Source organism: Chenopodium quinoa, unplaced genomic scaffold (assembly GCF_001683475.1).
Source record: "Chenopodium quinoa cultivar QQ74 unplaced genomic scaffold, ASM168347v1, whole genome shotgun sequence".
NCBI classification, from domain to species: domain Eukaryota; kingdom Viridiplantae; phylum Streptophyta; class Magnoliopsida; order Caryophyllales; family Amaranthaceae; genus Chenopodium; species Chenopodium quinoa.
The window spans coordinates 1,536,823-1,608,911 of record NW_018742730.1 but is presented as its reverse complement, the minus strand read 5'-3'; the positions used below and the strand labels follow the sequence as shown (position 1 = coordinate 1,608,911).

At 34.2% G+C, this 72,089-nt stretch overlaps 5 protein-coding genes across 7 annotated transcripts; 4 read left to right on the top strand and 1 right to left on the bottom strand.

Moving 5' to 3' along the window:
- The first annotated feature begins 3,707 nt into the window (after positions 1 to 3,707).
- Positions 3,708 to 11,265, top strand: LOC110723406 (plant cysteine oxidase 2-like). 2 transcript variants are annotated; one of them, XM_021902762.1, is made up of 5 exons: positions 3,708 to 4,370; positions 6,736 to 6,860; positions 6,952 to 7,102; positions 7,520 to 7,735; positions 10,569 to 11,265. In XM_021902762.1, the coding sequence occupies exons 1-5, from the start codon at positions 4,157 to 4,159 to the stop codon at positions 10,691 to 10,693; spliced, it is 831 nt and encodes a 276-aa protein (XP_021758454.1). In that variant the 5' UTR covers positions 3,708 to 4,156; the 3' UTR covers positions 10,694 to 11,265. The 2 variants fall into 2 exon arrangements, with proteins under 2 accessions (XP_021758454.1, XP_021758455.1); XM_021902763.1 differs by having other exon boundaries at positions 3,710 to 4,370; positions 10,572 to 11,265.
- Positions 11,266 to 22,400: 11,135 nt separating this feature from the next.
- Positions 22,401 to 26,320, top strand: LOC110723405 (probable WRKY transcription factor 72). Of its 2 annotated transcripts, XM_021902761.1 has the most exons (6): positions 22,401 to 22,675; positions 22,799 to 22,873; positions 23,978 to 24,511; positions 24,604 to 24,717; positions 25,163 to 25,678; positions 25,788 to 25,890. In XM_021902761.1, the coding sequence occupies exons 1-6, from the start codon at positions 22,571 to 22,573 to the stop codon at positions 25,809 to 25,811; spliced, it is 1,368 nt and encodes a 455-aa protein (XP_021758453.1). In that variant the 5' UTR covers positions 22,401 to 22,570; the 3' UTR covers positions 25,812 to 25,890. The 2 variants fall into 2 exon arrangements, with proteins under 2 accessions (XP_021758453.1, XP_021758451.1); XM_021902759.1 differs by having other exon boundaries at positions 25,163 to 26,320.
- Positions 26,321 to 27,721: 1,401 nt separating this feature from the next.
- LOC110723457 lies at positions 27,722 to 28,537 on the top strand. Its single transcript, XM_021902815.1, has one exon. It carries the CDS (start codon positions 27,722 to 27,724, stop codon positions 28,535 to 28,537), a length of 816 nt encoding a protein of 271 aa, XP_021758507.1.
- A 13,769-nt stretch (positions 28,538 to 42,306) lies between these two features.
- LOC110723456 lies at positions 42,307 to 43,257 on the top strand. Its single transcript, XM_021902814.1, has one exon. It carries the CDS (start codon positions 42,307 to 42,309, stop codon positions 43,255 to 43,257), a length of 951 nt encoding a protein of 316 aa, XP_021758506.1.
- A 300-nt stretch (positions 43,258 to 43,557) lies between these two features.
- On the bottom strand, positions 43,558 to 58,008 carry LOC110723404 (translation factor GUF1 homolog, mitochondrial-like). The gene is made up of 11 exons (XM_021902758.1): positions 57,368 to 58,008; positions 55,192 to 55,942; positions 52,384 to 52,540; positions 52,214 to 52,268; positions 51,539 to 51,606; positions 51,339 to 51,443; positions 51,146 to 51,217; positions 48,076 to 48,189; positions 45,075 to 45,215; positions 44,911 to 44,970; positions 43,558 to 44,069 (listed from the first exon to the last, which is right to left on the bottom strand). Exons 1-11 carry the CDS (start codon positions 57,692 to 57,694, stop codon positions 43,904 to 43,906), a joined length of 2,016 nt encoding a protein of 671 aa, XP_021758450.1. The 5' UTR covers positions 57,695 to 58,008; the 3' UTR covers positions 43,558 to 43,903.
- Positions 58,009 to 72,089: the final 14,081 nt, after the last annotated feature.

The window sequence follows — 72,089 nt, the reverse complement described above, 5'->3', positions numbered from 1 at the left end:
CTTTCTCTAGTAAGGCCCTGTTCACCTTAATTTTGCTGAATTGAAATTATTTTTACTGAACTGAACTTAATTTAACTGAACTGAAATTATTTTTACTGAACAGGAATTATTTTTACTGATTTTCTATTATAATTCTTCTTTAAGAAAACTAAATTTTACTGAACTGAACTTATTTTTACTGAACTGAAATTATTTTTACTAAACTGAAATTAATTTTACTGAACTGGACTTATTTTTATTGAACTGAAATTATTTTTACTTTAAGGTGAAGAGATCAGGGCCTAAATCTGAAATTTTGAGCTAAAAAAAATGCATTCGTTTATATCAATTTCATCATCATTTTAGTTTTTGTTTTTTGACTTTTTCACGATTGCTTCATTTATTTCTTTGCATTCATAATAATTTTTGTGAGATAATTGCTTAACTATAATATTATAAAATATAAGTGGGTACTTGGGGAATTCAAAAATTTTAGGTAAACATAATAGAGTTAATAATAATATAATTTATTAAAATTATAAGAAAAATATTATTGGGTTTGAGTGAGGATCATGATTGGAGATTGATATAATATTAAAATGTACTTCAATTCCTTCGTATTTTTAATTTCTTAACTTTGACTTTTTACACCATTTACATATTCCACTTTAATTAACATTAATAACTTTTTTATACTTCTCCCATTCCATAATAGTTGGCATACACTTTGACCATTTTCATTATTTATTTACTTAATTTGGCTATAGTTTTTTACTACTCCATCTGTCCCTTAATTAGATGTCTATTTTCCTTGTTTAGGATTTTAAAATTAGATGCCTATATTCTTTTTTAGTAAGTGATTTGTTTACCAAATTATCCTTATTCTCCAAATTTATTTTCCAAAATGTCCCCACAATATTCCCCAAATAAGTATGATGTGGCACTATTTTTTTTACTGCTTTTGGCATTTAATGGTTGCACAAATATATTTTATTCTCTCTCCTCCTCATTCCCCATTTGAACAATTGCAATCCATATGCAGCATATTAAATGAATTTGATTGGTCCATTTATTTTTCATAAACAAATATCATTGGTCTTTTTTTTCGTAAAGGATTGTTGACATGTGCAAGCATTTAATTTCATTCTGTTTTATTTTATTCAAATTAACAATAATAAATGGCTTTTTATTCCCTTTGTACTTCTCAATCATGGGTTTTAAGAGTATCCACAATGGTTATGCATAAGTACCTGCTAGCAATTATAGCTACATGCTAGCCATTGTGGAGCTACAACCTCTTGTAGCTAACCCAAATTACATAGCTCTAAAGAGCTATGTAGTTCACTCCACCCAATGTTATAATATTTATTTGTTTAATATATTTTATGTATTTCTTTCTTTGTTTATTTATTTATTATTTATTTATGTTTCCTCCGTTCTGTAATACTTGGGATGTTGGGGTGGACATGTAGTTTAAGAAAACTACAAGTGGGTCCATTCAAAATATTTGTTTATTGTATAAACTATTCTCTTTTGTATTTTTATAGTGTAAGAAAACAACAAAGTAGGGTGAGAGTGGGGTAGGTGATGAGAGAGAAAATGTGGGTTTTTTTTTTAATTAGGGGTCTTATTCTATTTGTAGTAATGTTTCAAGAATTGTACGACGGAGGTAAATGGAAACTGTGTCAAGTATTATGGGATGGAGGGAGTATAAAAGAATGTGGCTTACTATTGTAAAGGTTGTAGCTTAAATCATGTAGCTTGGAGATTTATGATGTGACAACCCAAAACTACATGTACATGTAGCTAGCCATTGTGGATGCTCTTAGGATATTTCAAGTTCCTTAATTCCCGTGTAATTAAAGGATGGAGGGAATAACATGCATGTTATAAATAAATGTTATCATGAAAAATGTTGTTGGATAAGTATTACTATTGATTTTATAATATCGACGTTTTTATAAATTTTAATTATCATATACTTGTAATTACATATATTTGAATGGAATTACTTATATTTAGGGATGTCAAACTTGATACCTTTATTAATGGAATAGTAGAAGTAGTAAGAAAAATATGGTCATATGGGTATTTGTTAGAACTATCTTAATGTAACTTTTAAATATGAACTTTTTAGGTCTATTATGTTCATCTTATTTTTACTTATTTTAGGTCTAATAAGTTCAAATAAATTCAGTTAAGTTTAGGAAAAATAAGTTCAGATAAGTTTAATTTAAAATAAATTCTGATAGATAAGGGTTGCCCAAGTTCAAATAACAACTAAAATAAGTTTTAATAAGATAAGATTAGTTTAATAAAGTTAAGGTAAGTTTAGGTAAGTTCAAATAAGTTAAGTTAAGTTAAGTTCATATAAGTGAAAATCAGGTGAATCGAACGCACCCTTATACTCCCCGTCCCTTTATATTTGTTTTGTTTTTCTTTTTAGCCAGTCTCTTTAAGTTTTCTGCATGTTAGTTTTCTAGGGATCACACTTTTACCCTCACAACTAGTACATTAGTCTCACCACTTTTCTCTTTCATAAACTTTTTCAGCTAAAATTTAAAGTAAGTTCACTTATAAGGGCAAAAAAATAAGGGATGGAGGGATTTTTTTTATAAGAAAGATGGAGGGAGTATTTCAAATTTATGAATAAGGATGATTTTGTGGTTGAAGTTTGAAAGTGGCAAACATAACTTTTTTTTTTTAAATGAATGGTTAAGATTTAATAATTTTTGAATTATATTTTAGTGTTAGTATTAATTGAAATCAATTTAATTATTTCTTGACAAATAATTTAATTTATTTTATTTTTCTGATCTATAATTTTATTAATAATAAAAAAATGAATTTCATAAATTAATTTGGAAATTAATCAAATATAATAGTTAACTTTGAAAATTTTGAAATGAACTTCCTAAAATAAGGAAAATGAATTATAAGTAATTTTAGCATTTAAAAATTATTTAATTCATTAAATCACAACGTCCAATTTTAAAAATTAAAGATATTATTTTTCAATATTCTGCATTGGTATAAGTACCAAAATTCTACATTGACATCTATGGTCAATCAAATAAAAACATTTAAATAAAAAAGAAATTTTATTAGTTCGAGAAAACTTTTATCTCATGCAACACTTATAAAAAATAATTATATCATTAATTAGTACTCCGTTTTTTTATTTCAGGTACGTATGTCAATATAAAATTTTGACCAACAATATCTTTTATTATTAATAAATAAAACTTATAACAATTGAACGTTATTAACTATTCATTGAGATGATGCCAACAAGTATTAATTAAAAATTAAACTATAGCTTTCTTATGTATAAATCACTAATACCTACGAGTCAAAGTGGTTTATATGAATAATGCAAAATATTAATACTTTTCATTTTTTTTAAAAAAAAATATTGAGTACTCCGTATTAAATAATTTGACATGATTTTTTCAAAAATATGGTAAAGAGAAGAATTTTAATCTACCCTAATTTAGAAGTAAAAAAAACCTTAAAATGCATTAATGTCAGAGATAATAGTGTCCAAGTGAATAGTATAGATAGATGAGAAAACAACCAACACAAGGGGTAGAACATTAAGAAAATTCAAACCCCATGATGTAACTCCTCTTTATGAAGGTAATATTTTGGAATTTAAAGTAGTATTTCTAAATTATTTTTACTTCCTTAATAGTGTAAGAAAATCCAAAATCAATACTAATAAAGAGGTCAAGATTATTTCCAATTTAATAAAAAAATCTGGTATTAAAACAGTCCACTGGAAAAATTGAATAGCCCATGGTTTTCTCTCTCCTAAAAAAACCAACTGTTATTGTTATCCATCCTAAAAAATCACCCCTTTTTATACTCTTTCTTCTTCCTCAATTTCTCCTTCTTACGGTGTCAACAACTTTGTTCTTAAATTTCACATCAAAAATTTTCTTTTTTTTTACTTTTTTTTTTGTACTTGATCTTCCTCATTTTTTGGCAACTTACAAACTAGTACAAAAATAAATAAATAAATAAAACAACCATTTTTAATTTTTTTTCTTGGGATTTTCATAACACCATTTTTTTTTAAAAAAATGAGTTAATTTATTGGTAGCCCAGATTAAAATTTTGGGTTTTAAAGAAAATTTTAAATCACCCATTTGGTGGATTTATTGAAATTATTTTCATGGGAATTGAGCCTGATTATAGTGACAAAATAGCAACAGATATCGAAAAAACGACCACTAGTAAGAGCAAGTCATCCCGGAAGAACCAACGGCGGAATCGTAAAATGGCGGCGGTTCAGACGTTGTTTAACGTCTGTAAGGAGGTGTTTGCCGATGGTGGTGTCGGGTTTATCCCCCGTCCCGATGACGTCGAACGGTTGTGCTCTATTTTGAGTATGTTTTGTTGAATTGTTCTTTTTTTTTTTTGGCAAATAGAGTATGAATTTATTATATTTTGGGAATTGAGATCTATTTTTAATGTAGAGTTATCTATTTCTAATAGTTCTTATTGTTTCAACTTGTTGTGTAAAATTGTCGCAGTCAAATCAAAACAGTTAAACAGAAAGAACTTTTAAAAATAGTTTAGTTTTACCTATATAAATGCAGTAGTGTTTTTTTTTAAATTGAACAACTTAATTCAGCAATGTTGGTGTGTTGGCAACGTCATTTTATTTAGCTATGTTGGTGTGTTGGTCATCTTAATTCAGCAATGTTAGTGTGTTGGTATATTTATATATATGAGGTTGATTGTTGGAGAAATGCAAGTAAATGTTTTTTTGCTTAGGTTTTAAATAGATTAAAAAAAGAATTTTATCATTTCGATGAATTTTAATAGAAGATCCTGTTATACTGAGTTTGACTTTGATTCCTTATTGTATGCCATTTTTGGAAATTTGGATTTTTATAAGCCTTTTGGGTAAAAAAAGAAAAGCCATGAGAAGGTACTTTCTTTTGTGTCTAAACAGCAGTGCTTCCATAACATCTGAACGATTCATTTGATGTTGTCCCCAGTCATATTGCATGATACTATTTATTTAAGATTTATTACCGATGATAGATGTTAACTAATTTAGCTGGTCATTTCCGTCTTACCCATTTTACATCATTGACTTTTGTGACTCTTTTTACCCCCGACAAATGATTTTAGCATTTTGAGAAAGATGATTGGTCTTACAATAATCAATTTATAGTAGTTACTCATTGTGTGACTCTTCATAATACCCCATATTTGTGTTATTTCTATCATCTTCTCATCACTTAGTACTAGTAGTGGCACAGTAGGAATGCTACTATAGTAACTACAGTAACTTCTAAGTAAAGAATGGAGTATATTTTTAAATTCAATATGGGAGGTTTCAAATTTTTTATTGGTACTCGTGCTGTCTTATTTGAATTGTTTCATAGTTAATAATTTACTAAGGTGTATGAAAATTCTATAAACTATATGTAACTTGTTGACCGATGCCTTTTTAATAAAATACTTTTATGGGATTATTATATAGTTGAGCGCAAAATAATAATGCAACTAGCTATAGTTGTGATGCTTAAAAAAGTCATGTGTGAATTGCATAAATAAAATAAGTGAACATTTCTAATGCAACTTGGTATATGTCAAATTTTCATGTATAGTTTGCTTATGTATTTATGTATTTATTAATTCTTCTTTTCTACCATGTTTCTTTCTGCTGTTAAAAGATCATATTCTTTTTATGCTCACAAACAGTGTTAGGATATACATTAATTGAAAGCAATCCCTATTTTTTTCACTTTGTTGATAGTTTCCATTTATATTAGTGTTATTAATTAGAATATGGTATGTTTGCTACAGGGGAACAGGTTAATGTAATTCACTTCTACTTTCCAAGTTACTCCATACAAAACTTGTCTAAAAACGCACTAGTGTACCATGATTCAGATGCACACGTTCTGAACTATGCTTTCTTACACCCACCCACTTTTTCTCATTTAATTGTCTTCCGTATCCACCTTTTTTCTTACACGCACCACCACAAAAATATTCTTTTTCCAATTGTGTTAATTTGCGTGCAAATAGTTAGTGTCGGAAACTTTAAAGAGCCAAGGTAGTACATATTATTAAATGCTCGGTTAAATTACATATTGATACGTGAAAATTACTATATTTACATTGCATTTTTCTTCTATTCTAGATCCTTCTGAATCTATCTTAGCATATTGCTTCCTGTTCTAAAAATTTTACACGTGCTGTGTAGAGGTGTCAATTCGAGTGTATAGGTTGAGTTTGGTAAAGTTGGGCTGGGCTAGGTTTATTTTGAATTTGAGTCATGCTCAATTTTTGAGCCAAACCGAAATCCGAATTTGTTTATTTTTTTCCTTCTGAGTCGGGTCAGATCGGTGTTGGCCACCTTACTGCTGTTTTGAACATCCTAATGAATCTTATCTTCGTAAAGTTGGGGTTGGATTTTTTCTGAATAGCTTAAGCCTCATGGAAAACATAGTTGTTCTTTTGCGTGGCCTTATTGTGTGTTTAAATATGGATGCATGTATGTTTTCTTGCTGATGGTGGTTGTATTGTAGAATAATCTTATTCTTCACTACTTAAGTTTTTATTCCATGACCTTTCTTGAGTTTGTTCTTGAAGCAAGAACATCTTTCTACTTTTAAAAAAAAAAAAAAAATTTTAGTGCAATAAGTCAAGGGTTTTTCAGTCATATATTAGTATTAAACTCTATAGTAGAATTCCTTGAGAATCTCACTATTAAATGATTTGTGTCTACAGATATCTTGACACAAAATGATGTTGGATTAAGCCCAGAATTGCCATACTTTAGATCCATTAGGATTGGGAATAGTCGAGCTCCTATCATAACTTACCTGCACCTATATGAATGTGACAAGTTTTCGGTATGGTTCGTTGTACTCATTGTATCGATCTATCTTTAGATTCTTTAATAAAGTGGTGCAATTAGTTTGATTAATTGTTTTAATATTGTAGATTGGAATATTTTGCTTGCCGCCGTCAGGTGTATTGCCCCTTCATAACCATCCAGGAATGACTGTTTTCAGCAAACTTCTCTTTGGGACCATGCATATCAAATCATATGATTGGGTAAAAGGCGATCCTTACACCACCACTGTTTCAGACGGTAAGATTTTCTTTAAAGTAGTGCTTTATATACACTAGCACTACTCTTGTCACTTGCATTTTGCCTTTAGGAAATATCAGCTTTTCAGCCCGCCTTCAAAAAAGTTCAAAGTCATAGTTCAAAGAACGGTGTACAACTGTTAGAACACACACACCAAGTTCAATTGTAGTTCATGTACATCAGATATAGTATATATGCTCTCTTTATTCTAGTTCCTCATTTGTCATAAACTCATAATCATGATTTTAGAGATTTAATTGTTTTTAAAATGTTTATTTCTCTTTTTTGCTGATCCCAATATGTCACAAAATTATATGTTTTCTCCCTATTCATTTATTTATATAAGAATAATAGCATGTTGTTTTTATCTTTGACAAACTAAGGGTTGATGAACTCATTTGATATGATGGTTGACAGATGCTCCTTCGGCTAGGTTGGCAAAGCTTACTGTTAATGAAGATTTTGTTGCCCCTTGCAACACTTCTATCCTCTATCCAGTAGCAGGTGGGAATATGCATTGTTTTACAGCTATGACAGCATGTGCAGTTCTTGATGTTCTGGGCCCTCCATACTCTGATCCTGATGGTCGGCACTGTACATACTATAAGGAATATCCTTTCGATCATTTATCAGGTACCTGCTTTGTGGTTATACTGTCACCACTATGAAATGGTAAAAATATCTTAAAAATATGCGATATTTAAGCTGAATTGGGTCTTTGAAATGGAGAAGTACTGAATCATTTGTTATGTTTATTGTATGTTATGTAGTTAGCCATTTAATATTGTGTTGGATGGCTATTCTATTAACCATTTAGTCTTGTTAGTAGTGAAAAATCAATAGTATATATATTTCACCGGAAATTATAACGATTTTTTTAAAAAAAAAAATATTGATTGCATCACGACTGAAGTTGTAACAGAATTTATTGTTTGAATTGAATTGCCAAAATTATAGATTTTCTGCTAATGAAATCATAATCACATTCTTAATTACACTCCTCCGTTTTCTTGAGTTTCTACTCAGTAACTACGCAAACCTAGAAAAAGTGAAAATAGGGACCATGCATGGGTAAAGAGATAAAGAGTAGAGTTTTGTTAAATAAATTAGGCCCTACAAAGTGGGGATATGGTGATAACAAAATGAAAAAAATAGTTTTCATAAAGGAATGAACTAAAGCAAAGTGAATGGAACTTAGAAAAATGGATGAAAATGGAAAGTGAGAAGTTGGAAAAACCGAGGAAATATTATTTGATACTATGTAGTGTTTTAGTAGTTTGTGGAGAATTGTTTGGTGGGTATTTTAGAAGATGACCTTTGGCAGTCTTCAACCCTTTTTAACCACTAGTTTTTTTTTTTAACAAAGAACGTAAACATCCTTTATATTCAACATAGAAAATAATAATAGGAACAACCGATTTAGTTATTACTAATTAATACATCCCATTTAGTATTAATGTATTGTATTAATTATACTTTGTTTGATTATCATTATTTACTAGCTAAAAAAAACTACCAAAGTAGACGGAAGTGTAATTTAAATTTATTATCGTAACAATGATTAAAAATATACTTAAATAAGAATATAGCTTTTATCCCTACATAACAAGTGATTTAGGTGTTCGTGACCTAACAATTTTTACTGTTATAATATAAAAAAATAGCTATTCTGCTTGTAATGATGTTGTATGCGAGTAATTATTTTCATAGATCATTGTGAACAAACTGAAAACTTTTTTAGTCCATTTTATACAAAACATAACTTATTATTTTTTTTTTATATTTAATTTTAATGGTAAGAAGAATGTCTATCCTATAAGGGGCGATGTAAGAAAAATCCCTCCTAGAATGTACTTGATGAGATTAGATTCGACACCTGGCCTCACGCCTGAAAGTCAGGGAACTAGCCAACTACTCTAACCTCCTATCTCAAAATCTTCAAACTTGTGGTGTTAGATATTATGAAGTTTGAGATTTTATACTAAAACCAAATGGTGATAGCAAGAGTAATTCCTTAAGCTTTTAAGGTTATATTTTATCTGTTTTTCTGGTGTGAGACGAATCACATGTGGACAATAATGCGGATTTAACACTCCCCTTCACATTTGCCCACACGTGATCCCTTAGAATTAGAGCACGCTATAAGGCACACATTTATAATTCCCATTAGGGAATGAACATCTAATAAAAGTCCCTTAACCAGTGGCTTGATATTAACACCTAATTGTTAAAGAGCCTAGATACCATGCTTGGAATGAGTCAGCTAATAGTTTTATTTTCGGTCACACCCCTTATACAAAAGCCCTTTGGACACGGGATGCTGCATGGACCTTCTTTTGCCCAATGCTAAATATTTCTTTGTGGTAGTGGTCTAACCTTAAGGAAAATTAGAAGGTATTGTTCACTAGTTAGCAACACTATAGATACATTTGCTAATTTTTTTTGGTCAAAAAGTTATTGCTTATATTTTTATGGTAGTTAAGGCAATTGGAGAATGTTGATGTGGTGAGTGTAAAAGAAAAGAGGATAAAGTAAGAAAGAAACTAAAAGGTGGATTTATGTAAGAAAAATGATGAAGAAGCAAGTGAAAGTGAGTAGACTAGTGTAAATATTGTGGAGGTTAGGGAAGGTAAAATAGTAAAAGGAATTTATTAAAAATGGAATAAAGTGATTAAACTTCTAGTAATGGACAAATAAGGAAATTGTAAAGAATATCTAAATATTATGGGGATAATCGGATAAGAAAAGGTAAGGTAGTAAATGGGGATTATAAAAAATGGAATAAAGTAAAAGCGTTTAAGCACTTAGTAAAGTACTAATGAGGAAATTGTTGAGAACATCTAGTAACAGGAGGTAGTACTAGAAAAACCCGATCTTTTTCCTTTGGTGTTATGTTATTACTTTAGCAGGAGCTTGCTGTTTACCTTGTGCATCATGGTCATTTCCTATAAACGTACATGATCCAATGTGATTGTTGTGACTGTTACCACAGCTGCATGTGAAAATATTTCATGACAGAATCAAGAGTTTATGAAATAGGGTTATGCTGGTTAATGGGAATCTGAATTGTTAGAGCTTTCAACTCTAGTCTTCTTTTTTAATTGACTAACTAGTATCCCAAAATCAATTTCGTGGGTGATGAGATGAACAGTAAACTAAAATGTTCCTCTATATTTTGAATTAACTTTCTCACTCCTGAAATTTTAGCCATTTAGCTCATTAAATTAAGTAATAAATTCATTTACTTAATTTGCTATTTAGTGACCAAGAAGTTATTTGGAGTGTTTATTTTTTATAAAAGTTGTAAATGATTGTCCCCTTTAATTAAGTGCTAGTTTGCTTCATGTGTATGAGGGTTTGAAGTTTATTTGAGAAGCTGTTTCGATGCCTTAGGTTTTTTAAAAATAATTATTGCAATTTACTTTAATGGTAACATAATACAGCTTATCTAATTCATTTGTCACAGTAGATGGCCTATATGGGCTTGAACAGGAAAAGGATCGTCTTGCATGGCTTCAAGAGAGAGAGAAACCTCGCGGCTTGACAGTTTTTGGGGCGCCATATAGAGGTCCTAAGATTGTGGATGGTTGAGTCGAGTTGTTACTCTAGGCGTCTCTAGCACATTGCCCTTGCTGCAAAGTCATGATCCTTCAGAGCTTCAGTGCTTATTTTTTGTAAAAATTTAATTTTGATAGTTTTCATATGCAAATATTGTACCCTATGAAGTTTCTCCAAAGATCTTGTTAGGATTAAAGCCTTTTACATAAATAGGAGAAAATAGGAAATGAAAGAAATTAACAGGATGAAAGACAAGTAGATGAAGGATTGGGAGATAGAGTTTAAGAATAGAAATTTGAAAGGGACATATTTAGATTTAGCCAAAATTTTCAAGAGCGCGTTGAGGAACTTTAACCTTTGGAAGCCTTTGTTTTATTTTTATTTTGGGTGCGAAACCCTACTCAATTGAATTGTTTTAGTAATATGCGTTATAGTGTTTGTAAAAAAAAAAGCGTTATAATGATTATTAATTCTCTTTGCTAAGAGTGAGGGATAACTCAAATGATTAGAACTTCCCTCCAGGTTCTAAGAGATATTGGGATTGATTCTCACCCCACCCTTGTGGGCTTGTGGCTCTCTAAACACAAAAAAAAAAAAAAAAAAAATTCTCTTTGCTGCACCAAATTGTACATTTTGCATGAAATATGCACGTTGTACAGTGTACACAAGCTACCAAACAAGCTGTTAAATTGTTGGTACCTAGTGATTGGACTCCCGGATGACGAGTCCAGTTACACACAATATCTTTTCTATATATGCCATTTAAGGAATTAGAAGTGTGACATTTACAAAACCTAGGAAATAATCAAGACAATTAACTCTTAGAAAATACAAGTTTCTTACTAGATTCGTCTAATTGTTAGACCTTTATAGATTCATCTAATAGTCTTGATATGTATTTTCAAAATACCAAATTTTATATGCTTTACGTATTATTTGCTCCGTAACCATATCTACTTTATAGTTTTGGTTGAGTGAAATTGAGGAGAAAAAAAATTGTAAGACCTAAAGTAATTTTCAGTTGTGGTCTCTAATGTACGTTCATGGTATAATTTAATCTTTAAAGGATGATTTTTAAAGGAAATTGAGACAATTATTAAGGGACAAAAGACAAAGAACATAATTAGAAATATTATATTAATAATGTGAGAGAGTGAAAAGGTAAAGTTTGGTGATTAATGTTTAATAATGTTATTGAAGGGAAAGTATAATATCATTGAAATGGTTCTTGTCTATAAGGACTTAAAAGGGTAAAAAGAACAATGAGAATTGAACCTTAGACATAAGCATCTTGATTCTTGACGACTTAATGGAGCAAAGACTTTTTAATATTATATTATGCATTCATCTAACCCATGAAGAGATTAACAGGATTTACATCTTAATTGTTCAAATCATAATATTTTGCAATGTTCATAACAAGCATTATTGGTAACTTTTAATCATCTTTTTAGGGCTGTTAACTAATAATAAATCTCAATACAAACTAATCATATGCCCACCCCTCCCCCATCCTTGAAATCCCTAGCAGCTAGGGATTCCGAGGGTGTTGAGGAAGGGCAGTTGGGGGGTTTCAAAGGTGGGGAAGGGGTTTCTCTAGGGTTTTGCGTAGGAAGGAAGCGGGTTTCGAGGTCGGGGCTCGTGGTTTAGGGGGAGGGAAACGACGTACGGCGCTGGTCGAGGGGGAAGGATAAAGTTGGGCTCGGGTCTGAAATGTGAAGGGCACTGGGTGATGGGTTTTGGTTTGGGCGGAAATGGGGGAGGGGGTTTAGGCGAGGGAATAGTGGTTCAAGGGTAGGGAAACGACGGGGCGAAGAGGCGGTGTGTAGGAGACGCCAACATCAGGGTTGGGGGTAGTCTGATTGCCAATGAAGGTAAGAATATCAAAATCTCAAGGGGAATCTTTGTGTGTGTGTGTATATATATATATATGATACGCCCCTACTACTGTTGTGCAACCTTTCCTTGATGCAAAAGGTAATGGCGTTGTTCATGGTGGGAAAGGTGGCTGGCTAAATGGTTTTAAAATATTATTTTTTAGTTTTTTAAAATTAATTAATTTTTTTTAAAAAAAAACTAATAAGAATGAAGTTGTCACGTGGCCTATTTAGCCTTAATGCTATGGAGTTTACCGTCGTTAGTCAGGTTAAGGGCATTTGGTGACATTTTGGTCAAACTCAAGGGTATATGGTGAATTTGAAAATTTTCATGGGTATATGATAAATAAAAAAAATACTGAGGGGAATATGGTGAAAATTTGTTTTTGAATTGTTTTTAAATGTTAAATTTAATTAAATTCATTTTCCTTATTTTTGAAATTCATTAAAATTTTCAAAATTAATTATTCTAATTATTGAATTTTTTTTTTCCAAATTAATTTATGAAAATCAATTTATATTATTAAAAAGATTAAAAATGTTTAAAAATTAGAAAAAAATTAGTTTTTTTTTATTAGGAAATAATTTAATTGTAATTGATATTATCATTTAAAAATCAATAACTATATACTAAAAGACACACCATAAATGACACATGCAATTTCTGGTGTGTCCTTAGTATTTAAAAAAAATAAATAGAAAATTTATTTAAGGAAATTATTTGTAAAATTTAATTACTATATAAATAGAAATGATATTTACCTTTTTTTATATTCACATTTAATTAACTAATTAATATGGAAAATAGAATAGCAAAATATAATCTTTGTAAATATTTTTAAAAAATACAATTTTCTACTATATGTTTTTATGTGGCAGACATAATATCCGTTTCAAGGATACAATTGAGATAGACAAAAGTTAATGACTAAAAACAAGATATTACAATATATGATCACTGATAAGTATATACGTACATAATTTTTTTTGTCAATAACCATGCATGGCACGGGACGTAACCTAATAATTAAAATATCATTAAGCTAAACTGATTATTTTAAAAAGAGAGGCTTATATGTTTTATTTTGTTGGATGATATACTTTTTAAAATAATTCAGGCTATTGCGTGCTGATGACTTGGCTGATTAATGTTTTACTTGTTGGCTTATATGTTTCATATTTTGGCTGATATGATTTTTAGGTTTGTATTCTTTTTGTTGGTTGATATACTTTTTAAAATTGTTGATAAGTTCTTTTTGTTGGCTGATATCAAACATTATTTTGCTTTATGTTTCTTTAGTTGACTGATATGTGTATTTTAATTGTTGGCTTATATGTTTTATTTTGTTGGCTGGTATGTTTATTTTGTTGGCTTACCTATTGGTTTTGTTGGCTAATACGCTTAATTTGTTGGCTGATTTATATGTTCCTTGTGCTGGTTGATAAATACCTTTTGTTGGCTTTGGCTTATATTTATATTTTGTTAGTTGATATACTCCTCTTGTTGGCTTATATGAATCTTTTATTGGCCGGTATACTCCTCTTATTGGTTTATATGTATCTTTTGTTGGCTGATACACTACTAAAAATACCGCTCAGTCGCTGAAAATAAAGGTGGACGTTATTTACATGGTCGCAAAATTCCAAAATTACGACTAATTGTGGTTGCAGATTTTATTGCGACCGTTTTCTCATTTTCAATGACCGTGTATGAAACGATCGCAATTTATAATAATTGCGACTGCTTTTTTTGTGTGGGTCGCGAAACTGACAATTTGAGACCGCCAAAGACGGTCGCTAAAATTATATATATATAATTAGCCCAAACACACCCCACTGCCTACCCAGCCGCACCACCAATTTCCACCATAAACCACCATTACCGCCCACCAGTAACGCCACCAATAACCACCTATAATCCAAAAAAACTATGAATTTATCAAATAATTAAACCTATTAAAATACCCACAAAAATAAATCAAACATTAAACCCAAAAGATTACACTCAAAAATGAAACACACAAAATTACAACAAAAAAATTCAACATACAAAATTAAACCCACAAAACTTATACCTTGAAAATTCAAACCATAACAATGAACAAAACAAATTAAACCAAAAAAATCAACCTAAAAATCAACCGAAAATAAGGCCAAAAAATCCGAAAAAAAAAATTGAACAAAAATCAAATTACAATTAGAACAAAAATCAATCGAAAATTCAAACACAAATTTGTCTTTGGGTTTACATGGTCAAATTCAGCCATAAAAACTCCAGATATGGAACTTTCATGGTCGAATTTGACCACAAAAACAATAATTCTCTTGTTGAAGAAAATCCAAACACCATAATTCGTTTGTTGACGAAAATTCGATCAACAAAACTCTAGATTTGGAGAAAATGAAGAAGAAAGTAAAAACAAAAATGGAGCGGATTCACCTTGTGAGATACGAACACAATAAAAGAAGAGATTGCCGGTGAAAAAAAGAACAAAGGGAGGAGGAGAAGAAAATAAAGGAAAGAGGAGAGAGAGAAAGGAAATAGGAAAAAGGGAGAGAGAGAGAGAAAGAAAAGGGAGCGGCGTTCTTGTTTGAAATTAGGGTTAGGGTGAGTTAGCTAACAGTTTATACTTTTTTTTTTAAAATAATCATTTTGTGACTGGTTAAAGCGGTAGAAGAATTGCGACCGACTCTTAAACGGTCGCAATTTGTGCTATTTGCGACCGTTAAAAGAGGTCGTAAACAATTTATTTTTATTTAGAATTATTTTGCACTCATATTTTTTTAAAAAATAATATTTATATAGCTTTGCGACGGCTTAATAGCCCACAAAGGTCGCAAATTTCATATTTTGCGACCATTTTAATGACGGTCATAGAAAAACGGTCGCAATTTGCCAAAAGTTTAGTGGTGATATAATCTTCTTATTGACTTATATGTATCTTTTGTTGGCTGATATACTCCTCTTATTGGCTTATATGTATCTTTTTTTTTTGCTGATATACTCCTCTTGTTGGCTGATATGTTTTTTTTTTACTAATGTCTTATATGTTCCTAATGTTGACTGATATAAGACAGTAATTAGTTGATATGTTCATTCTAATGGTAATATATATTTTTTTATTGGCTAATATTAACAACATACTCACAATCATTTCTCTCTCTTTCCTCTATTCCCCTCTTCTTCTCTTTCTTTCTAAAAAAAAAAAGAGAAAGTAGCAATTTGGATTTCCTCACAGAAAAAAATACAAAACAAATACCCCTTCATTCAACCCACCAACCCTCAACAAATACCCCAAACACACACGAAGAAGAAGAACTCAACAAGTGCGACGTCGTTTGGTCTACCTCATCCTCACCGGAAAAAGCAACCACTGCAGTCGCCGCCGTTGTTAGCCCTGCCATTACAATCTCCTCCACCAACGGAGTCTCCGCCGCCTTACTCACCCCCGACGAATTGAACCTCAAAGTCTAACCTCAATCCAACACAAAACACACAAAAAAAAAAAAAAACGAAATTGAGTATTAGAAATGTAAATTTACTTGCAAAATCTTATCAATGGTACTAGCTTTGCTGACAAAAAGGAGGATAAGAGGAGAGAAAAAGAGAAGGGAGGAGAGAAAGAGAGAGAAAGAGAAAGGAAAAGAAATCAGCCTGCCGCACAAACACTTGGGTGCGGGTGTGGCACCCAATAATTTGTGTTTTAAAAAATTATGGTTGTCATTTCAAAAAGCAATTATAGGATTATACATATATTAAATGTCTATCAGAATGTGTCAAATTATTATATTTATGTATTTGAATTTTTAGCCCTTCCCCAATATGATTAATTCTTGTTTGATTTTGCTAAATTCATTTTTATTATTGTTGATTTTCAATTATAGATCTCGTATGACTTTCATGAATGAAATTTAGTGTCCTTTAGGACGACTAAAAAAAAAAAAAAAACTCTATCAAGGAGAGGGAGAGGGAGAGAGAGTGAGAGTACTAAAGTGTTGAAGGACCAACTTAACAAAAAGCTGAAACTAATGGTTGAGGCCCATGAATATGTTTTATACTCTATCATGCCCCTCACACGAGAGCCGTTTGGGCTAGAAGTGTGGATGCAACATGGGCCCTCTTCATACCCAGCGCTTAATATTCCAAATGAAAGTGGGGGGAGGACTTTAATACCATGTTAGAGAACCAATTCAACTAAAAGATTAAGCTGATAGTTGAGGCTCAAAAATATGTTTTATACTCTATCATGCCTTCCCTCATACGAGAGCCTGTTTAGGCTAGAAGTGTGGATGCAGAATGGGCCCTCCTCATACCCAACGCTTAATATTCCACTTGAAAGTGGGGGGGTGGATGAGATTCGAACCCGTGATCTTTATATCACGCTGACTCTGATACCATGATAGAGTTATGAGTAAGAGAATGTTGGAAAGCTTACATTATATTGATGTGATTCCACAATTATATATAGTACATGAGTAAGCAATATAATACGGCTGGATACATTAGAGCACTTGTCTAGGTACATTAGCTAAGAATAAGGGATATATTTGACTATCAACCTAAGAGTAACTTAAGGGATTGCTAACTATAAACGAACAATATCAATAAATATGATTTGATCAAATCCTTTACATAAAGCACATTACTAATTTATGGTTGTAATTTGTAAATATCAAACATTATAATACCTTAATAAGTTAATAGTTACGTAAATATAATTTGATTTGGTTCTAAGTTTTGGATACCTCAAGATCGAACTTAGCCAAGCTAGCAAGTTTACATTAGCACTCTCATGCATCTTCATAGAAGTTATACATTGATCGATATGATATGATATGATATTTAATTTATGTAGTTTATATTAATTTTGATGAAAGAACATCAATGTAATTTCAATGCATTTTGAATCAATCAGTCTTTTCTTCAATAAACAGTGTATTGAGGCAACAACAAATCCATATTATATGAAAATTATGAAGGACTTTGAATTAATCAGTCTTTAATTTTCAGTTTTTTTGGAAGCCATCAGACAAAGAAAATGTATATTACAAAAAAAATAAATTATGAAATTCATCTCAACTAGTCACGACTAATATCATAAATTGAAAAAAATTAACAACTTGCTCATAATATTAGCACAAAATTAAATTAAATTAATTAACTAGATTGGACTCTCCGTATCCTTTGGTATAACATGTTTAAGCATCAAACATCAATAATTTATGTAGGAAGTGAGGGTCAAATTTTTGGAAACATTGTTTACTAATACAACTTGATTTAATTCGAATAATAATATTTGTCTCCCGACTATAAGAAATAAATAGTAGTATAGTTATTGGCATTGACGTCGTGGAGGAAATTATTCAGCTATAAAGTTGTGTTATAATGATAAGACATTCTTAATTATAAACTCGTACCCTCTATATCCATCATCTAATTTGGTCATATCTCCGTATTATAAGATTATTTTGTGGATTATAATGCGAACGGACTCATAATAATCTATGCTAATATACCAACCGAACAATGTAATTAGTCACCAATCAATAAGTAAATAGGCACTGTAACATATTAATCGATATCACGTACTCCATAAGTCCATAACTAAATGCTGGGGGGATGGATTGGAGTTACACATGTGTAATGTGTAGCATACGACGTGATGAGTAGAGCACGCAGGTTCAGTTTGTTTAAAGACCGAGAATATCAATGTGAAGGCGGCTTTGAAGTAGCTATGTACGTGACTCGTCTAGCAGTGAGCTAGCATACTATTATTGTGTGGCTGCCGTGGGGGTCATGGACCTCATGGTGCATCACGATTGTAAGCCTCTATGTGGTTCACTAACAATGTATTATTACGTTCACAATTATCAAGAGAAAGTTTTATAAATCTTGAATAGCAACGCACATGGTGATTATATTAAAATGTAGTAGTGATGTGAGACCCCTACGATGGACAGTCGAATGAGGCAGACTAACTGATTCAAGGCATATTCTAACACTAACTACGGTTGATGATATGTCTATTATTCATATTGAAATGATTTTGCCTGACTAGTATCACTTATAATATGCGCAACTTTAAGACTGAAATAATAATTAATACTCCATCTTGATTAGATGCTTGCATGTAAGTGGTAGTTGGACTAATTATGTGTCAAGTTAAACATCCAATTATACAGCAAGCAGTCAATAAGTAATATGACTCAAGTCAATCCCTCTTAATTAGCTGATCTGTTAGATTATTTAAGGTGCAGCAAAATAGGAGATCAGCTTGATTAAGAAAAATCCAAGCTAATTTGCTTACTGCTAAGGTCGTGCATTAGCAAATAATTAACTTAAATCTGGTCTTTCGCCTTTTAATAAGCCATTTAAATCAGTTTAATGACCTTACTTTAATTAAATAATACTACAATTTGGCCAATAAGCCTCAAGTTTAAGATTATATAATGTCAATACAAAAATTGATCATTTGTCCGTATTATTACCTTCTTCAACTAGAGAGTCATATATTTGTTCTCTGGACAATATAGCTGAGGTATTGTTGAGGGCTCGACCGATATATGAGTGTCACTAAGCTAGCTATAACTCGACATCGTTACCTCTAAATATGCGTTATTACTTATTATAGTAAATCTTCCTCGATCAACTACTCAAATCCAGGCCATCTCAATGATGGTAATAAATGACTCAATGGTGGTGACAATGTATGAAAAAAATTATAGGCACTGCCACCATGGTCTCTTTATATATATGTGGCCAGCCATTATGAGGGTTACTTCAGTATACTGTTATAAAGGTTATTCAATTAGTGTTGCAAGAGTTACTTCGTCAATGTTATAGGGGTTACTTTAATCTTCTATAAGCCACGCACAAAATACACAATAAAAATTTATTGTTATTGTTATCCAATTCTCTATTATATTTGCCTCTTAAAAATTACTGATTTTATTTTATCAATTTTTTTTTTTTTTAAAATTTAACTTATTTTTATTACATTAAAATTATATTTTATTAAATTAAAATTATTTTGTACTAAATATTATAGTGATACTGTATATATACTTAAATGTGCATGTTGTTGCAAAACAATTGTTGATTATGTGAGACTTTCCTCACATCTTTACACTCGACTTTTCTTAATTTACTCAATTTTTTTGTTCACATAAACCTAGTTTTTACTTATCTGTCTTACTTAATGAGAAGATGAATCATCTACCTTCCATTAAAGCCGAAGGGCCAAGCGGATCTGTACATAGTAGCCTATAAAAAAAATTAAAAAAAAAATTAAAAAAAAAATATTCTTGCAGCTCATTGTAATTTAAGGAATCCATTTAATGTGTACAATTGGGATCAGTAAAAGATTAATTAAAATTTGTGATCACTAATTTCAGTTTAATTTACATATATCTTGTGCCACTATACAGAATATACTCAATAAATTCCAAGTCAGTTCTCTGAGGCCTGCAATCATGTTGTTTTTATTATTATTATTATTATTAGTTTTTGGTATTAATTATTTCAATTTGGATAAACCTAGCTCATAAGATAAGGTATCATATATTTCTTAGAATAGTTCAAAGGGAGAAAATGAAATGAAATTCCAAAGATCACCTCTGTATATAGAGTCAATAAGAACACTTAATTATATTAATTATATCGTAATTAATTGATAAGATTGATCTTTAGGGTACATAGAAAAGGTAATACGTAGAAGAAGCTCATGAGTTGGCGCATTGTTTTCCATGCGTTATGCCGTTATTTATTTTGGTAGGAGATTGTCACTTGTAGATAGCGTGGTTTGATAGATTTCCTTTTGAGCATGTACATCTTGTGACCTTAGCTTGATATATATGATGCTATTGAAAATGAAGTTTATTTTGTCCCTTAGGGCTTAATTACTTCATCCGTTCAATATATATACCTAGCCAAGAGAGCCCTACTAAGACTTTTATGCTCCGATCCCTTCCCTGTCTGACCGCCCCCCCCCCCCCCCCCCCCTCCTCCCCTTAAACAAGATAAAAATAGATTGAAAATAAATAAATTATGATATATGGAGTATAAAGATCGACTACATATAAACATGCATTGAATATATTTCCTAATGGTAGAGGAATGAGAATTTATAACAAAATCGATATCACATGTTGATTATTGATGCTTACTAAATAATTGTCAATTTTTCCTTTAAATCTTGTTATTATATACATCCCTTATCATTTAACAAACAAATGGATCTAGGGTATGAGAAATTCTCATTACTAAAACAAAATCCATAAAAAGACTTTTTTTTATGAGTACATAATCTTGAGTGTACGTACGTACCCTCTCTCAAGACTTCAACCCAAACCCAACTTCATTGCGCACACAACCCCTTGCTCTTGCCTTGCTATTAGTCTAGGATCGAGATCAAAGGGGGTGACTGCACTAACTACCATCTAGACACCCCCTTGTTAAGAAAATAACTTATATGTGAGTTGAGTCTTTAGTGTTGTCACATTGGAGAATTAAAATTAGATTGATGATTGCGATACAATTGGTGGTCTAGACTAATCTACATACCTATTTTCAATCGGCCAGTCTCTCCTCCCGCCCCTCAATTAACCTAACAAAATTCCCAAATTGCAGTCAAATTTATCATACAAAGTTGAAATTTACTGCATATATAAAATTAATACATGTATAAAATAATTTCAACCATATTTTTTTGGTGCTAAAAAAGAAATTCAACTTCATAATAGTAATATAAATGCTTATAACAAAGTTTAATAAATAGAATGAATGTTCATACCAAGTCTGCTATATACAACCATTGCCAACTGTATCTACGGCAGTCAACAACCATAAGGATGTATATTACTAATTTAATAATTAATATGAATCAATAAGATGGTTATTAGATTACTCTTAAAGAGGTCAATGCAATGGACAACAAAGTCTCCATTTTAATTTAATTTTTGTAATTGATTAAGCATGATGGAAAGCTAAAATTTGTTTTTGATTAGTGTCTTAAATATTGGCAACTAGATGAAAGGTATCCCACTCATTATCATTATTGACTAGTATCCATGTGACATATTCTCATGGTACGAAGCTTCATTTTGTGGCCAGGTACCGTAAAAAACATGTATTGCTGAAAGGTATTTCTATCCAACTCTTCTTCAATTCTCAAGTCTCTCCAATTAGTCGACGGAGTTATAAATATTAACGACTACTCTTTCTGTCTTGAAATAATATCCACATGTACTACTTTTATGATTTATGTTCTTGATATTTCTATGTGGGAAGATATTGATCGTGGAGAACCTTATTATGTTAGCCGCCAGGTGAGCTTAAGGAGTAAATTTTAGCTGATTTGTCAATTTTTAGTCATTTAAAATTTTCAAAATTAGCAAAATTTATCAAATGAGAAAAAAAAATTACTCCGGCGTATATGTCAGAATTTATTGATATTTTGGCACTTCCAATGACACAACACGAGTAAACCCTCCAAAGACTAATAATAATGATTTATACTCCAATTGCGTTTATTTAATTAGTAGCTTTATTATACCATTCTCACATTCGTTATAATGTATAGTGGTAATTTACTAATTTGGTATACAATTATATTTAACTTTAATTATGCCACTACACACCTATATTAAGTCATTAAATGGGTATAGAAGCCATTTTTTAATCACTAAAACATTCTCAATTGCGAGAGCTTAGACAATATGACAACTAATTCTAAACGGAGATTTATATTCATAATTAAACCACTAGTAGTTGAAGTTGTACCATTCTTAAGTTGACAATGGGTTTAATTCATAGATACCTAAATAATGCGAAAGTTGGTTGGACAATTGACGTTCTAATGCGTGTGCTTCTCATGTAATGGGAAGAGATGAAGAGTTTCAATCTTTTATTTTTTATTTAATGTAAAGTCAATGGTTTGTAGTTTCTATAAGAAAGACTAGTACTAGTTCTCTCAGTCAAAGACCACAAAATTTTTTTTGTTTTCAGCTGATCAAACTTAGGATTTCTTGAGAGATGGATGCAAATAACCGCGACACCTCTACCTCTAGCGCCGAAACCAACCCCGAAAAAGATGTTATTATAGTCAGACATGAAGACAACTGCATAGAGGAAATGAAGGTAAATTCTTAGCTAGCTTATGATATGATATATGATGCTATTTTTCTACTTTAGAAAGTGTTAGATTGCATAATATATTATTAACTATGTTTCTTTCGATTTGTTACATTTTTCGTGTTGTAGCCAAGAATCGAAGATGAAGATAAGACCCTCAAGATCTCTTCCCCTAAGCAGGAAATTCCAGTTATTAACAAAGAGGTATGAATAGTAGATTATTAGCTTATTGTATTATTAATTAGTAATCGAAATCCTTAAGGTTTTTATTTTATTTTTTATTTTTTTATTTTTTTATGTTAGTTTATCGTTAAGTTGTTCATTACTTCATAAATATGTGCCTGATTTATGTTGCAATTTTTAACAAAACTTAGCATAGAAGATAGATTTAGTAATACGATGATAATATAATTTAGTATAGAGCATGGTTATGAAGAAAAAATCACTGATAACAGTTCATTATCAAATCGTTTACTAGTTCACAATCTTACACTAACTTGATCTAATGGATTGATTTATGAATGTTTTTATCTAGTTCATGAGCTAAATAAAAAGGCACTTAATTAACTGAATTCCGAAACATATGATAGGAGAGGAAAGTAAGAATAAACACATGATGAACATGAAGTTCGCGATAAATTTTGTATCATTAACTAGTGCTCCTATTAATTCATTTTTTCATAATTCAACAAGAAAAAAAAAATTGTGTCCAGATTCATTAAATGTAAGGAAAAGATCCTTCACAAATTACTTCATTCTTTTTTAATTGTGCAGACTTTGATTTATTTAGAAAAAAATGTACCAAACCCTAGTCACAATAATAACTAGAAGTTTTACTAGATGGAAATTTGATGTTACTATATAATATTACAAATGGCAAAATTAGAGAGAAATAGTCGGTTGTAAGACTGACATTTACGTTTGAATTCATTTTAAAAAAAAAAAAAGTTTAACAAAGATTTAGGCTTTGACTTCCTACATCTTTGATGTCATCCTTTTGTTTTATTATGAAGTTGCTTAGAATTTTTCTAATTTTACGTTCTCTCCTAAGATAAGATATTTTTATAACTTACTCTTTCTGTCTTTCTAAAAGTTCTTCTTGTTTGAATGATGATTGTCTCATAAAAAAGTCAAAATAGAAAGAGTTTTACGAGTAATCTAAACAATAGAAGTAATTTTTTGTAACTTATTATATTATGATTTTCTAAGCTAGTAAGCAATTAATTAATTGCACTACAAATAAATTAGATATGTCAATGAATTATGCTTTGTAATATTGATTAATTGTTTGTGATGTCTATTATTCAGCACAACGAACTTGAATCTGCAAAAGCTGAGATGGGTGAAGTGAAAGAAGAAAATGAAAGATTAAAGAAGATGTTGGAACGAGTCGAAAATGACTACAAATCATTGCAATGGCGGTTCTTTGACATCCTCCAACACGAACAATCACCCTCAACAATATCGGAAAATACAAATCAGCACAAGGATGAACCTGAAGTTTCACTTTGCCTAGGCTTACAAGTCAATAACAAGCGCAAGAAGGATGATACTAATATTAGTAGATCCTCTAGTATTGCTAAAGAAGACGCGAAGTTAATGAGTGAAGGACTTTCCCTGGGACTCGAATACAAGAGTTCTCCTTCAATTAATTTATCAGAGAAGGGTTCAGAGAGAAGTACAGAGATGGATGATTCAAAAGAAGATGGTACAGGAGAAACTTGGCCGCCAAGTAAGGTTTTAAAGACGACGACTGATAGTGCTAAAGAAGAAGAAACTACACAGCCAAACATCACTAAAAGGGCAAGGGTTTCTGTAAGAGCTAGATGTGACACACCAACTGTAAGTCGAAATGTCAAGTAACAATTTTAAAAATTTATTTTAATTAGTGTTGAAAATTAATTCTTTGGAAATTAATTAATTGTTAAATGCAGATGAATGATGGATGCCAATGGAGGAAATATGGGCAGAAGATTGCGAAAGGAAATCCGTGTCCACGAGCTTACTATCGTTGCACGGTTGCACCATCATGTCCAGTTAGAAAACAAGTGAGTTCAGGATTACATGCACTTACAAATTGTTTTGACCTCAGAATTACAAAGGACTTTTAAAAAATGTCTCATTAAAATCATAAAATGTGTGCCTTTATCATTTGTTTCAATTTAGTAGTTGGTCATTACTTATCCGAATAAGGATTAATAGTCTCTCTAATAGTTTAGCAAGGCTGTCGCATACATCCTACCACGCCCTTGCATCACTTAATAGATAGATGCTCGTTTAATTATTGCTCGTTAAAGGTTCTAGGATTATATTTATTGAAGTTAGTATTGTTGATTAGTTCTCTTTTATCACATTTCATTCCTTACATAAATTGTGTATAATTTTTACTCGTATTATTTTTTGGATGTCTGAACTTGCAAGTGTTCTATAATTCTTTTAGCAATATAAAAGTATATGATCATTTATCTAATCATTTCTATCATCTATTATTAGGTGCAAAGGTGTTGCGACGACATGTCTATCTTAATAACAACTTACGAAGGGACACACAACCACCCACTTCCAGTAGCAGCCACGGCCATGGCATCGACAACCTCAGCAGCAGCATCAATTCTCTTGTCCGGCTCATCAACCTCACAAGGCGGTCTTACTTCCTCAGCTCCCTCAATGACCTCGGCCAACCTCAACGGACTAAGCTATACCCTCTACAATAATTCAAGGACAGGACAGTTTAATTTACCTAATTCTTCTGCACCAACACCACCAACAATCACCTTAGACCTCACTGCTACTCCTTCCTCGGTTTTTAACAAAAGCCATACCGCGAATAACTTTCTCCAAACACCATCCAATTACTCTTCTAGAAGCCTCGATTTCTCTTCTTCAGATACAAAAAGTACATTGTTTCCTGTTTCTTGGAGCAATAACAGCTACCTAAATTACAGTCTATTGCCCTCAAATAAACCTCCTGTTGGGTCCATAAGTTTCGGAAAATCTACTTATGAACCAGTAAGTCATCTTAATTCATTGGACCGTGTTAACAATCAAGCTTCCACTTCTTCTTCCTCCTCTTCTCATCAATTTTTAACTGAGACACTAACCAAGGTACTTACTTCAGACCCGAGTTTTCAGTCTGCAGTAGCTGCTGCAATTTCTTCCATGGTAGGAAGCAGTAACAATAACATCACAAATAATATAAATCGAACAAATAATGCTGAGTGTTTAACTACTCAAAGCATGAGATGGGCGGATCAAGTTCAAGGTAATACAGCCAATTTCTTGCCTCAGAATGGCAAGGGGTGCGCGCCAACTTACTTAAACAAGCCTACATCATCAGCATCAAACTCGCAATCCTCAGGAAACTTCATGCTTTTACAACCTCCGTTTCCTTTTTCCCTTTCAAAGAGTTCTTCACCACAAGATCACAAAGACTAAGTAAATATTGATTTATATTCAACCTCAGTACTAAACTCTTACTTCATATTTTTTGTATCAATTGTATCATTAAAATTCCAAACACATTCAAGAAGAATGATTATAGCAGCTTATTATAGATAATTGAATGACCATACTGTAAATTCAACTTATTCCATATGTAAATAATGAGGTGTTTTTTGTTTCCTATTAATCACATTAATAGTTTGGCTTGTTCTTCGGTTTTTGATAGAGTATAATAATATGTTTACGGGTCTTAACCATCAGTTTGAACTTTTGGTTGAAATAATCCTTTAACATGGTATTGGAGCCCGGATGACACAAAAGCCACAGATTTGAATTTCTTCTACCCCAACTTTCAAGTGGAATATTTCGTGTTGGGTATTAGGGCCCATGTCGCATCTACAGTTCAAGCCCAAATGTCTCTCATGTGAGGGGGCGTGAATGCGTATTAAAACATATTTAAGAGCCTTGCTTTTGGTTGAGATGTTCCTTTTAACAAATTTCAACTTTGATTTAATATACTATGTATATTCTATCCGAAGAGATTAATTATCTAACCATTATTGAAGCCAATGTTTTCAAATTTATGTTTTAATTTTTACATTTTTGTAATTTTCCCACTTGACTTTTTATTTTTTGTTTGTTACTGCACATCTTTGACAAAAAAAATATATTTTTAATTATCAATAAATATATTAAAAAATAATAAATAAAAAATAAATATAAATTTGTTCCTTTTGCACACTAAGATATATCCAATACCAGTAACATTTTACAAGAATATATATATATATATATGGGGAGGCTCTGGTGAGAATTTTTCTTATGTGAGAACATTTTTTATGTTCTAAATTTTTAGTTGTATGTTCTAAATTTTAAATCTGATGTTCTAAACTTTTTCTTAAGTGTTCTAAATTAAATCATATGTTCTAAATTAGTACTCACATGTTCTAAACCATAAATTAGTTAAGTTAGATGTTATAAATTTCGAATGACTTATTCCGAAATTTTAACTTATATGTTCTAAATTTTAAAACATGCGTGTGTTCTAAGATTTTTAGTTATATGTTCTAAATTCGAAAACATATGTTCCAAATTTTACTCAAATGTTCTATATTTTTACTTATATGTTCAATATTTTTACTCCCATTTTCTATATTTTATACCAAGTGTTCTAAATTTTTTATTCACATGATCTAAATTTTAAATCAAATGTTTTAAATTTTAATCATATATATGTTCTAAATTTCATTAAACAAATTTTTTAAATTTTTACTCACATGTTCTAATTCTTGAATCAGATGTTCTAAATTATTGCTCACACACATATTCAAAATTATTAGTCATATGTTTTAAATTTAAATTTGAATCGCATGTTCTAAATTTTTACTCGTATGTTCTAACTTATTACTCACGTGTTCTAAATTATAGATTAGTTCTCATATAAGTATAAATTCTCACATACAGTTATCTAAATAAAGTTTAAAAAAAAAAGAAAAGAGTCTCGCTCTGGTTTAGGGTTTCCTGGTTCGGAGGTATGAGTGGTTCTCTTGCGCGTTCAAGCGATCTCCCTTTCTCTGATGAGGGGGTTGTCGTGGTTTCTTTGGATTCAGAATGGCAGGGGAAATTATTGAGAAGTGGTCAAAATTGAGTATTACAGAGGAAGAGAATGAAATTGCAGAATTAGGAGGTTCGAATGATGAAGAACAGAACAATAAATTAGCCCTATCTTTGGTGGGGAAATTGCTGACTATTAGATCATATAACTTTGAAGCTCTACAAAATACCCTTAAACAGATTTGGTCTTTGTCTCATGGGGTGTTATTCCGCAAGATCGAGAACAATCTATTTGTTATACAATTCTTCCATTGGCGTGACAAGGAGAAAGTTCTTGATGGTGCTCTATGGAATTTTGATAACCAATTGCTTTTACTCAAGGACATTCAGGGGGACGAACAACTTGAGAACATTGACCTCAAGTTCTGCCCTTTCTGGATCAGGTTGTATAATCTTCCGTTTGATAACAGGTCCGATGAGGATGTGAAGAAAATTACCGAAAAGGTTGGAGTTGTTTTGGAGGTTGAGCAAGACGAACTGGGGTGGGATAAATCAAGGAGGGTTCGTGTTATGATTGACACATCAAAACCTATTCGCAGAATACAGAAAATTCGCAATAAGAAAGGAGTTGTTACTTCGGTGCAATTTAAGTATGAGAGGTTGTCTACTTTTTGCTTCTTGTGTGGAATCCTTGGCCATACGGAAAAGGATTGCCCCAATGCTGACGAAGACGAGGAAATTGAAGAGAAGCAATGGGGGCTATGGTTAAGGGCGTCGCCTCGAAAGGGGCATGATAGGTTGAAGGAGGAGGTCGACAGTCTACGGAAGAAATCACAATCCCTTGTATTTACTCACAAGCCCGAATCACTGTAAGGAGGAGGGGACGTGTTGAATGGCCGCAAACTTTTCTTTTCGTCTTCTATGAATAAGTCTATGGACAAAGCACCAATGGATAGAGCTGCTACTCTGCAAATTGTTGTTGATCCTAATACAAACAAATCTGTGCTCCGAACTACGGGGTGTGTTGGAGAGTACGAATGGGAATGATGGGGAGGGAGTACCGATTGCAAGTGAGGGTGATGGAGATGGTGTGGGGGATGTGGATGTTGGGATGAATATTGTGAGTGAGGTGTGTGCTGTTGAGGGCCAGGGGACGATTGCAGGGGGGAGTTTGGGTATGGTGGCAGAGGATGGGGGAAAGGGGGGGAATGATTCTGGGACAATTACAAAAAATAATAGAAAATGGAAAAAAGTTTCTAGAATGGAGGAGGGGTATGGTGAAGGAAGTAGGGGGTTACTACGACCAGTAGTGATTGTGAGATTATAAAAAATAAAAAGAGGGGGATTGAGGAGATGGGGTATGATGGGGATATGGAGAAAAGAAGGAAGTTGGTGCTCGTATCTAACTCTAGGGACAGTAATATCCAAGTAGAGGGTGATGGTAATGACCATGCCCTCGAAAGGCAATGTAAATATTGAGTTGGAACGTCCAAGGGGTTGGCAACCTTTGGACAGAGAGGATTCTCCGTGATTTATGTTGGAGAGATAGGACGAATGTGGTGTTTTTAACCAAAACAATGATTGATAGTGCTGTGTTGGAGAGAATTAAGAGAAGGTGTGGGTATGAAAATGATATATGTATTAGAAGCAATGGGAATTTTGGAGGAATGAGATTTTGGTGGCATGATGTGAAGGCTACTATTTTTTCATACTCTATACATCATTTTGCTATTGATATTTGTGATAGATTGGGCGTTCCGCAGTGGAGAGCGATTGGTATCTATGGGTGGCCTGAGACGGAGAATAATTATAAGACTTGGGACCTCATGAGAAGCCTGAGAAGGGATTGTAATCTTCCTTGTATTATATTCGGAGATTTTAATGAAATTGTGAGTATGTCGGAAAAGAGTGGTGGAGCTGTGAGACGTGAGTATTTGATGGATGCTTTTAGGGGTGCCATTATGACTGTAGCTTACGTGATTTGGGGTTTACTGGTAGTATTTTTACTTGGCAAAGGGGGAGGACGGAGGACACTATTATTAGGGAGAGGCTTGATAGGTTTCTTGGAGATGACCCTTGGTGCGAATTGTGGCCGAATTTTAAAGTTAAACACCTTGCTCGTATTGACTCCGATCATGCTCCGATCCTACTGGATACAATTAATTATTATGAACGTGGCAGGAAGAAAAAATTGTATAGGTTCGAAGCAATGTGGCTCTCAAAACCGGAGTGCAATGATGTGGTGAGGAAAGCGTCGGAAGATGGGGCTGGTAGTGCGCCTCACTCTCGTATAGCTTCATGTGCGACTGCTCTGTCAAAGTGGGCAGCCAAGTCATTTGGTGATGTGAAGAAAAAAATCAGAGCACTTGAGTCCGAACTCCAAGAAGCACAGGGAGGCCATATGGATGCGGCTAGGATGAGTCAGTGTGAGAAAATTTCTGGGACCATCAATGAATTTCGTTTTCAGGAAGAAACTTATTAGTATGTGAGGGCTCATGAAAATGAGTTGAAATATGGAGACAAAAATACGGCGTATTTCCACAGAAAGGCAAGTCAGAGAAGGAAAAAACCCGAATTGAGGGACTGTTCAATTCGGCAGGGAGTGGGTCGATGAAGAAGCTCAATAACACAATGTGGTAGCCAATATTTTTCGAACCTATTCAAAACTGATGACCTTGTTGATTTTGAGGCTGCATTGGAAGGAATTGATATGATGGTGACGAGTGAAATGAATAAAAAGCACTCCGAAGAACCGAGCTCTGAGGAGGTCAAGTTAGCGTTATTCCAGATGCATCCAAATAAGGCTCCTGGTACTGACGGTGTGCATGCTTTATTTTTCCAAAAATTTTGGCATATTGTTGGTTCTGATATTATTGCAATGGTAAAAAATTGGTGGAGGGGTGTAGGGAATAATTTCAAGCTTTAATCCCACTAACTTGAACCCCGCTGTGATCATACACTAAAGTACGGTGGCGTCCAAAAGGGAAGAAGATAGAGCAAAAGAGTCGCCATCAAGTTTTTTTTTAGGAACTTGTAAACCGTTCATAGGATGAAGGTTACACCCCTTAACGATCCAAGAGATCGTCAACTCCATAAGGTCATGAACCAAATAAGGGTTTGGGGATGAAGATACAAATCCAATCTAAAAGAGATTGAATCTGCCCTAATAATAGGCCTCTACTTTATTCTGATCGTATTCATGTGCGCTTTTTAATTAACATGCAATCATTAGGATTAACCCTAAACCTGTTTATCTATGTTGGTTGAATTTAATGCACAAATAAAATATTATTGGCGATCACTTGAATTATAATCGCATTAACCCTAAACAAGATTATTAATTATCTTATTAACCGTGATTACAAGTACAAATTCCCTTTAAACATGCATAAAAGGTGTGATCAAGCAATAAATAAATATAATATGTATCAAGCAACATAATAATAATCATAATAACAATATCATCATAAATAAAATAATCATCATCAAAATAATAATAATAATATTCATAATCATTATAAATTATAACAATTATAATCATAATCATGTTCATGTTAATATTAAAGTATAATAATAATAGCAAGAACCTAAGCATGATACTAACAAGATTAATAACAAACCCTAGCATGTCACTAAGCATTAAAAATCAAATCTTTAGCCCTAACATGATACTAACAATCATAAATATTAGGAAGAACGTAGGAAGCATTATAACAATCATATTTAATATTAAAAATACCCTAGACATGATACTAGGAATATCATAATAATGTAAACATGATTTCTACATCATAATATCAATAAATCAATAAAGTACTTACTTTGATGCCTCATATCTCTTTCTAATAACAAAATACACACGTTAGTAAATTCAAGGAAAATAATAAACAATAATTAAATTAAATAATTGAAAGAGATATTTGGGACCAAACCCTCATAAATTAAACCTTTTACGTCTAGGGCGAAGGCAACTTCGAATATGGCTAAATGTTTCTAGATCTTGTGAATGCGGAATTTTGTATGAGAAAACAAAGAAAGAAAGAATTGAATGTTGAAGAGAGATGAATGATTCAGAGAATGCTAAAGAATTAATGATTGTTGATGATAACTTGTGAATGAGGAGAATTCGTGAATGAAAACGGAGTTTTTAATACGATATTTATAGAGAAAATCAGCCAAAAAGATAAATTAAACAAAACAGAGTCTGACGCTCAGAAAACAAGGCTGGCGCCAACCCTGGCTAGCTGGCGCCAGGCACCAACACCAGTGCCAGGCGCCAATGGCTAGCGCCAGGCCTGGTTCCAGGCGCCAAGGCCTGGTGTTAGGCGCCAAGCCTGATTCCAACGCGTTTTCTAAAATCCGATAAGTTTACCGTACTGGAGGATAAAATAATATAATTTCCTCAAAAATGCTATTTGATTTTGATTAAAACTCTGAAAAGTCAACAAAAGTCAATTTATCAATGCTAATTGAATTAGGAATGAAAAGAACCTTCTAGAAGAATCTAGAAGACTAAAACCATTCGTAATTGCATTAGGAATGATAAATCATATTAGGCCCTCCCCTAGATCATTGGGCTGCACATAAAGCTCAAACCGGGCCCAGTTTGGTAAATTGGCCATAACTTCCTCAATATTCATCGAAATTGGGCTTATTATATATCGTTGGAAAGGTCTTTGCAAGCCCCATCCAACTACACTACTATTGGACCCATATCATGGACCAACCAAACTGGATTGGCTGCTTTCTTAAAATAAAGTTTTCAAAAACAGAGAGAAGAGAAAAGAAATAAAAACTTTCCGCAACACTAGACCTTCCACACTTTCGTTTCATTCGATTATGATTCGACGTGAAAGGTACTCATCACTAGGTTTGGTTTTGGGGAGACACAAATGGGTGTCTACAGAAGCCCTTACTTTGACTGAGTTTGGAGAAACGCAAGTTTCGAAAACAAAAGTCAAAGTAGCGATAGGGACGGAGAATGATTCAGAACGTTCTGCGATCCTAAATCACTCTTGTAACGCCGATACCTGCAAACTAGCGTTAGTTAAACAGATAAAAGAGTTAAGAAACGCGTATCTTGCACCGTCGAGCACACGTCTCTGAAAGTAACCGATTGTTGCTGCATCCTTGTTGTTTTGATGACCTCCTACAAGCTAGAGAATGCCATCCCGCTTGAAAACTGCTACACCCGTAACTGCTTCCAATATAGAAGATTGCTTTGCCTGAAACGATCCTCCTCCGCTATGATAGTATTCCACGTCCAAGGGAATACTATCGAAGATTGCTTCTCTTGAAACAATCCTCAGTTGTTTGTGAACCAGTATGTCGGTGCCTTTGCTGTGATGACAATCCTCTTTTCTTTGGGAATAGTTGCCAACACAAATCTTGTATGATGTATGACAATCCGATTTAGGGAAAGTTGTCAATGCTTCGTAACAATCCATCCTTGGAAATGTTGCCACGATGAAGCGACAATCCGTATCTCCGAAAATTTGCCAAAATCCAATTTTTGGAAAAGTTGCCAATGCTTCGTAACAATCTTTCATAAGAACTTTGCTACGATCGACAATCCACGGAATATAACTCTTGAAAGCAATCCACCTTGGAAATTTGCCAACGCTATGCGACAAACCTTTTAGGAAAATATTGTCACACTTGACAATCCGCGTCTTGGAACATTTGCAAAAAAGAGTCGACCGACAATCCTCTTCGGGAAAATTTGCCACTTGCTGAAGACAATCCACGTTGAGGAACCTTTGCCGAAATTTATGATGAGTAGAGACCTACAACAATCCTTTGGGAAACTTTGCCATAGGGAACTGGGTGTATGACAATCCAATCTCGGAAAACTTGCCAACGAGCCGACGAATGTATGACAATCCGAACTTGGAAAAACTTGTCAAACAAAGGAGGAGCACGACAATCCACGCTTGGAAACTTTGCCAGAGATGACAATCCAATCTTGGAAAAAATTATCGTTGCATGACAATCCATTTTTGGAAATATTGTCAGTTAGGGATGACAATCCAATTTTTGGAAAACTTTGTCGTTTAATAAGAATGCGCGACAATCCATATTTGGAAACATTGTCGTTTGAGTGCTTGCTTTTGAACCGATGCTTTGGTGCTTGTAATGAGCCAATACTTAGGCGCTTAAGCTAAGTGAGACGATCTTTCGTCAGGTCGATCACTTAGATTGTAATCAAATCGACTACTCAACCATGTCAAATTGCTTATAGGGGCTAACTGGCGTACCAAGGAACCTGAAATCGCTGTATGAGGCCGAAATCACCTTTCTGAGAGGCTTCGAGCTCTATTGCTGCTGAGATATCTCTGGTGCCAGGCGCTGGAGTAGGGTCTTCCCTGTTCTGCTGCACCTGTATTTATTTTTGACTATAGAACTTTGCCAATCTTTTTAGCCATCTTAGGGTTGACCTAAGGTTTAGCATTGCTTGACTCATCGACTTGACATAACTCAAGGTATAAACTTGACTCGCTGTGATTGACTCGAGGTTGACTCGACTCAAACTGTTTGACACATGTTTTAGACTCAAATCAAAGTGATATGACACGACATGACTCAATGTGAACATGACTCGTGCAACTCGAAAATGAAAAAAAGCAAAAAATTTCAGTCATTTTTGTGGAGGGTACCGACTTTCTCCCGAAAAAGAAAGGCGCGAAAAAAGAATCGAAGTTTTGAAGGTGCATGTTGAATGAGCTTAGTCAAATGTCATTTGATACTATCTCTCAGGGTGCAAGGATTAATTCATCCTAGGCTATCTCAACTGTTGACTCCATGATGAAAGCATTTGGGTAACTTAGGCACGGAGGCTAAGCACTTCCTACTTTGTGATGCAATGATGATTACGATTGATGAGCGATTTTGATATGACAAGGCATGCTTCAGCGTTGTGTTAAAATTCCATGACAAAGGGTTCCTAAGGGAAGTATTTGGTCATGTATCTGTGATGTGTGTGATAGTGACACTAAATCTAGGCCACAAGGGCTAAGTGTGTGGAGAAATATATTTTAAAAGAGTCAAATGGTGGTGACTCTTAGGCTAGGTAAGCTAATGATATAAGGATCAAGCCCCCAAGTCTAGCTCTAAGTAAATAGGGATGAGCGTAGGATATCCTTTGATATGATCATGGTGCATGTGTGTGAATGTGAATATGAATGCATGTTTATTACGGCCGCACCTCGATGTGAGGTTGCCTACGTATCCGTTAGGAATCAGGCCGAACGTAGCTCTAGCCGAACCTCGCACAAGTGTGTATACCTCAAAAAGGTCTTTTTAAGGGTTGTAACATGGTTAGGCTAAAGGCTATAGAAGAAGGGGATAAAGGCTCAAGACCCTAGATAAGCCCCCAAGGTGTGCAACCTCGCTTTTGAATCTTTATATTTTTATGCTTGAGTTACTACTCTTTTTTTAGCTCTCTTTTTGCATTAGCATTTATCTTTATTTTTATGAGTGTGGGCAATCCCGATCATGCGGTCTATCACTCACTTGGCATTCATGTTTCTCGGGCACGGTACCGAGCACTCGATAAGAGACGCAATCTGAGACGTGTTCATATCAAAGACATTTTCATGTCAAAGACATTGTAACACTTGCCCTTTTGTACACTTTTATTTATTTTTGCTTGCTTATTTTTGCTATTTATTTTGATCGTTTGAAATCACTCAAGCTTTTTAGAATTGCACAAGTTGCACACCATCCCATCCCAAGGTTAGGTAAATGTAGGTTGAAAAAAGAAGGGTCTATCGTTAGACGAGGATCAAAGTGGTTTATGAAGAAAGGATTGCATATTCGAAAGGTGAAAGGTAATATATTGTGGCTACAAGAGGTGCCTCAAATCATTGGTATACCTTGTTCTTGATTCGACATGGATTTTCATTTTTATTTTTTTTTATTTTTTTTTTAATGCAATGCAATGATCATATATAAGGAAATAAATTCTCATTTTATTAAAAGAAAATAAAGAATCTACAAAATTAATCTAAGGGAAAAGAAAAGGTGCCTATGCTAGACTTATTGGGGAAAGGAAAAAAATGAAGAAAAATAGAAAAAGAGGTCACGAAATCTTGTCGTTACAGCTCGCCTCTTGTCTTGTGTCATTCGTTTCATCATCACCCAGTCTTCTCGCTAGCTAGAGGTAATGGGACCTTGTTTGCTTCTATGAGGTCTTGAATGAGATTTTTATACCTGTAGCATTCATCAGTGGTATGACCGTTTCCTCGATGGTACTTGCAATAGGAGTTTGGATTCCATCTCGAAGATCGATTTTCTGGTGTTGGATCCTCGGTAGGGCCAATAGGTTTGATTAATCCTTGATCATAGAGACGATCAAAAGCAGCATCGTAGGTCATTCCAATGGATGTGAACTCTCGCCTGGGTTTCCTTTTAGATCCTTGATTGTCCATGGCTAAGACACCATTATGGTCAAAGGTACTAACATTATTACTAGAGTGTGCGTTTTCGGAAGAAGAAGGATTGTCGCTCTTCTTTCCTTTCCAGCCACCGTGGTTACTACTGTTAGTAGCTTTTTGCTTTGCGAGGTCGTCTTCGATTTCAATTCCGATGTCATAAACGGCCTTGAAAGTATTCAAGTTGTGTTGATATTTTAAGTGCTTTGAATACTTTTCTTGGAGATTCTTGATAAACATCCTCACAGACTCCTTTTCGGTGGGGACCTCAATCATCTTGGCGGAAGTTTCCCTCCATTTATTAAATAAAGAAGTAAAGCCTTCATTCTCTTTTTGTCTTAGCATCTCAAGTTTTCTATGGTCGGTTTCAACTTGAATATTGCACTTGTACCTATCAATGAAAGCGTTTACTATCGATTCCCAGGTAGAGGTTTTCTCTTTGTCAAGGGAGAAGTACCATTGTTGGGCAAACGGTTTCAAGAGATAGTGAGAACAGAGAGGGAAAAACCTTCTTATCGATACCCTTAATGCTCATTATAGTTTCAAAAGCTCTTAGATGGAAGTAAGGGTTATCTGTCGCCTTGAATTTAGGGATGTCAGTGGCGTTGAACTTATGCGGAAGAAGTTCCTTGTCCAGCGAGACCCCTTGTGAACTCATGCCCTGAAATTTATAGTCACTAGATAGCTTGCTTAGACTCTCTTGCATGAGGTTCATCTGTTGTTGCTTCACGGGGTCATCGACCCTAAGTGCGAGAAGTTTCAGTGTCTCAGTCACAGTAGCCAATTGGTTCTTAAGATCATTGACTTCTTCTTGAGTTGCCATTATCTTCTTAGCCTTCCTCTTTTGAAGAATCGGTTTATCAAAAAGCGAGACCTGAATAAAGAGGTTGTCCTTGATTAATCACCCTTCTCTCCTCGACCAAGTACTGTGGAAAAGGAATTTGGGGATACTTATTGTTAATTATTTGACTCAAACTTTATTCAACATGCAATGGATGGAGGAAGTGAAGAAAGATGGAAGAATGTGAAGAAGATTTAGGTGGAGGGATATGAAGAATTAGGAATAGAATGTACCCCCCAACTCAAATGACGGAAAGACCGACTCATGCATGAACCTAAGACATGGTCAACGTGACATATACTCAAAGTGTGTGCTAAGACTAGTGAGTGTAGGTGACATGTCGAGACTCGTGTCATGACCATGTGGCTTAGTGCCTAAACTCGATCATCGATTCAATTAAATATTATTGACAGCAAAATTAACCGAATTAAACAGAAAACTGATTAATTAGACCTTAGGTGATGACTCGACAAATAATCCGAATTGTCGGCCAAGCGACAGGACTGGCATCACACATTGGAGCTTGGCGCCAGACAACATAGTTGTCGTCAGGCGCTACACTCCATAGTGTGGCGCTACAGCTCAGACCTTGGCGCCAATATTGGAACTTTGGTCTGGGACTGTTTTCGGTGTTATTAGTCAACTGAGGTATGCCTAAAGTCGTACTAGGTCAATTCCGATTAAAATAATAGACTTTATTGACTCAAATTAATTAATTAATTAATTAATTAGGCAAAGTTCTTTAAGTCATTAATTTATTTAGTCTCAACACAAGTCAAAAAACGGTTAAGAGAAACATAGAATATATATGCATAACAAATAATGCACAATTAGTCAAGTAGGCACAATATGATGCAATGAGTTCGCAACCTAACCATGGCTCTAATTCTCTAAAGTTCGGGATATGGTTTAGTCAAAGAGGGTCCATGGTTAATTGTCCGGATGCACCGCGGGGAAGCTTAACCGTGAAGGGTTGGTGCGAGTGGATGGGACACCGCGAGTTTTAGAAAAAACTCGCTTCCATGGTTTGGTGAATTCAACATCTCAGATGTACCCTTTGTTGCACGGAGCGTTCAATCGGGTAGATGGAGCATGAATTCCCAGAGGGTTATGTCCATAGATAGAACACATATGGGTTTTAGAAAAGTGAGAAAAAAATTCAATCAGGAAGTAGGATCGAGCAAACAATACGAAAAACCGGTCGAAATTAGAACGCATATTTCTGGCTCGGTATTGGGGGAAATTGGCGCCAGCAATCAGAGACTGGCGCCAACTTTTAACTGTAGCGCCTGGCGCCAATACTGGCGTCTGGCGCTACGACTAAAATGTTGGCGTCAATGCTCTGGCCCCTGACGCTACTTCCCACATGCCTCAGCAGCTTTCTGTGCTCGATAAAATTTTCCAGTTTCCCGCGGTGTTATTTCAGTCCTAGTTGTGAAAGACGTTTCTCAAATTTCCTACGTGTAAAATCCTATGTTTTTAACTCATTACGGATGGTCTTTCCAATGAGATCTTTTTTATGCATATGATAATAATGTTAATCAAAATTACGCACATGAAATACTTAGAACTTTTCAAGTCTCATCCACTCATTCTAAATCATTGCCAAAACAAATTCGGGAATTAAAATAGAAATCCTCCCCAGTGGAGTCGCCAAAAACTGTAGGGAATAATTTCAAGCTTTAATCCCACTAGCTTGAACCCCGCTGTGATCATACACTAAAGTACGGTGGCGTCCAAAAGGGAAGAAGATAGAGAAAAAGAGTCGCCAACAAGTTTTTTTTAGGAACTTGTAAACCGTTCATAGGATGAAGGTTACACCCCTTAACGATCCAAGAGATCGTCAACTCCATAAGGTCATGAACCAAATAAGGGTTCGGGGATGAAGGTACAAATCCAATCTAAAAGAGATTGAATCTGCCCTAATAATAGGCCTCTACTTTATTCTTATCGTATTCATGTGCGCTTTTTAATTAACATGCAATCATTAGGATTAACCCTAAACCTATTTATCTATGTTGGTTGAATTTAATGCACAAATAAACTATTATTGGCGATCACTTGAATTATAATCACATTAACCCTAAACAAGATCATTAATTATCTTATTAAGCGTGATTACAAGTACAAATTCCCTTTAAACATGCATAAAAGGTGTGATCAAGCAATAAATAAATATAATATGTATCAAGCAACATAATAATAATCATAATAACAATATCATCATAAATAAAATAATCATCATCAAAATAATAATAATAATATTCATAATCATTATAAATTATAACAATTATAATCATAATCATGTTCATGTTAATATTAAAGCATAATAATAATAGCAAGATCCTAAGCATGATACTAACAAGATTAATAACAAACCCTAGCATGTCACTAAGCATTAAAAATCAAATCTTTAACCCTAACATGATACTAACAATCATAAATATTAGGAAGAACGTAGGAAGCATCATAACAATCATATTTAATATTAAAAATACCCTAGACATGATACTAGGAATATCATAACAATGTAAACATGATTTCTACATCATAATATCAATAAATCAATAAAGTACTTACTTTGATGCCTCATATCTCTTTCTAATAACAAAATACACACGTTAGTAACTTCAAGGAAAATAATAAACAATAATTAAATTAAATAATTGAAAGAGAGATTTGGGACCAAACCCTCAGAAATTAAACCTTTTACGTCTAGGGCGAAGGCAACTTCGAATATGGCTAAATGTTTCTAGATCTTGTGAATGCGGAATTTTGTATGAGAAAACAAAGAAAGAAAGAATTGAATGTTGAAGAGAGATGAATAATTCAGAGAATGCTAAATAATTAATGATTGTTGATGATAACTTGTGAATGAGGAGAATTCGTGAATGAAAACGGAGTTTTTAATACGATATTTATAGAGAAAATCAGCCAAAAAGATAAATTAAACAAAACAGAGTCTGACGCTCAGAAAACAGGGCTGGCGCCAACCCTGGCTAGCTGGCGCCAGGCACCAACACCAGCGTCAGGCGCCAATGGCTAGCGACAGGCGCCAGGCCTGGTTCCAGGCGCCAAGGCCTGGTTCCAGGCGCCAAGCCTGATTCCAACGCGTTTTCGAAAATCCGATAAGTTTACCGTACTGGAGGATAAAATAATATAATTTCCTCAAAAATGCTATTTGATTTTGATTAAAACTCTGAAAAGTCAACAAAAGTCAATTTATCAATGCTAATTGAATTAGGAATGAAAAGAACCTTCTAGAAGAATCTAGAAGACTAAAACCATTCGTAATTGCATTAGGAATGATAAATCATATTAGGCCCTTCCCTAGATCATTGGGCCGCACATAAAGCTCAAACCGGGCCCAGTTTGGTAAATTGGCCATAACTTCCTCAATATTCATCGGAATTGGGCTTATAATATATCGTTGGAAAGGTCTTTGCAAGCCACATCCAACTACACTACTATTGGACCCATATCATGGACCAACCAAACTGGATTAGCTGTTTTCTTAAAATAAAGTTTTCAAAAACAGAGAGAAGAGAAAAGAAATAAAAACTTTCCGCAACACTAGACCTTCCACACTTTCGTTTCATTCGATTATGATTCGACGTGAAAGGTACTCATCACTGGGTTTGGTTTTGGGGAGACACAAATGGGTGTCTACAAGGGGTTTGATTGATATTACTGAAATTAATAGAACATGTATTGTGTTAATTCCTAAATGTGTCAAACCTAAATACATGTCGGAGTTTCGGCCAATTAGCTGTTGTAATGTAATATACAAAATAATATCAAATACTTTGGCAAATAAGCTAAAGCCTTTCCTCAATGATATTATTTCTGTTAACCAGAGTGCTTTTATCCCGGGTCACTTGATTACTGATAATGCCCTTATTGCTTTTGAGATTTTTCACTCTATGAAGAGGAGGGGGGAAGGGAGAGATGGTACGGTGGCTCTTAAGCTTGATATGACAAAAGTTTATGATCGTGTTGAATGGTGTTTTTTAGAGAAAGTTATGAAGAAGATGGGGTTTTGCAATGGTTGGATCCGGAAAGTGATGGACTGTCTCTCGAGTGTCTCTTTTCTTTCAAGGTGAATGGTGAAATTTCAGGCTCTGTGATCCCATCTAGAGGTCTCCGTCAAGGGGATCCAATTTCGCCATATTTATTTCTGTTGTGTGCTGATACTTTTTCTGGTATGATTTCAAAAGCAGCACGGGAGAAGAAAATTAGCGGGGCTAAGCTAGAGTATGTCATTCTGCTCCGAGAGTATCTCACCTATTTTTTGCCGATGATAGTATTCTTTTTGCAAAAGCTACTCTGCAGGAATGTTCGAAAATAGTTGATATTATCAGTTCATATGAGAGAGCATCTGGTCAGAAAGTCAATTTGAGTAAGACGAAGGTCGCTTTTAGCAAGTATGTCACTGGTGAAAGGAGGAGAGATATTATTGGCACATTGGGAGTTCGGAAAGTGGAGAGACATGAGAGGTACTTAGGTTTTCCAACGATGATTGGTAAATCAAAAAAGGCAATTTTTGCTTGTTTGAAGGAAAGAATATGGAAGAAATTGAATGGGTGGAAAGAACGATTACTTTCTAAGCCGGTAAAGGAAGTGTTGATTAAGGTCGTTGCTCAAGCTATCCCAACATACATGATGAGCGTTTTTAAGATCCCAGATGGTTTGATTGATTAGATTCACACCTTATTATGCCGGTTTTGGTGGGGTTCTAGAGAAAACGAAAGAAAATTACATTGGCAAAGTTAGGAAAAATTGTGTGTTCCAAAGGCAAAAGGTGGGATGGGTTTTCGGGATCTTAAATGCTTCAACCAAGCGCTCCTTGCAAAACAAAATTGGAGGCTGCTCACAAACGACTCTACATTGCTCCACAAAATTCTTAAAGCTCGCTATTTTAAGAATTCGAATGTTATTGATGCTCTTAGGGGCTATGATCCAAGTTATACTTGGAGAAGTATGTGGGGTGCAAAGGGTTTGTTGCGAGATGGGCTAGCATGGAGAGTTGGTGATGGAAATAGCATTCGGGTGTGGAAAGATATGTGGGTAATGCAAGAGGGTAAGCCTTTGATGTTGACAATGCCTATGGGTGCTGACGAAAATATGTTGGTACAGGAGCTATTTCTGGATGGTGGTCGTGAGTGGGATGCTGCCAAGGTATGCTATTTAGTGGGGGTGGATATTGGGGCAAAAATTCTAGCAACACCCTTGCCTTTCTCTAGACAAGGTGATAGTGTATTTTGGTGGCAAGTTAAGGTGGGCTATACACGGTGCGCTCTGGATACTGGCTGGCTAAAGGTGGTGAAGGGATTGAGCTAGCTGGGATCCCCGATGATGAGGTTTGGAAGATGGTGTGGAGTACTCGTGGGCCTCCAAAACTCCTACATTTCCTATGGAGTGCAGTGAAGGGTAATCTTGCTGTCAAGAGTAGACTCGTGCAACGTCACATAATTAATGAAGCTTCCTGCCAGATTTGTGGCCACCATGAAGAAACAATTTGGCACGCCTTGGTGGAATGTGATGCAGCTGCTGCTATGTGGGAGCATAGTGAGCTAAAATCAATCCTAACAGATGCTCCTAATCACTCTTTTGCTGAGGTATGGGCATGGCTATATAGAAAGTGCGACGGTGAGACGCTTAGTACATTGGCTACATTATTGTGGGCAGCTTGGCGTTGTAGGAATCTCATCATATTTGAGAACGAAAGACCAAATGTGGTGCTTCTGGCGGCTAGATATTGCAGACTTGTTCATGATTACCATTCCTACGCAAAGTGTGTGTTCAATAGAGTCTCAAGTGCGGTTGCGCAGCATAGCATTGCAAGTTGGAGCTGTCCCCCAACAGGTACTATTAAAATTAATGTAGATGCTCATGTACCTAGTTATGGGATGGCAGGGCTTGGTGTTGTTTGCAGGGATGCCGAGGGAAAAATAATGGCCGCGGCAAAGAGGAAGGCCATTGCAGCTCCGGAAGTAGTAGAAGTTATGGTTGTGCGCTATGCCCTCATGCTTGCTCATAGATTGGGGTATTCCCGAATCATGGTAGAATCGGATGCCATTAATGTGATAAAGGCTGTGAATTTGAAGGAGTATGGTCGTTCACCCATTTTTTCAGTTTATGATGATATTTGTATTGATAGAGCTAAGTTTGAGTTTTGTACTTTTTCACATATTAAACGTTCATGTAATACCGTGGCTCATCTCATAGCACGATGGGATACGGGTGAGAATGTGGAACTTGTACATTTATCTTCTTTTCCCCAAGGCTTGTTGTCTTTGGCGGAAATGGACTTGCTTTAATTTAAGAAATAATAGCTCTATCTTTCCTTCAAAAAAAGAAAAAAAAAAGTATAAATTCTCACATATAAACCTATTCTCACCGGATCCCTCCCTTATATATATATATATATATATATATATATATATATATATATATATATATATATATATATATATATATATATATATATATATATATATATAATACCACCAGAAAATGTTCATGAGCTTGATTATATCAGTAGTAAAAACTTCTAATTGCTGGATTTTCGGTGTTGAAAGATCATATTACAACAAATCATATTTGAGTAACATAAGACGGACAAACCCTAGCTATTCAGGTCACATCTTATTATCTAAGCTGCAGACGAAATATATGTATAGCAACAAAGACGGTTCCATATTTGACAAAAGGCACACGACGGTCCTTGTACAAAAAATTGAAGGGCCAAAGTTCAAAGAATTGACAACAGCAGTTTGCCAGCTCATGTATGTGAATCTTTGAATCAACAATTATTAGTAACTAATAAATATAATTCTACAATTACAAGACGATAACAAGAAAAAAAAATTATTAGTTAAATAAAGACAAGAAAACTAATGATACAGAAACTTTACTGATTTGAACTGCACTTCGAACTCCTTGAAAGAAACATCTTCCTTTCCCCTATGCAACCTTCAACAGCTCATGGAATGCTTCTTGTGGTACATCGACTGAACCAACACGCTTCATTCGTTTCTTTCCTTCCTTTTGCTTATCTAATAGCTTTCTCTTTCGTGAAACGTCACCACCATAACATTTGGCTAGCACGTTTTTCCTCAAAGCAGTTAACCTAAAATGGTAAGATATATTAGATAACAATTATAATACTGAAAAGTCTACTCTTTCAGTGAGGACTCTATAAGCCAGTGGTGTACCTATAATTCATATATGCACAAATAAAACACCTAATTTGAGTTCAATCTTTAACAGCTAATTTGTAATGCTGAAACAATAACACAGAAGTGGGAATGAGAGTAGAATTCTCACAAAAAGCATTTATCAAAAGCAATTTAGCAATAAAAGAGGGATGATTTGAATGACAAACCATCCCACCACGTCTGAAGAGAGCTTGATCATATTTTCCTTCACTTCCAAGGTGGAGGTATTCCAAGCTGGCAATGGTATAAGGAAAGAGATGAGGGCAGTGACAAAAAACTGCTAGTATAAAAGCATGGATGTTGTAGTAGTGGTCAGTGTCGGAGCCCTCTGAGGTGCTAATGAAGATGACCCAATAGGTTTACCCAGAACGTGGACATAGACAGTCTAGATAAAAATATGTAGAAAAGTTCATAGAGCAGATGAATGAGACTGCAGCAACACATTATAATGTATTGCTGGTCATAGATACCATGCAACTCTTGTTAATGACTCACAAAGAAGAAAATGAAAGTTTTACAAATTTATTGCATTATATCTATTAGGATGATTAAGAGTATATCAAATATGACAAGCAAGTGAATAAGATTTTCCACAATAGGATGAAATTAATTAAATTCTAAGTACTAGAACTCGGCTACACCGGCTTCATGATCATACCACATAGACGTGCAGGGTAATAAAAAAAGAAACCAACCAACATCTTATGTACTATACCAACTTAAATAGCAAAGCAGTTTAAATACAGTACTTACGTCTCTCTTGCAACAACCTTCGTACCAATTGCAGCTTGAATTGTAATTTCAAACATTTGCCTATTCATCATGAAAGCATTGAGGTCCATAAGAGTGCCAAGAAAATCAAACATACAAGATAATGTTATTAGTGAAGAAGATATACAATAAATAATTATAAATACCTGTCTATAGATTTCTTTAACTTTTCCACCAATAGCCGACCCACACGTTGTGCTTTCAAAGTATGGATAATAGTTGCCATTGCATCAACTGGTTGTCCATTCAATAGAATATCAAGTTTTACCAAATCAGAGGCTTGATACCTGACAATAACACAATTAGGTGAAATAAACAAGACCCACCCTTCAAACAAATGAGAGACAAAAGGGTGAAATTCAGACCTTTGTAACAATTTATGCCTGTTCTAATTGTAACTTTCATTAAAGTGCATCTAGGTTACATATACTCATCTTGATACGTTACACAATTATCGCAACAATAACTTGTTATTAATCTAGTTAAAAACAAACATTCCAGATCCACTCGTTTCTCGATCTAACACAATACAGTTCAAAATCTTGACCCTACACCAAAGAGGAGGCTCTTCGAGCGTCTATTTTAACTTACACTCATTCTAAGTAAGTCACTATTTCCCTATCGTTAACTTAGCTTCAGGACAGGAGGTCATGCTACGTTCAGGGTGTAGAAGAGATGAATACGCAAGAGACAACATTACAAATAACCAAAGAGAGTAACTGAATAAATGGAGCTAAAGCGCAGCTTATTGAAGTCCATTGAACTGACTCACAAGGCAACACATGCATTGGAATGATTGTATATATGGTCCATAATTGAAGAGCAATAACTTGACCAAAGTCCAAGAATCTGGCAACAATTAGATGCTCAAAATAGAAGATTTTTTCAGAGTTGAATGTCAAAAGATAATCATACTTATTTAAGACCAATTCTGAACTACAACTAGCGTGCATAGAGAGGTGGTCATATGTTTCTGGGTGCAGCTCAATTTGCCTCTATTTGCAGTGACAGATACTTAACTATGTAAATAAGGACTCTTGCAACTTAAACGCTATGTTTGGATAAAGAGATATGGAGGGAAAGGAAGAGAAGAGAAATGGAGGGATGCATCCTCCCTTGTTTGGATATCTAATGTAAGGTGGGAAGGGGAGGGAATTGGAGGGACCCATTTTCCTTCCACTTTTAATAAATCAAATCCCCCCATTGTTGGAGAGATTTGGAAGGAAAATGGAAGGTCTCCTTCTCCCTCCCCCACCTCCCTTTCCCTTCCCTCTTTTTCCTTCCTCTTCCTTTCCCTTCACTATTGTTATCCAAACATAGTGTAAAGGAAGGATAACACTAGTGTCTTAAGACAGTTAGACTCATCACTTTGAGTTATCCCATCATAACTTTTAAAAAAAATTGGGGGTACGATAAATATGGTACCTCCGTTGTAAAGTTGCTCTATACCCAGAATTCAAAAAAAGTTAACTTGATATAAATAATAGTTACCCCAATAAAAATTAGAGTTATGTATGTTTTAGTGATAAACTTATCCTATTTAAATAAATAAAAATCAAATCTTAGTAAGTGAAAGAAATTATATTACCCTTATAAATCTCAAGGAAGAATGTAGAGCCAAGCCGAATGCATGACCTTAAAATGGCTCTTCTTTATTATAAACAAATTAATAATAGTAATAAATTAAAAAAAAAAATAGAATTTCTTTGGAAACTTGGAGAAGATTTATCCCAACTATTGTTGATCTTTCATAAAAATTCCAACTATGATTATTCTAGAAATTCCCTAACTATGTGGGGGGTACCTTTATATAATGACCCTATGGCTAGTATTTACTGGTTAAAAAGTTTAAATGATGACGTTTTCAACCTTTAGCCATTTAATCGTATTTTTTTATCAGCAAAAGAGAAAAAAGTTACCCTAATTCCCTCTCACCCTTTTCTACTTGACTAGAAATAAATGATTGCCTATAAGTTTTTTATGATAGAATACAACTCAACAACGGGCTGAATCTTAGTCCTCCTCACCGTGTACTTTCCTATTAGATACAAACATAAAAAGATATGTTTTCTTAACCCGATTAAAGATATCAAGAAAAATATTATAAGGGATGTTATCTTCACCTCAATTTTACTGAATTGAAATTATTTTTACAGAACCTAAATTAATCTAATAGAACTAAAATTATTCTTACCGAACTGAAATCATTTTTAGTACAATGAAATTTTCCTCACAAAAAAAATAAAAATAAAAATAAAAATAAATAAAAAATAGTACAATGAAATTATTTTTGTCGAATTTCAATTATATTTTTACTGAAATTAGGTTAACAATTTTTGGAATATTTTTTTAGTGATGCAATTGAAATGCTTTACGTTAAAAAAAAAAAAAATTACATAAACAAATAGCAGAAAGGTAGTTTTGGAGGGAAAAAAAACAAGAAGAAGTGACATGTGCCATTTCCAATGTCTTCTTTAGTATTAAGTATACATTCATAATAGTTGATTCTTTTAACTCTTTCATTAGCCAACAAGCAAACAACATATGTCTAGACCAGAACAAAACAATCAAGGTCCAAGTATGTATAAAGAAAGCATCAACCGACAGCAGTTTGTAAGCGCAGTAACGTGAAGTACAATGCTTATTGAGAGGTACCACATTTGGAAACCTATTAAAAGGTCTTGGTACACTAGTCCTCGCCAACAACAATTGACATAAACAACAGATTATTACTATTGCCCAACTTGAAACCAGCACAAATCAGATGTCTATAATACATGTACTCTTTTTACCTGAGAACCCAAGTGCTTGACAAAGACAAGGGTATGAACACTTGAAACTGTCGGACCAAGAAAAGCAAACTTTCATGAATGGACTAGTCTGGAATTTACCCGAGTCCCAACAGAAGTTTTAAGTAATATAGTCTAGCACAATGACTATGTTACAATAAAACAATAACAAGCTGCTATTAAGTTTCTTAAATCAATACACATCATTATGAATGAGAGAGGAATAGATCAAATTATGTAGTCTAGCACATTGACTATAGTACAATAAAACAAAAACAAGCTGCTATTCAGTTTTTTATATCTCATAATTATTAGATACACACATCACTTCTAATGAGAGGGGAACAGCAAATCTTACTCTGAATCTTCATAGTCAAACGAAGCATATCCTGAGGTAATACTTTTTAGCTGATCATAAAAATCAACCACCATTTCTCGCAATGGTAATCGATACTTCATCAACGCCCTTTGACTGCAGAAACAACAATAAACAGTTGGTAAATGGTAATAATAGACAATACTAATTCCATTCATATAAAATACCAATTCAGACTAACTTAGATCAATAGGACTCCTCAATATGAAGAGTACTAATTAGAGTTTCAATCCATGAACAGACTGAGCATTCCGTAAGAAAAGCAAACAATCCACTTTATTGTAGTTTAGAATGTGTACAAAAATCATTAACAGCCATGGTTATTAAATCCTAACCCCGATCTTACAATTCTATGATTCAAAAAATTGCCTCCAACCGGGATCTTATTGTTAAAGATCTTAATGATTTACGATCTTACGATCAACCAATCCAATCCAACATACAATGATAATGTAAGATGTTAAACCATTAACACATATCTTTATTACTAATTGATTCATGTCCACAAATAATCAAAGGTATTCAAAATGTTGAGGAATTGACAAAATCAAAGAAATTCATTTCATATTATCCGTAAGAATGAGCTAAACAATTCCATCTAATATTAATATTACTTAAGGTACGTAGGTTTTTTTTTTTTTAATCACACTGTCACAATGTTAACATTCTTTTCCATTAGTTGGGCCTTCCGATCCAACAAATCGATTCTTACGATCTAATACTACCCCTCTCATCAAACCAATATTGCTATTAACTCAGAAAAGTACAAAAAAAATCACATGAAATCACCAACGCCTACCTTCTCTTGTGGAATTTGTCAATGTCCACATAAAATCCCTAACCTTAAGAGAAACCTTTTTCTAATTCGTGAGTAATGTTTTGCAGAACTTGTCACATAAATTAGGATGCACCTACATTTTATTTAGTTCACATTGATGGAGAAACCTTTTGCTCATTCATAAGTTGTTTGGAGGAACTTGGCACATAAATTAGGGTGCACCTACAATTTAGTTTAGTTCACGATGATACGTTAGATGGGGTTCAATTTCATGCATTTAATCGATCCCTTGGAAACATACAGAAATCATTGTAGGCACAAAACTTCAAGAAACATGAATATCACAAGTGAAAGTCTTTCGAAGATCGTTTGCAAGAGCACTGTCACACATGTTGATCACAGCAACTGTAATGCTAAATTGTTATTTATCGAGCTAACGAAAAGCAACATGATTACATGAGGCCTTGAGGGTGGATGCCGGCTAGATTAATTAGCGAAGCTTTATGGGGTGGTAACCAAGGTAATAAATCCCATCTGTATCGCTAGCCTTTTTCATGTTGCTAATTTGCCTCCCACATATTAAGATGACGAGAAAGAAAAAAGACTCAAAGATGAATCAATTAGACATTTTTATACCCACCACTATTACCACTCCAGGAATACTTGATAGCTATCATTGTGACTTTCATCATTTCATCACCCACCAATGATAACATTTTTTGCACCTTGGTCCGCGCATATATATTGATCATTGAAAGCATTATTAGAACCTATTTGCAAAAGCTTCTAGAAGTGTTTTAAAACTTGAGAAGCATTTCTTAGGCTAAACATGGGTTTGTAAGGAGAAAAGTTTTTCAAGAAGCCCAAAATAGTTTCTAGGAAAGAAGAAAAGGTTAAAGACCAATTTGGAACATCTACCAAGTGTTTCTCAACAAGCTGTTTTTCCCCTTTAATGAAACTGTTTTTGGACCATAATACCCTTATCATTACATTTATATTGCAGCATATCCTAATTAAAAACAATCCTGCCTTTTCTATCTTCATTAACTTGTTGGCTTGCTATCACTTGTCAAGTCGCCAGTATCAATGCTCATACATAATAATACTACATTGCAAAAATTTCAAGACCACAAGCACCCAATTATTCATCTAAATAAGTAAGATTTGATTCTAAGAAGGAAAAAAAAAAAAAGCTATAGCCAATTGATCCAAAATAAATCGAAGAGTTATCTTTACCCTACAAATTGAGGCTAAAGATTGGAAGTTTTTACAGTGTCCAAGGAGATATATGTCTGCCATTATCATGTTTACAATGGGAGATGATACTTGTTTATTTTTAGATAGTCATAGATTGTAGGCCTAAATTTTGACGACTAAGAAGATTAAAGGTGTCTGATTGGTTAAAAATTGTTTGCTCTCAGTTGGTAATCTCGTATGCAGTAATTGGGTGAAATACTGCTTTACTAGCTTGATTATCATGTATTGAAAGTATGCTGGTAAATTTGACCCATTTTTTAATTCAATTTGACTTTTGCTTCAATATGTACGTAAAAGTGATAGAATCTAGGTGTTGCAGACTTTTGAGATACTACATATAAGGGATAGCTAACTCATAAATTGATATACCTACATCTCTAAAACAACTTTATTTTGATTTGCTGGGTGACCGTTATTTGATTTTAGTACTAAATAGATGAATTATTGAGCAGTAAATTATGGGCCAAAAAATCTGATTACAGAACAAAAACAGGCATATCTGCATAGGGCCAAACAGTGTAATTCAATTTCTATTTTCACAAGCAATTTAAAATTATCAAGGCCTATCAAAATTATTTCTTAATAAATTGTTTCTAGAAAAAATACTTCTAGGAAACAGAGGATTCAGAAAAGCTTGGACAAACAGTTGTTTTTGTAGTTGACGTAATAGCCATAATTGTTATCAGCAGTGAGACAAGTGTTTTGTATCCGTTTTCAGGTTATTATAAAACTTTCAGTACAATTCAAGCTGAATTCAAATCAATTCCATACTCCACAGTATCTGTAATTAAGAATTTCTTTATCTACTTAATCCTAGCAATGGGTCTATTTAAGAACTATAGAGCTACACTGAAGCAGCTAACCAGTATGATTTTTTTTATTTTTTTTCGCTAAAATACAGTGTCACTAATCGCAAGTGCATCCAAAAAAAGTTAGCAGCCAAAAACAAGGAATCAACCTACATATATGGGGAAAAAGTAAAATACCCAGTTCAGTTCCAGGGAGAAAAGACATTACCTATCTATAAAGGAGTATTCGAGCTGCACTCCTCTACGATCAGAGCAAAGGGTCATAACAGGCCCGATATACCTTCAAAGAGATTAAAATCCACGTATATCAAAACTTACATTTCATGTTGGAAAATAGAAGGTAAAGCATGAAAAATCCATAAGAACTATCTATTAAACCACAAGGGTACTTGAGAGCTTACTCACTAGGAATTATAATGGTCGCTATAACAGTAGGTTCCCAACAAGCTGTCACTCGTTTTTTGGGATCGGACGGCAAAGAAGCGGGATTTTGGACTTCAATTTTGCTATGGTGGAAAGAAAACCACAAAACTTGATATCAAAACATAACCACCTCCTAGCGTGATTAAATAGATATATTAAAGAAAATAAACCAACTCACCTTCCATCAGAATATTCAAATATATATGGCACAGTTGGTACAGTGGATATTATGTGAGCTCCATATTCCTGCCATTCATAAATAAGATTAAGCACCAAAGAAGCAACATTCTAAAGAACTCTAGGGAAGTCTCGACATTAAGGATTTGCCTTTTCACACAATATAAGAAAAGTAGATAAATTTCATTAAATATTCTGAATATGCACTATATTTCCTCACATTCCAGCACGTGGTGATGCATTACTTGATTCTGTCACATAAATATGTATGTTATCAACAAAGGAAATTCGAAAGTGAAGACAAGCAGGTCAAGCACGTTTTTCAAACCCGAATGTTTCACATCAAGGGTATCGGAGATGCAACATGCAAGAGTTTGAAGTGCAAGCAACTGTTGGGGCATACATTTTGGATAGGCAGAGAACCTTGTTGGGTCAGAGAAAGAACATCATTTATTCACATGGCATTCGATAGTGATAGCTAGTGACTTCTGCAATGAAATTTCGTTTCTCATCTCCTTTTCTAATGTTTGTATGTCATTGCCAATCTGTACACCCCAAATACACCAAATAAGCCAATTGGCTTCATACACAAAAGACAGAGTCTAAGACAACTAGAGGCACATAATTATTCGCCGAAGTCAAATTAATACAAAAAATTACTCACAGAAAATCATACCTGCTCAAGGCGTTGATGGAAAACATCCATGTGAAGTAAACCTAAGAAACCACACCTGCAAGGCAGTAAACATTCATAAAGAAAAAGGAATTTATGTCACACACATGTCAGTGTTTCAAATATTGACATGAAAAGAAAGTAAAAATAAACTTGCTTTTACAGATATATACCTGAAACCTAGGCCAAGTGCCATGCTAGTTTCTTTAGAGACACAAACACTGGCATCATTACATGTTAGCCTCTCAATTGCGTGACTAAGTGCTTCAAAATCTGATCCATCAGCAGGATATAAACCAGAGAACACCATATGTCTTGCAGGCTTGAAACCTGGAAATTGACACAGCATAAAGGAAAAAAAAAAAAAGGGAAATTAGTAAAGAAACCATGACAATAAACCAAATCTAGGTGCCATATATTATGATCTCAAAAGAAGGTCCTTGCAAAACAACCACAAATTGAATCTCTTCAAAAATGTTGGCATCTTTTTTATGCTTAACACAAATCTTTCCTTTTATTTTTATTAAACTGCATATCAACTCATTGGCACCAATAACTACATAGTCCACTTTGTTAGAAGAGCTATGGTATCTGCTATGATAAAAGAACTATGGCTACAAGAGTTATTGCGGATAAATTTTACATTAAGAGCAAGTCAACATCAAGAGAAACATCCGCAATCACATAGTTGCTCTCCTAGAGACACCTAAGTTGGATTTAGTTCTTGCATTAGAAGGTTGATACCATATCATAAACGGAACTTCATTCAAAAAATTACGGAAGCAAGGATACATAATTAGATTACGTTTAATGATAACCAACAAGAGTAAAAATAAAGGTTTCTTCAAAAAAAAAAAAAAGGTTACAAAATCTTTTAGGGGGGACGTTTGGTGTAGGGTAATAGAGAAGGTAAAGTGAAAGAACAAGCTTGATTCTCTTCATTGTCATTTGTTGTGATATTTAAATAATTCCCTTCGTCCCATCTAATCTCACAAACTCCTCTGATTTGATTCCCCATCCCCCACCCCCACCCAATGGTATCTTCATTCCCTTTCGTTGTGCCATTTATGCACCTCCACATCCACCAACACCTATGCACCTCCACCACCGCCCCACTACCACTACCACTGCCACACTAATTGTCACCATCTCACCACCGTCACCACCTATTTACCTCCACCATAACCGACACTCCCTGACCGGAATTGCCCCATCTTCGTCACCTTCACTAACACCCAACCACCCTCCCCCCCACACACACACACACAAAAAAAAAAAAAAAAAAAAAAAAAAAAAAAAAAAAAAAAAACTTGAAACCTCCAATTTGGCCTGAACAAACCCCTAGCCACCCAAAAACACACAACCCTAACAATTTGAAAAAAAAAATCAAGAGGGGAAAAAAAAAAGTTGTACCATTTTTATATCTTCAGATTATGACTTTAAAGGTCAAATTCGAGCATATAAACTCCAAAAGGATAGGGTAGGGGCGGTGGCAAGGGTGGGGGCGGTGGTGTGGCGACAGCCGGCAAGGTAGGAGGATGAGGTAGGGGCAGGTGTCGACAAGGAGGGGTGATAGTCATTATGGCAACAACCATGAGAGTGATTGAGAGACGGAAGAGAAAATACTAAACAACATACTATAATGGGAGTTGTTGTCCATTATTCTCCTTTCACTTTCTAAAACTCATTCCCTTGACCTATGACGAACCAAACGCCTCTTTAGTATGTTCTAATCTACAAAAGAAAGAATTTTGTTTGAGAGAACTAAGATACTATAGACCCCAAACAATTTTGATTTTGCCTTTTCTCCCTCCCAAGTTTCTTCTATCTATTTCTTTTGGACTTTCCTCCCACCCTTTTTTACGCCATTTCTATCCATGTCACTCTAATTCTTTGTTTTACAGCAAATAAACATTTTCCACTATTTTCCGCCCACATGTGGATATGGACACCCGACAATCCTTTGGAGCAAAACCAAGTCAATTTTTTTCAAAATGTAGAAAGTCACACTTCAAGACGTTAGCAACTCTAGCAAGGCTATGTAAAACATTTGTATCCTTTTTCTCATCAACTCCACACTAATCATTTCCTCATGGGTAGCACCTCAAACCCCTCCATTAAAATATACTTCCTCCGTTTTCTTCTAGATGCAACATACCCTTTAGTGCGGTAATTAAGAAAAGTGGGGTTTACATGATATAATAAACTTTAAAATAGGATGAGTGGTTGTTAGGAGTGTAATTTAGTGGGCCATGTGCTTTAAATAAGGGAAATAGTATAATTTTTCCTTAAAGTAATTTTCCTTTTATAGTGTGTTGCAAGTATTGTGACATTTCCTTTTTAAGGAAGTGTTGCAAGTAAAAGAAAACGGAGGAAGTATAAACCAAGGATATTATTGTCAGATTGGTTGATGGGAGGGGCCAAAATTCTAATATTGCAAAATATAACATAGTACAGATTGCCACTAAGAGGCCCTACAAATCTAAATGATAAAAAGCACTTTCGAGTATAATTCAATCCCACATTTTCTACCAACATATTCAAGCCCAAAGTTGGTGTGTTCCTTGGAGGAGGATATTGCTATGTCTACTTTGATTTTTAGTTGATTGTCTTGTTGAATTCCATTATAGCTTCTTGTAGAAACTTAAAAGTGGACTCCATCCCCAAAAAATTGATTCTTTACTCCTTTGGTCCTTAGAATGATGAGTGGATTATAACAATATCACCCTTATAAAATATTATTGTTCAAACAAATTACAAAATAATCACGTATTTACGACTTTACGTTAGTTCATTCTTATCTCAAATATACTAGTATTTCTTCTACAGCCCCTACTAAAAGCCTGGAGAAAAAAGAAAGCATAGATTTAACTAGACAAATATTAGGACTATGCAAACAATAGCAGGATGTAAATTGTTGTTCCTGTGCTTACTAGCAATGCAAGAACATGAACCAAAATGTATAATGAAGTCTTGTTTACCTGGAAGAGGCTCAACAACAGTGCGCACATGAAACAAGGTATCACCAATACGTGCCTCTTTAGTAGAACGCATGCCACTGACCACATAACCCACTTGGCCAGTGAAAAGCATTCCAGTAGGAACTAGCTCAGGATGCATGAACCCAACATCTGAAACTTCATAAGTTTGTCCAGTTGCAACAGATGAAATCTTGTCTCCTTTGCGCAATGTGCCGTCAACTATAGCCACATGGCATATAACTCCTTTGTATTCATCATAATATGAATCCAACAAAAGCATACGTAACGGAGAGCCAGCCTTTCCAGGGGGAGGAGGTATCCGTTCTATCACTGCAGGAAGGATGTGCTCAAGACCCTGCCCTGTTTTAGCAGACGTGAGAAGGGTATCTTTTGGTTCCAGATCAAACATGGACTTAAGCTGGGCCATAACACGGTCAGGATCAGCTGTAGGTTGATCAATTTTGTTTATGACTGGGATTATTGACAGATTTGACTCAAAAGCTAGATAAAAGTTGGCAACAGTCTGTGCTTGAACACCTTGAGCAGCATCAACAACTAAGAGAGCCCCTTGGCAAGCAGCTAACGATCTTGATACCTCATAACTAAAATCAACATGACCAGGTGTATCAATCAAATTTAGTAAAAAATTTGAGGGGTCTTCTGTACTGGCAATTGTTGCTATCTCAGGGTCGTACTTGTAGAACATAGTAGCAGTCTGAGCTTTAACAGTAATCCCTCTTTCTCTCTCCACCTAAGAGTACTCAAATGTAAAACATTATCAGCTAGGGGAACAAGGGTAAGAGGGTGAAGAAAAGCAAAGGTGAGCATGAGAACGAAGGAAACTGAGTGGCTGACAATTGATGATAAAAAAAATATGCTTTTTTTTTTTTACTGGAAAAATATGCTTTTAAACTAGATCTGTGCCATACGAAAGATAAAAACAGATGATGCTTACACTAACTAATGAACACCACAGCAAAGAAATAATATTTGACTTCCATTTAAAACAGTAAACAATAGCACAAGGCACCTTTTTTGTTATTAAATTTCAGTCTTGGCTTAGCAAATTATTACCTTTCAGAAGTTATACCAACAATCTCGTAACAGCAGAATCCAATCATGTATAGTAAGATCAAATTCGAAAAAAAAAATAATAATAATAAGCATTCCCGCAAGATTTCACTTATTCTAAAGTGAGTTTTCTCTTAAGACCTTAGAGACAGTACTTAAATTGGACATGATACCAAGAGCAGCATTAGCATAAAATGTCACTAAGAAAAAAAAAAAGAATTCCACCAAACCCTAAAAGTGGACATAGAAAAACACCACTGGCAGGGCTAGAAAATTTTAAATTGTATGCAAGTCTTGCCCCTATTTTTCACCCAAAACGCAGGAAACTTTTAGTTATAGGCTTATAGCAATGCCAGTTCTAAAGCATATCTCACAAAGCCACAATCAGCTTCCAAAATGTGCACATATCAATAAGATAATCAACAAAAGATATTTTCTTTAAAGACTATAAAGCCTATTTGGAGAAATATGCATTTTCAAAAAGAATTAGCCCAAATCCTCATAGGAAATTTTTTTAAGTAGGCAAATACTAGTAGCTTCAAAGAAGATTTTCCTAATTATGCAACCTTCTCAATCCAAAATCCAAAATGTACCCATGAAAAGGCTCCCTTTTTTCCTTAAATCCTCAAAATCTTTCCCTATAGATTACTCCACGAAATGCCAAAATGCAATGCGCCGTATTAGGAGGGCAAATGTTATAGTGCATAAAACAAAATTAATCCCTAACACACAGAGAGTATAGTCTCAGTAACAATAATTAGGTTACCACGCGAAAATGCCAAAATACAACACACCATAATAACAAGGCAAAAGTCACAATGTAGAATACTAAATTGATTACAACTTTAGAAACAATAATTAGGTTATCACGCGAAATGCCAAAATTCATTGCACCATAATAACTTGGCAAACGTCACAATGTAGATACTAAATTTATTAGAACTTTAAAATCAATAAATAGGTTATCACGCGAAATGCCAAAATTTGATACAAAATTAATCTCTAACATTCATAAAGTAGTCCCAGAAACAACAATAACAATGCAATTACGACGAAGGCGAAAACAAAAACAACAAAACAAGAATTTAGAGTGAACGCCGCAAACCTGAAGCTTGTCAAGATACTGAGGTTGACCATGGCCTTTCCTAATAGTCCCAGTAAGCTCCAACAATCGATCAGCAAGGGTTGATTTACCATGATCAACATGAGCAATAATCGAAAAATTGCGAATCTTTTCAGGTGGGTATTGACTCAAATCTAGGTCATTATCTTTCTGGGAATTCCTAGATTTTGAACAATATGAACTGGTTAATTTCAACCTACTCTCTATTTCATTGTTGGGTATTCTTGTTGAAGAGATTACTGGGTTTTTAAGGGTGTGAAATTGTTTGATTAATTTTCGATTTCTTGAGAGTCTACTGATTAAACCCATTTGTAGATGATTGTTGCTGGATCAGAAGGGTTTAGGGTTTTAGCAACATGGCTTAGATTGAAACAATTTGTTTAGAAACGGCAAGGTTTGCAACAAAAATACTTAAATGAAAACTGAACAAAATTTGTGAGTTTTATGGTTTAATTCGGTTAACTAGCATAGTGTCCGTGCGATGCACGGTTTATAAATCAAATTATTAAACCAGTAGAAAAAATAAAAATAAAAACAAAGGTAATTCATTTACTATTAAAAGATTTGTACTAATGGTGAATAAAAAAATAAAATTAAAGAAACGTTATTTGAATAGTATTTTATGTTATATGAATTTCTTTTAATTTTTTATAATGTTATTTCATTAATTGAAAAATAATTGAATAATACTCCACATAGCTATATAAGAAATGGACTAATTTATTTATATCTCCCGTTGAAAAAAAACTAAAATTTTCTTATCATACCATCCGCATCAGTAGCTACAATCAATCTAATATATACATATTTTATTTACCCGTCGCACTCATTAAATCTATAGACACAATAATAACCCTATATTTGACCTACTATAACATATATTTTCCAAAGTTAAGCATTGTGCCAAAAACTATATATTATATAATAGTCATATATATAACCAACAGTTGATTAAATATAGTATACGACACAAATACTTCGTATATAGGTATGGATACTGATAATTTTATATAAATAAAATATACGGATTATATATTACTAAGATTTATCCCTACATTAATTATAAAAAGGTTAACAAAACTCTTATAATAGTACATGGACATTTATATATCTAAAAATGTTCTTTTTACATATATTTTCCCCCATTTAATTTTAAATGCCTTAAAATTGTCTCTTGAATTCACTAAATTGATTTAAAAGGTTATGTTTATTTCAATATTTAAACCCATTTACTATTTTCATTTCCTTTTGTTTTAATTTTTCTATTTAGACTATTAGGTTTCAAGATCAAAGTCAATATCTTTTTACCGTACAATCACTAAATCAAAGTCGCTCACTAAAGTTTTGGACATTGCATAGCTACCCAACATCCAACACATTTAATGATTACATGCAAATAATTTTAATAAAACTACGCATTCGATATAAGTTATTAAACAATTTGACTATATATACATTTTGATAGGTTTATATATTTCATAATAACATAAATTTACAAATGTTATTATCATATTTTGAAAAAAAAAATTACACTTTGGAGTTTTGTATAAGATAGATAAAGAATAAGTTAATTCTCGTCATATATGCATTGAGTTTTGGGTATTCTATCCGGTTCACCCTTTGGGCTAATCCAGATTGAGGACATTGCATAGCTACACAACATCCAACACATTTAATGATTACGTGCAAATAATTTTAATAAAACTACGCATTCGATATAAGTTATTAAACAATTTAAGTATATATACATTTTGATAGGTTTATATCTTTCATATTAACAAAAATTTACAAATGTTAATATCATATTTTGAAAAAAAAAATAGACTTTGGAGTTTTGTATAAGATAGATAAAGGATAAGTTAATTCCTGTCATATATGCATTGAGTTTTGGGTGTTCTATCTGGTTCACCCTTTGGGCCGGGCTAATCCAAATTTGAGGATCAGTTCTAGGTTATTAGGTTCCACTCCCCTTCCGATTGTTGTTGTAGGGGAGCACACATGTCCTCCCTACCAAGTGTAATCTCAATCACCACTACACCAACATGAAGGACACGTGTTATAAAATATTATATTATATACATTTACTTTTTTATATTATAAAAAATATTATATTATACACATACTATTATAGTTAAAAGTATTATTATGTATAAAACAACATAAATTATTGCACATGATTGTTGTATATATAATATAGTACATGAGCAATGCACGATTTTTAAATCAAAATGTTAGTTTTTCTAAAAAAAATCATAAGTAATAGCATTGTTAATACGAATATTACAATTTAAAACATGAGTAATAGTAATAATACATTTTATATCTATCCCTTTTCCGTCAAAGGTCTAATTCAATTTAACTTTTATTCTTGTATAGAAAATGAAAGGCCGATTAAAATTAAATTTATGTTCAAGATTATGTATTTTTTTCCAAGACAACATTTCGGCTCGGCATTTAGTATTTGTCAAGGAGTACAAAAAACGATAAAAATAATTTTTACACTATTTTGTATCTTTATCAAAAACTTTTGTATTCATCCGATTACTTGAATTGAATTTAGGATAATTTGTAGACTATTTTGGGTAACTTTTATCAATAAAGGATAAATAACTTTCATTCATTACAGGGTAGCTTTTATAATAGGTGCACAATATTTTATTGTACATGATTTTTTTTAAATGTTTGTATTGATTTCATAATTGACGTCAAACTAAATATTATCGATTTTATTTAATTTTCATAAAAAAAAACTATATTAGCCTTTCAAAATACGAAATATTTGTTTCCTGAATTATGCCACTTTAATCATATTGCTTTAAATTAGTTATTATTCTTTAAATTAACTATAAATAAAGATTGGAAAGATTTTTATGGATTATTTGTAGTATTGGAAAGTATATATTTATTATAAAAAATTAAATCAATATTTATTTTAGGAAATCATGAAAATCTTATGCATGTATAGAAACTTGCTTTTATTGTTTGAAGTTTAACAAAAATAACTATGCTTGAATATGTAAACAATAATTATATAGATATATTTTATACATAAGATAAGTCAATGAAAGAGTGACATTTGTCATCCTCACATTGAGGCGCTTGTCTTTTAGTATAATATATAGATAGATTATTAATCCTTCCATTTCTTTCAATATTGCACATTTGCATTTTGATAATGAGTATTATATTGATAATGAGTATTATATTCCATATTGCACTTGTAAATGGAGCTGTGAAACTGACACGACACGATAACACGATCAAAATTGGCCCAATATAAATACGAAATTATTGAGAGGAAACATGAAATCGACACAAAAAAATACGAAATCAACTCGAACACGACCCTTTTAATAAATTGAACTATGCAATTTTATATAGTTTTAGATAGATTTGTGAATAATACAGATGAACACAAACATGACACGACATGACTTTTTGTTAGCTCTATCTATACGGCCTATACTTAAGATTGGACGGAATGTCCAATACTTAAGGTTAAGATACTACTTTTCCTATTTGGCACTTAGGCTCCGTTCTTTAGAGCTGCTCTGCTCAAAAGAAATCTGCTCTGCTCTGCTCTGTTCAGCTCAAAAGAAATCAGTAGTATTAGTGAGGCTCGTTGTAAGGCGATTGGATATGGGTTCATTCCCTTCTCCTTTTCTTCGTTTGGTGAATTAGAGAAGGAGATTGTATCTCGGCTTCCCACTAATTTATTGTAGGTTGTGTGACTTTTGTTTCTGAGATATAATAATAATAATAATAATAATAATAATAAAAATAAAATAATAATAATAATAATAACATTAATGATAATAAAAACATTAATAATAGCATTAATAATGTTGAAATCTGTTCTGCTCTGCTCTACTATCCTGAAATCTGATCTGCTCTGACCCCTGCTCTACTTTGTTCTGCTCTGCCCAGAAGCTCAAAAGAACAGGGTCTTATTGTATCTAACAATACGTCATTTGCCAAAGAAAATAAGTTAATATCATTTCTGTTTTTCTTAAAGCTAATATCCTTTTTTCAAAAAAGAAAAACAAAATTAAATAAATAAGTTAATGTATTTTGCCAATGAACGTAAATCAATTGACATTTACTATCTTTGTTTTTTTTTATTATTATTATTGCAACATATTCTCTAAAAAAAAATTGCAACATTTTTTTAAATAAAAATACCACAAAGTCACAAATTATGTTATTCTCTCACCTTACATAGTCCTCATTCTAACGTCACTCACACTTATCTAACATTTCTCCACTCTATCCATTACTTTTATAGTAGTTTTACATAAACTATTCACCCATTATCACTATCTGATCAACTATTACTTTTCTAACAAACCCCGCATAAAATAATGCAATGTTTTAATAACTCAATCGCATAAAACTCTATGCCGGTCAAAATGTTGCAATTAACAGCAACATACATCATTCATGGCCATGCAACCCTACCAACGTCCTATTACTCCTATAATAAAAACAACACGAAGGTCATTCGAGATCACCCTTAAGAAAACGAAAATTTGAACAAGATGCACCCCATATTTAGCTAACCAATCTGGTGCCCCAGTCTAATCACATAGCAATTATTTATTTTCATCTTCCATTCGGATCTCGTAATCACAACTTTACACCTTTTCTAATAAGATGAATATAAGGAGGGTGAAAATAACCACCTTTAACCAAAAGACATACAACAATTTCATTCAAAGTGAGCATACATTTGAACCTTCTTATGCCCTAATTGATACACTAATTGCAATGCTACCAATTTAGCCCTAGTGCAAGAGCAAATACCATGATTCAGAGCAAAGACCTAATGTAATTCGTTTCTATGCCCTTGATCAAACCCCCATACACCCACAAGCCTCTAATTACCTATGGCCACTCTATTAATATTGGTTTAACCCACCCCTCTTTTGATATGAGTCCCTCTCACCAACATATTACCCCCCCAGTAAGTACTAATGTAGATTTGTTATGCATTTGCAAATGCACAATAAATATTAAAAAAACACATGGGAGTAAGAAAAAGTAGGAGAGAGATGAGTAAGTAGGGTCGTTTTTAAATGTACCATTGAAATATTAGAGCACCCACAATGGTGGGGTGGCTCACAACTTTCTCTTTCCTACTTTTCCCCATACACATCATATTCCACTATCTTGAGTCACTCCCTTATTTTTTCTACAATGGTGAGCAACCCCACCATTCTCTCTCCTACTTTTATCAATACCCCACCATGTTTTCTCTCTCCTACCAATGAAGTTTATATTTAATTATTCTTTTAATAAACATATTATTCGAACTAATGACATCTATAAAGGGTCGTTTGGTTCGCCCAAGGGAATCGGAATGGAATGAAGAAAGGTAATTAAAGAGAATGGAATGAAACTCATTCTTTTTAGCATGTTGTTTGTTTTAAAAAAAACACCCAAGAATCACACCACCACAACACAACCGCAACACCTCCAATTTCAACACAACCGCAACCCACAGCCTAGCCACCGCCCCTCCCGCCATCCTCGCCCCAGCCTCGATGTTCGCCGCCCTTCTACTCCGCCCTTCCCGACCTCGAAAAACCACCCCTCCCAATCTCCCATCAAGCAAAAACCCTCCCTCTCCCCTCAAAACCGTCGGCCGCCGTTACCCCCACCCTCAAAACCCTAGAAGCTAGGGTTTCGAGGGTGGGGGTAACGGCGGCCGACGATTTTGAGGGGAGAGGGAGGGTTTTTGCGTGATGGGAGATTGTGAGGGGTTGGTTTTTCGAGAACGGGAGGGACGGCGAGGGTCAAGGCAAGGGAGGGGTGGAGAAGGAGCGACGATGTCCGGCGACCATGGGGGAGGAGCGACGATCACCGGCAACGATCTACGTGCGACCAAAGGCAGCGACTGATGAGGATCGCCGTCGAGGGAGATCGGTCATTCGGTGGCGACGATGGAGCAGCGATGAATAGGGAGAGGCAGCAAGGTGGCTGGACGGTGGGGTAGGGCAGCAAGGTGGTGGTTGGTGTGAGGTTGGTGGTGTAGTGGTGATGAGGGGAATGGGAATGCAAAAGGGGAATGGGTGTAGAGGGAAAATGGGTTAACCCAAAAATAAAAAGGGGTAAAGGGAATGGAGAAATGTGGCAAACAAACAATAACAAAGGGAATGAAACCCTCTCATTCCCATACCCTTTGTTTATTACCCCCAACTAAACGCCCCCTAAGTTCTTGAATTTGTCATTAATTTAGTTTATGTAATAAGTATTTGAACTAATTATCAAAGTATTCCACTACTAGAAAACAAGCTAATTGCGACGGACTACTTCCGACGGACCCATTATTCCTTCGGAAAAAGCTAAATTTTCGACGGATTTTTATTCCGTCGGATTTTTCCGACGAATTCCTCAATTCCGTCAGAAATTTCCGACAATATAAAAATTCGTCGGAAATTTAGCTTTTTCCGACGGATAGTCGGAAATTAACTTTTTCGACAGAATATTCCGTCGGAACATATCTTTTTTTTTTAAAAAAAAAAACACATTTACCTCCAAAAAAACCCTAAAAGCAATCCTCTTCTTGTTGTCTTTCCTATTCTCTCTCCTCTCGTTCTCCTCTCTCTTCTTCTTCCTCTATGTCCTTCCCTCTTCATCTCCTCTTCTTCTCTTGATCTCCTCTCCTCTCCTTCTCTCTCGTTCTCCTCTGTTTCTCTTTTCTCTCGTTCTCCTCTCTTTCTCTTCTCTACTTTCCCCTCTTTTACCACCACCACGGCAACATTAACACCGACATCAACAAGTAATCACCGACATTAACAACAACAAAGGTTAGGGGTTATCTTATTTCGCCCTTTCTCTCTCTTCTCATGCTGAAATCAAAGGTTTTTAGGTCAAATTCGACCATGAAAACTCTAGATGGTCGAATTTGACCTCTTAAACCCATTTTCGAGGTTATATGTGGTCTAATTAAGGTATGTATATATTTTTTTTTCAATTTTGATGTTATTTTGTTGTTTTATCGGATTTTTTTTACAATTTATGGTGGTGGTGGGTGGTGGCTATTGGAGATCGTGTTTGGGGGCTTGGGTTGGGATTTTAATTTTTTTTCTTTATTTTTTTGTTAACTTCTGGGTTGTGATGATTTTCGCTGGTGGTGGTGGTGATTTAGGTGGGTAGTGGGGTGGTAGATCTGGTTAGGTAGGTGGTTGTGGCGGTGGTGGTTGTAGATGGGTAGATCTGGTTAGGTAGGCGGCTGTGGCGGTGGTGATTTAGGTGGGTGGTGGGGTGGTAGTTCTGGTTAGGTGGGTGGTGGGGTTTGGGTCTGGTTGGGTGTGGGTCCGGTGAGGGTTTGGCTGGTTGTGTGAGGTGGGGGTAGGTGTGGCGGCTTGTGGTGGTACGGAGTGGCGGTGTGCGTTTTTTTTTTGTTTTTTAAAAGCATTTTCCGACGGAAATTCCGTCGAAAATTTACGACGGAATTTAGTCCGTCGGAATTTTCCGACATCACTTCCAACGGACTGAATTTCGTCGGAAATTCCGTCAGAAAAGTGCTTCCGACGGAAATTCCGTCGGAAAAAGGTGATTTTCCGATAACAACTATTGCGACAACCGGTTGCGACAGAATTTCCGTCGGAAATAGGTTTTCCGACGGAAAATAGGGTGTTTACGACGAAAAATTTTCGTCGCAATTTGCCTGTTTTCTAGTAGTGTTCGTAATAATGACATGATTAATTTAAATATTATTAAAAAAAATTGAAGACTTAACTATTATTACTCTTAAAATAACAATATCACATTTAATTCATAGATGGAACTGAAAATAGGTTTCACAACACGGGAAAACATTACAATGAAAAAAACATTACAAAACAAAATAATTATCCAACTACGTACTTGATATCGTCATTCATTTCCAAAATGACTCCATATGTGCTCAACCAAGTCTTTTTTCAACGACACATGAGTCTCCCTGTCTCGGACAATATTTTTGTTTGCCATGTAACCCGCTAAACTGAGATTACGTAGTCGTCCTTCTCTCACAGTGAATGGTTGGTTAATATCTTGGTTTGAAGATCTGGCTATATTTTGAGGTTGGTCAGTGATAAATTCAGATGCATCGTAATGAAAATAGTTTTCTCGTTCATCTTCAACAATCATATAGTAATGCGCATGATAATTTATGCCATTATAATTTTCCATAGGATTTCTGTCGACCATGCGAGAGCTGGTTGCCGTATTATTGTGAATCGAGCTTATAACACTCCGAAGGCACGTTCAACATCTCTTCGATAACTTTCTTGCTTCATCGTAAATAATCTTTATTTGCTTAGCGGTTTGTGGAAGCTTGATGGTTGGGATAAATGCTGCCCATTTCGGATATATACCATCTGTAAGGTAGTATCCCATATTGTATCTATTAACATTCACATTAAAACTCACCTCTAGGGCTCAACCTTCACAAATATCATCGAACATTGGCGTCCGTTGGAGGACATTTATATCATTCAGTGAACCAATTAAGTGTGCCAAAGAAAGCATGACATATCCACAAGTATTTGGAAGCAACGACTTCTAAAATTATGGTCGTGGTTTTACTTCTTCCTTGGTACATTTCTTTTCCATGCACATGTACAATTTTTCCACTCCCAATGCATGCATTCAATGCTCCCCAACATACCAGGGAATCCACGAACATTACTTTCACGAAGAAGTCGCTCCACATCGGCGGGTGTTGCCCTCCTCAGGTACTCTTGTCCAAATTTAGAGATAACCCCTTCAACAAAGTGTTGGAGACAATCTCTTGTTGTACTTGCCGTGATTTTGAGGTATTCATCAATTGCATCGGCTGTTGTACCATAAACCAACATCCTCATTGCCGCAGTGCATTTTTGGAAAGCGGAAGTACCAAGTCTTCCAGTGGCATCAGGCCTTTGTCGAAAGTATTCGTTCCTTTAGCTTAGCTCCTTAACAATGTGCGTGAAAACGTGTCTATGCATGCGAAATCGTTGACGAAACATATCGTCATCATAAAGTGGTTTGGGACCCAATGATCATGTGGAGGGTCCAAAGGTCTAATCCTATTCCTAAACTAATTAGGATTAATTAGAAGCTTCTATAAGTTTTTAAAAGATTTTAATTATCCTTTTTGAAAAGATAAGATTAAAGAATTTGAGTTAAATAAAAACTTTCCTTTTTTAAAACTTTCCTTTTTCTTAAATCCTAATTCTATTCGAATTTAAAGATGTTCAAAGATAGTCAGATTTTATTTTTGTTCCTCGTAATCTTTATCCAAATTTTATATGGTTGGATATATCTTGAAATTATCTTTCCAATGATATATTATAATATTAATTCCGAGCTATAACGAAAAAGATATGAATGGAATACAAAACTCTATCCAAAACTGACACCGTCCTACTATTTCGTCCATATCTTTTTATATATAAAATATTTTAATCTTATTTTAATTGGGTTGGAAATTAGACTTTAAGAGATTTCCAACGACATATTATATGCATTATTTGGATTTCTGGATCAAAAGATATGATAAAAACAAAATCCGCAAAAACTGTTGTCTATCGAGTTTTATTTCGATTCGAATTCGGATTCTTTTCTTATTCTTCGACTCTCTTTTTTCTCTATAAATAGAGGTCATATCTCCCCTTTTTCAATCATAAATTCTCATCAATTATCACCAACTCTCATCAAGAATTTCTTGATTCTCTCTCTCTTTCTAAGCCTAGCTTTTTACATTAGCACTAGACACACCTAGCATAGTTCGAAGTTGCCTTCGCCCTAGACGTGAAACAAAGAGGTACGAAACATCCAAGTAAGTGCTTTAATTGATTTATTGATATTATGTAGGTTGTTATTATGATTCCTAGCGTCATGTTAGGGCGTTTAGATCTTCCTAGTATTATGTTTAGGGTAATAACTATAATTTCTAATATCAAATATGACAATTGTGATTCCTGCGATGCTTCCTATTTCTTTTCTAATATATTGATGTTAGTATCATGTTAGGACTATATATTTGATCTTTATTGTTTAATGACATGCTAGGGTTTGTTATTAATCTTGTTAGTATCATGCCTATGATCTTGCTATTAATATTATGCTTTAACATGATTATGTTAATTATGATTATGATTATTAATTTGATTATTATTATGTTGCTTGATTATATTTATTGTTATTGCTTGAACACACCTTTTACGCATGTTTAAAGGGAATTTGTACTTATAATCACGCTTAATAAGATAATTAATAATCTTGTTAGGGTTAATATGATTATAATTCAAGTGATCGCCAGTAATAGATTTATTTGTGCATTAATATTCAACCAAAATAGATAAACAAGTTTGGGGTTAACCTAATGATTGTATGTTAGTCAGAAAGCACACATGAATACGATCAGAATAAAGTAGAGGCCTATTATTAGGGCAGGTTCAATCTCTTTTAGGTTGGATTTGTACCTTCATCCCCGAGCTACCAGTCATGGTTCCAGACCTATTGGAGTTGACGATCTCCTGGATCGTTAAGGGGTGTAACCTTCACCTCGTGAACGGTTTACAAGTTCCTAAAACTTGTTGGCGACTTTTTTGTTCTATCTTCTTTCCCTTTGGACGCCACCGTACTTTAGTGTATGATCACAGTGGGGTTCAAGCTAGGGGTAATGCTTGAAATATTCCCTACAGTTAGGAAACTGCTTATATAGATTTATTACTGGTCGGTTATGAATGTTATAATATAACATTCTTTAAACATTTGGATTAGCAAGACCATTTGGATCAAAGTGGAGATTAACTTGAAAATTTGGAGAATTGGAATTAATTTGGTAATTTGGGTTATGTAGGGAGTAGAAATTATTTCCTTGATTATTAGGAATATTAGGATCCATAATTAGGACTAATATTATTTTTTTGGGTTTAGATACTATATAACTTAGCTTTGTGGGTTAGTAGAGGGATGGTAAAAAATTTAAGTGTGAAAACATTAGTAATATTAGTCTCTTTTTATAGGCAAAAATATAAAAAAAGTCGTTGGTATTTTTTTTTTTTTTTAAATTCATAGCAGTTTTTTTTTTTACCGTTGAAAGTTTTTTAAGAGACAAAAATCAATTGAAAATATAATCCCCAACAGCTATAAAATCAATGGCTTAAAATGAATCAACACTCCACTTAGTGGGAAACATGGAGAAAATCCGCTGGACCGCATCCTCCCCGACGCGCGTCAGAATTTCTGTCAATTTATTTTAAAATCACAATATGGCAAAAAAATGAAACATCACGTCAAGCTTCACGTGGGCTGAGGCAAGAGGTGACCCGCCAGAGAGGGAATCCCTATCAAATGGGTTATCCATGAGTCACCTCCTATAATGGTGAGATAGCTTAAATGGAGGAGAGAGAGAGAGAGTTGTGGGGAAGGTGCTCTCCACCATTGTGAGTGCTCTTAGAAAATACCATTGACTATGTAGTGATATTGTTTCTACACGTAATGAGTACCCGTGAATGAATATATAATACCACTACATACATACATAGTACCACTGAATTTTTAAATATAGTATTTGATCATTCAGTGATACAACACCCAATGGTACTACTCTAAATTTAGAAATGCATTTACGTGAAATTACCCACCATGTCCCTCGTTATGCATTTACTCATTCATCACAAACCTCCCTTTGGAAGGCCTCCCCCCTCTTTTACTTTTAATTTGTCCCACCTTAAAATTATCAATGGCTTGGCCATCTTCTCTAGCTCGAGCCATGATAAAAGTTCTCGATTGATCAAAAGGGATATTTTGGAGTTTCATTAAAAATCCTTAGCATATTGTACTGTCAAAATAATATAACATTTGGGTCATCCACTCAAAACAAATCAATTTTTATGCGTTATTTCTAAATAATACAACATTTAGCTTAGAGGGTTTTCGCTTTAAACAAGTTATTTTACGTACCTACAACCTACTGAAGGCCAAATAACTTTTTTTTATAGGATGTAATTCAGAAATTAATTATTTTATGAGATTTATACATTTAAAAAAGTGCATCGCACGGGCTTTCATCTAATGTAGAAAATAATTAACAGTGCAATATTTTTGGCTTATAAGAATGCAAGTTCGCATATAGTGAGCCATACATAAAGATCATATGGGAAAACTATCTAGAATTATATACTATGACCTTTAAATGTATTTTTAGTAATTCTAAGGATTTTTTTGAAAATAACACCACATATTTTGAAAAAAATGGATTATAACATTACCTTTTCTCGAATTTGTATTATAACACCACATAAAAAAAAAAATTGATTTCACCACCTACTAACGGATTCCATCCAAGAATCTGTTAGTGGGGCTCACTTTGGACACATGTCACTCATCTATTGGATTAAAATAAATTAATTTTTTTTTTTTAAAAAAAGAAAAATCCTAAAATGCTAAACCAGCCACCACCGCCGGTGGGTTCCCACCACCATCACCCAAACCTAACCCCCAAAGCTCCGAGACCATCGCTGAACCATCGTCGTCACCATACCCTGCCCCAAAACCTCCGATACCGTCACCACACCATCGAAACCCCAACCTAAACTAGCCGAAACCCTAGCCCACACCGTCGCTGAACCACCGTTAGTCGAAACCAAACCCAACCCAGCCGAAACCTCCCAGCCACTTCGCTTAAACCACCCCGGTACTTCCGCTTCACCTTCAAACCGGTCAAAAACCACTTTCAAAGCCTCAGCTGGGTCGATTTTTCCGGTGAGGCGACGACATGGGTGGTTTTCGGTGGTTCGTGGTAAGGGTTTGCACGAATTGACAGGTGGGATTTGCGCGGGGGGAGGGGGGTTGTGGTGGGTGGGGATGATGGGCGATGATTTTGCCGGTGAAGGAAGGGTTGCCGGCGTCAGTAGGAGTCTCCGGCTGTGGAGTCGCGGCCGCCGGTGGTGGGCTAGTGGCTGGGTTAGGGTTATAGGGTGTTTTTTTTTTACCTTTATTTTTTAAACCAATGTCTTATTGCCACGTGTCTATCTTGGGTCCCACTAACGGATTTCATCCAAAATTCAGTCAAAAGGTGGTGAAATCCAATTTTTAATTTTTTTTTATGGTGTTATAATCAAAGTTTGAGATTATGTGGTGTTATAATCCATTTTTTGTAAAATTTGTGTTGTTATTTTCAAAAAAATCATAATTCTAATAATAGAAAAATTTATCATGAAACATGTTAATCAAATATTAATATATATAAGGTTTTATAGTATTAACTTTTACATTCCACGAGCTCAGACTTATTTACATCGAGTGGAGGAAGCAGTAACAACAGCCACTTTAAATGTGGCCTTTTGGAATCAGAGAATGAAAGAAAAATGGGCCACTTTTAGGGATTTGCCTACTTCCTTGTTGTATTCCAGGGTAAAGATGCGACAAAAGAAATTCATATTCTTACCCTTAAAGATGACTCGGGTATTTGGTTGGAGGATGACTTACAAGTAAAAGAGTTGGTTGTTGGTTCAATGAAGAATGTCTTATGCCCGATTTTGGAACCTGGCATTGATGAAGATATCAACAGGCTACTACAGGAACTGGAGATTCCGACTTTGGATCCTAGACAGGTGGATTCTTTAACTATACCCCTCTTGGGTGAGAAAATTCAGAAGGCTATGTTTAGCATGCTCGGGGATAAAAGTCCTGGCTCGAATGGTTTCACAACTTCCTTTTTCAAAAAACACTGGAATATAGTAGGGGACGATGTGATTCTAGCAGCGCAGAGTGATTTTTTAACATGGGATTTCTATTGAGGGAATGGAATCACTCCATTTTAGTTTTGATACTGTGGGGAATAATTTCAAGCGTTAACCCCTAGCTTGAACCCCACTGTGATCATACACTAAAGTACAGTGGCGTCCAAAGGGAAAGAAGATAGAGCAAAAGAGTCGCCAACAAGTTTTGTAGGAACTTGTAAACCGTTCACGAGGTGAAGCTTACACCCCTTAACGATCCAAGAGATCGTCAACTCCATAAGGTCTTGAACCAAATAAGGGTTCGGGGATGAAGGTACAAATCCAACCTAAAAGAGATTGAACCTGCCCTAATAATAGGCCTCTACTTTATTCTAATCGTACTCATGTGCGCTTTCTGACTAACATGCAATCAATAGGATTAACCCTAAACCTGTTTATCTATGTTGGTTGAATTTAATGCACAAATAAAACTATTATTGACGATCACTTGAATTATAATCAAATTAACCCTAAACAAGATTATTAATTATCTTATTAAGCGTATTACAAGTACAAATTCCCTTTAAACATGCATAAAAGGTGTGATCAAGCAATAACAATAAAAATATATCAAGCAACATAATAATAATTATAATAATAATAATAATAATAATAATAATAATAATAATAATGAAATTATAATCATAACAATCATAATTAATAATCATAATTAAAATTAATCATAATTAACATAATCATATTAAAGCATAATAATAGTAATAGCAAGATCCTAGGCATGATACTAACAAGATCAATAACAAACCCTAGCATGTCACTAAGCATTAAAAATCAAATCTTTAACCCTAACATGATACTAACAATCATAAATATTAGGAAGAACATAAGAAGCATCGTAATAATCATATTTGACATTAAAATTACTCTAGACATGATACTAGGAATCATAATAACAACCTAAACATGATTTCTACACAATGTCAATA

Bases quoted from the DNA above. Each gene is read 5' to 3' on its own strand.
- LOC110723405 (XM_021902759.1), top strand. From the start codon at position 22,571: ATGGATGCAAATAACCGCGACACCTCTACCTCTAGCGCCGAAACCAAC. The intron at 22,874-23,977 runs GTATGAATAGTA...TCTATTATTCAG, and splicing joins TTCCAGTTATTAACAAAGAG to CACAACGAACTTGAATCTGC. The intron at 24,718-25,162 runs GTGAGTTCAGGA...ATCTATTATTAG, and splicing joins CATGTCCAGTTAGAAAACAA to GTGCAAAGGTGTTGCGACGA.
- LOC110723457 (XM_021902815.1), top strand. From the start codon at position 27,722: ATGGCAGGGGAAATTATTGAGAAGTGGTCAAAATTGAGTATTACAGAG.
- LOC110723406 (XM_021902762.1), top strand. From the start codon at position 4,157: ATGGGAATTGAGCCTGATTATAGTGACAAAATAGCAACAGATATCGAA. The intron at 6,861-6,951 runs GTATGGTTCGTT...TTAATATTGTAG, and splicing joins ATGAATGTGACAAGTTTTCG to ATTGGAATATTTTGCTTGCC. The intron at 7,736-10,568 runs GTACCTGCTTTG...CATTTGTCACAG, and splicing joins TCCTTTCGATCATTTATCAG to TAGATGGCCTATATGGGCTT.
- LOC110723404 (XM_021902758.1), bottom strand. From the start codon at position 57,694: ATGGGTTTAATCAGTAGACTCTCAAGAAATCGAAAATTAATCAAACAA. The intron at 52,269-52,383 runs GTATATATCTGT...ACTGCCTTGCAG, and splicing joins GCACTTGGCCTAGGTTTCAG to GTGTGGTTTCTTAGGTTTAC. The intron at 48,190-51,145 runs GTAATGTCTTTT...TTGTTTCTGCAG, and splicing joins GAATACTCCTTTATAGATAG to TCAAAGGGCGTTGATGAAGT.
- LOC110723456 (XM_021902814.1), top strand. From the start codon at position 42,307: ATGGTGTGGAGTACTCGTGGGCCTCCAAAACTCCTACATTTCCTATGG.